The 65,965-nt window shown below is 69.5% G+C and overlaps 2 protein-coding genes across 7 annotated transcripts in view; one reads left to right on the forward strand and one right to left on the reverse strand.

The window, feature by feature from the left end:
* The first annotated feature begins 7,502 nt into the window (after positions 1 to 7,502).
* On the forward strand, positions 7,503 to 48,310 carry BAIAP2 (BAR/IMD domain containing adaptor protein 2). Of its 4 annotated transcripts, XM_070395506.1 has the most exons (15): positions 7,503 to 7,639; positions 15,941 to 16,016; positions 17,021 to 17,107; positions 26,262 to 26,323; positions 26,738 to 26,809; positions 27,136 to 27,273; positions 36,812 to 36,964; positions 38,384 to 38,608; positions 38,750 to 38,951; positions 39,400 to 39,601; positions 39,836 to 39,904; positions 40,587 to 40,749; positions 41,348 to 41,382; positions 43,394 to 43,438; positions 47,934 to 48,310. In XM_070395506.1, exons 1-14 carry the CDS (start codon positions 7,586 to 7,588, stop codon positions 43,419 to 43,421), a joined length of 1,566 nt encoding a protein of 521 aa, XP_070251607.1. In that variant the 5' UTR covers positions 7,503 to 7,585; the 3' UTR covers positions 43,422 to 43,438; positions 47,934 to 48,310. The 4 variants fall into 4 exon arrangements, with proteins under 4 accessions (XP_070251607.1, XP_070251605.1, XP_070251606.1 ...); XM_070395504.1 differs by lacking the exon at positions 43,394 to 43,438; XM_070395505.1 differs by lacking the exons at positions 43,394 to 43,438; positions 47,934 to 48,310 and adding an exon at positions 41,856 to 43,241.
* A 1,142-nt stretch (positions 48,311 to 49,452) lies between these two features.
* AATK (apoptosis associated tyrosine kinase) overlaps positions 49,453 to 65,965 on the reverse strand; it is a 20,963-nt gene continuing 4,450 nt past the window's right edge. For all 3 annotated transcript variants that reach the window (XM_070394664.1, XM_070394665.1, XM_070394666.1), the window contains exons 2-14: positions 63,553 to 63,686; positions 61,380 to 61,524; positions 59,569 to 59,648; positions 59,094 to 59,212; positions 58,760 to 58,847; positions 58,051 to 58,184; positions 56,098 to 56,182; positions 55,709 to 55,830; positions 54,856 to 55,005; positions 51,938 to 54,497; positions 51,712 to 51,856; positions 51,265 to 51,453; positions 49,453 to 50,461 (exon numbers count right to left, since the gene is read on the reverse strand). In XM_070394664.1, coding sequence (XP_070250765.1) covers positions 50,421 to 50,461; positions 51,265 to 51,453; positions 51,712 to 51,856; positions 51,938 to 54,497; positions 54,856 to 55,005; positions 55,709 to 55,830; positions 56,098 to 56,182; positions 58,051 to 58,184; positions 58,760 to 58,847; positions 59,094 to 59,212; positions 59,569 to 59,648; positions 61,380 to 61,524; positions 63,553 to 63,686 — 3,992 coding nt within the window. In that variant the 3' untranslated portion in view covers positions 49,453 to 50,420. The remainder of the gene's footprint in view (positions 50,462 to 51,264; positions 51,454 to 51,711; positions 51,857 to 51,937; positions 54,498 to 54,855; positions 55,006 to 55,708; positions 55,831 to 56,097; positions 56,183 to 58,050; positions 58,185 to 58,759; positions 58,848 to 59,093; positions 59,213 to 59,568; positions 59,649 to 61,379; positions 61,525 to 63,552; positions 63,687 to 65,965) is intronic.

A 65,965-nucleotide genomic window follows, 5' to 3' on the forward strand; every position in this document is an offset into this window, starting at 1 on the left:
ACGTCCCACCAGAGCCAAGCACGAGAACACGAGGCGCGGGAGAACTGAGTCCTCGCCAGGGGGCACCGCCCGCCCGTCCCACCTCCAGGGGACACGCCTGGGCCCAGAGGGGCCCTGCTTTAGACCCCGCCCCGTCAGGGCGGCGGTAGGGGGGCCCCGACTCTCCTTCCACGTGTGGCAGGGGCACAGGGACCAGGCCCCCCACGGCACGGTCCCCCGGCAAGGTGGGCACAGACCCAGACCCGGGGGCCCCGGTCCCCTTGGGGAGCTTGGGGTTCCCAGTGGGGCTTTGGGATCTGCAGCAAGAAAAAGTCAGCTTTCAGGGCTGGAGCCAACACTTTAAAACCTGGCTTTAAATAAACACGGATAACAGGAGCCAGCGCGGCTCCAGCACGGAATTAGAAGTGGCGCCGGCCGAGACCATCTGTGGCGGCGTCTGGAGCGAAGGCTGGCGGCGGCACGGTCTGCGGTCCCGCGCGTGTCCTGCGGGAGGACCGGTGGCGGGAGGACCCGGCGGCGCCCCAGGTTGGCTTGCGGGGTGTCCTCCAGGTTCAGGTTCCAGGGAACAGAGCTCCTTTCGGCTCCAAAACTCTCAGACCCCGTAAGGGCGACGGGAGCCGTGGAGGAGCCGCGATGGGAACACAGGCAGCGTTTCAGGGGCAGGAGCCGCGGACTCCAGTCTGTGAGCCGAGCGCTGGCCTCTGGGGGGCGGCCACGCTGGGCACGGGCACACAGCTCGCCACCCACACCGGCCGTGAGCACGCGGCTCCTAGCCTCCGTCCTCGGGGCCCCCTCGCTGGAGAAGCCCCACAAGCTCAGTTTGCGTGCCAGCTGGTGCCTGGGCTCCTTGCCGACCTTCAGCTCCCTCCCCCCAACCCCGCCCCCCAAAATTAGCCCCTGAGCTTGGCCCAAACACCCAGCCTGCCCCTCCCGCCCCTCAGCCTCCCAGCCTCACCTGGGCTGGGCTCCCCGAGGCCTGGCACCTGCCCGGCTATTTAAATCTGCTGTCAGCCAGCGCCTCTCACAGCAGGTGGGGGAGCTGGCAGCCGCAGGTGACGCTGAAATGCAACGGGGAGAAACACGCGTGAGGCTCAGGCTGGTTCGCGCCCCTGTTCCCCCCACGCGGCCTTCCACAGCCCCGCAGCCTCTGGAGGCCGTTATGTCAGGGGCTGCTGCTGGGAGCCTCTCCCTGCCGCTGGGCGATGGGCCCCCACCTCCTCTGGGCCCCCTCTCAGCCTGTCCAGGAGGGAAGTTCTAGAACTTTCTAGGCCACTTCCTAAGAGGAGGAGGCTGGTCCACAGCCCAGAAAGGCCTGAGGAGGCCAGGCCTTCACCCCACTCCTCCCGCTACCTTCCCGGGGGGGAGCCTCCGGTTCTCCCGCTCGGCCGGCTCAGCCCCCGCAGTCACCCCCACCCCCCGAGGGCGGAGGACACCGCACAGGGCCCGAGGCGCAGGCTGAACCACCCTGGGGCCAACATTTTATTTTTAATTTTTATTGACTTCAGAGAGGAAGGGAGAGGGAGAGAAACATCAATGATGAGAGAGAATCAGATCAGCTGCCTCCTGCTCGCCCCACACTGGGGTGGAGCCTGCAGGCCGGGCCTGTGCCCTGACCGGGAATCACCATGGCCTCCTGGTTCAGAGGTCGCTGCTCAACCAAAGAATGTTTCTTTAGAAAGTCACAGGGGCTCAGGAGACAAGTTGCTGAGGCAAAGGGCCCGTGGGGCGGAGGAGAGCGGAGGGGAGGGGGCAAGCGGGGGGGGCGGAGGAGAGCGGAGGGGAGGGGGCAAGCGGGGGGGGGGCGGAGGAGAGCGGAGGGGAGGGGGCAAGCGGGGGGGGGGCGGAGGAGAGCGGAGGGGAGGGGGCAAGCGGGGGGGGGGGGCGGAGGAGAGCGGAGGGGAGGGGGCAAGCGGAGGGGGGGCGGAGGAGAGCGGAGGGGAGGGGGCAAGCGGGGGGGGCGGAGGAGAGCGGAGGGGAGGGGGCAAGCGGGGGGGGGGCGGAGGAGAGCGGAGGGGAGGGGGCAAGCGGGGGGGGGCGGAGGAGAGCGGAGGGGAGGGGGCAAGCGGGGGGGGGCGGAGGAGAGCGGAGGGGAGGGGGCAAGCGGGGGGGGGGGCGGAGGAGAGCGGAGGGGAGGGGGCAAGCGGGGGGGGCGGAGGAGAGCGGAGGGGAGGGGGCAAGCGGGGGGGGGCGGAGGAGAGCGGAGGGGAGGGGGCAAGCGGGGGGGGGCGGGGGGAGAGCGGAGGGGAGGGGGCATGCGGGGGGGGGGCGCAGGGGGAGAGGGGGGAGAGGGGGGGCGCCGGGCAGCGTCTTGGTCACAGAGAAGCCCTTGAACTGGGTTTAGGTCTGGGGTGGGGGGTGGGGGGCAGGTGTGGACAGAACGGGGAGGGAAGAGCCGGGTCTGGGCTGGCGGCTGGCCCGTGCCCCGTGGGCAGCCCTGCTGATGGGGACCCACCTGCCTGCAGCCGCACGGCAGCTTGGCAGGCGGAGCAGGCCCTGTGCTTCTTGTGGGGACAGGCGGTTTCTGCACCTGCTGACCCCACAGGGACCAGGTGGGGTGAGGACCGGCACCGGCCTTCAGACCTGCAGGCCAAGCAGAGGCTCGCACCCAAGGCTCTAGCGCCCGCTTTCAATAAACGCCCGTTTAGGGCAGTTTTAACACTTGGAGTGCGGGTGAATTTCCCGCCAAAATATAAGATGGCTCTGTCTTTTGGTTTTGTTCCATCCACCGAAAGGGTGGATTACAAACAAATATTTGGTAATACGCAGTTACAATCGGCCCGAGTTTACACGTTTCCCGCACTCCACCGCAAATCTATATGAACCGAGTTAAAGACGGCTCCCGCGGAGTACGCGCAATTCACGCGAGCCGACTTAACTCGTTTCCCGCACTCCAAGTGTTTTAAATGCACTTTGTAGTTGCAAAGATACCCAGTCCCAGCGCCAGCTTCCGGGGTTGGTAACATCTCCCACCAACCTGGTCCCCATTGGTAACATTGTTACATGACCAACCCCCAGCTGATACATTGTTGCAAACTCGGGTCCCACAGCACATCCGGTCACCACATGGCCTTCCGCAGGCTCCTCGGGGCTGTGAGGGCTCAGCGTCCCTTGTTTTGGGGTGACCTTGCCACGCCGAGTGCTGAGGGGATTGTGCTGGGCATCCTCCTGCCGGGACCTGCCGGCAGGGTTAGGCAGGGCTGATGGTTTTGGGGGGAACATGGAGGGAGGGAGATGCCGTCTCACACCGAGGCTGCCTGCTCACCGGCTCACACTCTCACGTGACCTGGCTCCCCTGGCGGAGGCGGTTTGTCAGCGTCCCCCTCCCCCCGTCTCTCTGGAAGAATTCTCCACGTAAGGCCCACACATAAGGGTAGGGTCTCCCGTGTTTTCTTTTTTAATATATTTTAATTGACTTCAGAGAGGAAGGGACAGGGAGAGAGAGAAACATCAATGCTGAGAGTCATGGACCGGCTGCCTCCTGCATGCCCCCCACTGGGGATCGAGCCCGCAACCCGGGCCTGGCCCTGACCGGGAATCAATCCTGGTTCATAGATGGACGCTCAACCCCTGAGCCGCGCTGCAGAGGCCCCGGCATCGCCACGCCGGCGCCAGGTAGCCCGGGCCTTTCCTGCTGTTTGCACCTGCGCCTCCCTACTCGGCGGAAGCAGGGCCGTGGGCTCCACCTACAGGTGGCCCCGGGCCGCCCAGAAGCCTGCCCAGGCCCCGAAGGGTGTCCCAGTGACCGGCTCCCAGTCACGGCAACCCCTCCATTCTGCACCCGCTCGCTCGCTCTCCCGAACCGCCCCCCCCCTCCCCAGGCCTCACCCCGTGGCAGGAAGCCGGGCTCCGCCTTTCACGCGGGACAAAGCCGCAGGAGCTGGGGCTGAGGCTCCCGCCTGCTGGGTCCCAGGCGCCTCTGCGCGCTGACAGGCTGATAACGCAGAGGCCCAGGGAATGTGGGCCTGGCCGGGAGCCGGAGCCAGAGCCGGAGAAGCCGGGAAACAGTACTCACAGTACTCACGGCCGATCTGGGTGGTTCCCCAGGTGACCTGGCCCGGCTGCCCGGCTGCCCGCAACACCTGGCCTGGAGGGAGGAAGCGGGAGGCAGGGGATGGGCAGGCGGCCTGTCCCACCCGTCCCGGCCGCGCCGTCTCTCCTGCTCTGGGACCTTCTGGTGACCGACGACCAGCGCTCTAGCCCAGGAGGCGGCAGAGGCCGAGCTCGGACGGGGCAGCTCCTGCCCCTGGAAGGGCAGCTGCCAGGAGGGGGGCTCTGTTCACAGACACAGAATTCCCGGGACGAGACCCAGGCCGGGCTCAGCCAGGCAGGGGCAGAGGGCAGAGGGCAGAGGGCGCGGGGGAGGAGCCGGCCAAGGCCTGGCTGCGCGGTCGCCTGACGCTTCTGTTGAGCAGAAATTCACAAACCCCGCGCCCGCGCCCACCTCCCGGGAACAGCTTGTGGAGACGCCAGGCTGTCATCCTGTAATTAAACCCGAGACCCCTCCCTGCGCGACGCTGCGACGGAGCCGCTTACATAAGTCGCTCGTCTAAAAATACGCCGATGGGAGCGGGTGCACCCCTCCAGCCTCGCCTGGTGCCCCCCCCCCCCCCGCCCCGCAGCCACAGGGTCACGGAGGGCGGCTCCTGGCACCCCCACCCCGACACCCCCGCTCAGCACAAGGCCTGTGTGAGGCCGGCCAGCACACGGGGCAGGGGACCCTCTGGCTCGGAGCTGGGTGCTGACCATCGTCCCCGGCAACACCCCTGCTGGGCGCGGGCGGCCTGGCAACCAGGAGTGACAGGGAAGCGGGGTGTGCAGGTCATGGCCCCTTCTCAGGGCTCGAGACCAGCTGCTCATCTATATCCCCCCCCACCCCCCGGGCGCAGGAAGAACCCCTGGGCGAGGACAGGGCCGGTCCTGGTGCTGCCCCCTCGCCCGGAGCTGGCCTCCCACGGGCCCTTGGTGGGGAGGCCACACCCGCTGTGCAGTGCCTTCCTCGGGCTGGTCCCGGGGAGGGGTGGCCAGACCCCCAGGCTGGGCCATGATTTCTCAGCTGCTCCCACTGCCACCCTCCAGGCCAACCACTGGGTTCCCACGGCCCCCACCACACTCAGAGGCGAGGGGACACGGGACCATGCGGGCCAGGACCGGTGCTCCCTCCTGACCCCTGGGCACCGTGAGGGCCGAGGCCACCCCCGTCCCTGTGCCTGACCCGGCACCTGCTGAGGCCTGAGGCCTGACCCTTGGTGCTTCCTGGGCCCCACCCCAGACACTGCACCATCTGCAGGGGCTTCCATGGAGGCAAGAAAGGCCTCTCGGGCCCCGGCCGGTGTGGCTCAGTGGATGGAGCGTCGGCCTGTGAACCTGGGAATCAGGTCCCAGGTTCGATTCCAGCCAAGGGCACAGGCCCAGGTTGTGGGCCTGATCCCCAGTAGGGGGCGTGCAGGAGGCAGCCGATCAATGATTCTCTCTCATCATTGATTTCTCTCTCTCCCTCTCCCTTCCTCTCTGAAATCAATAAAAACATATTTTTAAAAAAGAAGTCGGACCTTCGAGAGGGTGGCACAGGGCTGGGAAGGCCCCTCTCCTCCCTCTACTGTCCAGAGGCTGACAGTCCAGGGCTCTCCCCGGGCCGACGCCCCTCCCAGAGCGACCAGCCCCACCCGTCCTGCGCGGGTCCCAGCCCCCACCTCACTCTGGGCCGGGTGCCCCCCTCCCCCCCTTGCTCCGCCTCAGCAGGTCCAGGGGCTGAGCCAGGGTGGCTCGGAGGGAAGTGGGCGCGGACTGTGCCGCCGGCCGGGGAAGGGGAGAGGCCGGTGACGGCCCTCACTCGGAGCCGGTGTGTCCCTCACACCCAGCAGAACCAGCAACTGCGGACCCGGGGTCCGCCCTAAACCTTGGGAGCAGAAAACACGGAGCCCCCGGCCTGGACAGGAGCCGGAGGGAAGGAAATTTAACTGATGACGGGAGTCTCAGGCTGGGGGTCTGGAGCCCCGCAGGCCTTTCTGTCCGTCCGTCCTTAGGAAGCACAGCGAGGTCCCTTCCGCCACAGACCTGTCACTCAGGGCCTGTCTCGGCCCCTCGCTGTCCTTCGGGTCCAGTGGGTCTCCCGTCTCCTTGGGCGCCTGCTGCTGACAGGATGAACGGGGGCCGCCCAGGGACGGGGTGCTGGCCTCCAGGGATGGGTGCTGGCCTCCAGGGATGGGGTGCTGGCCTCCAGGGAGGGGGGCTGGCCTCCAGGGACGGGGGGGTGCTGGCAGGCCAGGGATGGGGTGCTGGCCGCCCAGGGACGGGGTGCTGGCCTCCAGGGACAGGGTGCTGTCCTCCAGGGACGGGGGGTGCTGGCCTCCAGGGACGGGGAGCTGACCGGCCAGGGATGGGGTGCTGGCCTCCAGGGACGGGGGGTGCTGGCCTCCAGGGACGGGGTGCTGGCCGCCCAGGGACAGGATGCTGGCTGAACGGGACACACTCAGATCTTGTGTTTCACAGGTAAAGCGAGCAGCCCCCCCGCGTTAGTCTAACTCGTGTAAATGCTCCTGCAAAGACTCGTCCCCAGAGCCCAGCAGGTCTGGGCGGAACCTCCAGGGGCTCCTTCAGGCCCCAGCGGCCCTGACCCGACCCGTCGAGGAAGGTCCCCTTCTCCCAGGTTCCCCGCTGCCCACCGCCCCGACCCCCTCCGCGAGGGAAGTCCCCCGACAAGGACCCTCCGCCCTCCCGGGCCCCGCATCCCCCTGCAGGATCCTCTCCCCGCCCCGCCCTCCCCCGAGTCCTCCGCCCGCTCCGGAGTCCCAACCGCAAGGCTTCCCTTCCTCGGGGTCCCCCCTTCCTCGGGTCCTCCCTTCCTCGGGGTCCCCGCTCCCCAGAAGGGCCGCCCAGTCATCGCCGCCGCCTCGCGGACCCACCTACGAAGGTGCGGGGTCGGGACAGACCCGCGGGCAGCGCGCCCGCCCCTCCCGTCCTTCACCTGCCGCACGGCGGCGTCCCCACGGCCAGGGACCGTGCCTGCCGCCACTTCGCGAAGTACCGCCCCCCGCTCCTCGGCGCGGCGCCCCCGCACCCCCACCTTCTGCTCCCCTCTTCTTGCGCCGCCCCGCCCTCGCCTCCCCCGCCCCCAACCCGGCTGTTCCCCGGCCCCCCCAAGGCTGTTCCCCGGGCCGCAGCCCGCGCCGCGCCTCCGCCTCCTCCCCCGCGATCGACAGCGCCTCCGGCCAATCGCTGCCCGGCACCGCCCCCTCATGCCCCGCCCCCTTCTCCCGCCCCCTTCCCGGCTCCGGAGCCCACCAATGGGAAGGGCGCGCGGGGGCGGGGCCTGCCGGTTGCCTAGCAGCGGCGGGCTGGGCGGGGGCGGGCGGCCGGGGGTGGTGTTCTGGGTACGGCGGGGGCGGGCGCTTGGGGGCGGGCGGGGGGGGCGGGGCCTGCGCGCCTATAAAAGCGGCCGCCGGCGGCTCGCCGCGCTCCCGCTCAGGATTCGCGCGCTGCCTGTCTTTCCTGGTCCCGCCCGCATCGCCGCCCCCGCCGCCCCCGTCGCCCCCGCCGCCGTCCCCTGCGCCTCCGCTCCGGTCCGTGGTGCCGCCGGACCAGCACCATGTCGCTGTCGCGCTCGGAGGAGATGCACCGGCTGACGGAAAACGTCTACAAGGTGAGACCCCCGCCGCTCGCGCGCTTGGGCCCGACCCGGCGGCCCCGGGCCATCGGGGTCTTCCCGGCGCACCCGCAGGGACCCGGCGCGGCCGGTCACAGGTGTGCGCCCCCTCGCCAGCCCGCGCTGCCCCGCGCTGCCCCCGCGCGCCCCGGACGGAGTGGAGAGGGGCGCGGGCCGGGGCTGCGGCAGCCGGGGGCGGCCGGGTTCCGGGAGCTGCGGTGCCGGCGGCCGCGCTGCTCGGCGCCCTGCCCGGCCGGCGCGGTGGCCCTCCGGGCGCGGTGGTCCTCCGGGCGCAGTGGCCCTCCGGGCGCGGTTCCGCAAGCCTCTGGGCACTTTTCCTCAACAGGCTGTCCCTCCCCACAACTCCGTCCCGGCCCCGGCGGCCGTGGCCCGGGTGGGGGTCGCGGGGCAGGTTGGAGGGCGGACCGATCGCCCATCGTCTTATGTAACCGCGGAGAGGAGACTAGTCGTGTGGGAGGCTGGTGCGCCCGCCTCTGCTCGGTGTGTGGAGTCCATCGGACCCGCTTCCTCCTCGGGAAGTCGCCGGAACCCGGGCTCCCCTCCCGCCCGTGTGTGCCCCGGGGCTTCTGCCCCTCCGGCGCCCTCTTCCTCGGCTCAGACCCCCGCCCCCACCAGACAGACCTGCGGGGGGCGCAGACCGGCGGGGGGGGGCGGGGCGCCGGGCGGGCCGGGGCGCCAGGTGGCCGCAGCCCGCCGCCTCCCGCAGGAGAGGGTGCCCTGGGCGGTGCGCGGCCCTGACAAAGCTGCGCTTTATTTCGAAACTGTGCGAAGGTGAGGTGTGGGCCAGCCGGGCGCTGGTATGTGCACGGCAGTTGCTGGCTCACGGTTATGGTCACGGCGCCGGCCGAGCAACAGTTTTTGATTGAATCCGACAGCGTCCGGAGGGTCCGAGCTGCAGGGAGGCCGCGGGACTGACCAGGAGCGGCCTGGGGTGCAGTGTCTGCTCTGCAGATCGTGCGAGGAGGTGGATTCGGTTGTTGCCGACAGTTCCCTGACGACGGGCGGGCGCCGAGTGCAGGGGTGGAGGGAAGTGGGCCGCTCCCCACCCCCACAGGTTCCCGGCTTCTGCGTGGAAACCGTAAAGGGGGAACTTTCTGGTGCGGGCGACGGGGGCAGCGGCATGGCTTTGCCCTGGGCAGTCAGTCCCCCGCTGGTCCTGGAGGACGGGTGCCTGGGCGGGTGGTGGGCAGGCAGCAGCCGGGCTCAGCAGCTGCCCACGCGCTGAGATTTGTCTCGAGTCTGAAGTGAACTTGGCAGAAAACCGTCAGGATGGCGTTAGGGACTGGGAGCCCCTGGGGGAGCAGACCCGGGGGCTGCCCCGTGCTTGGTCGGTGGACTCGGAGCCCGGTGGGCAGGCTGGGGCTGCTGGTGACTCCGTGCCCGGTGCGACTCTGCTTTGTCGCTGGGGAATGCCAGGTCCCGGCAGAACCGGTACAGGTTGGGCGGCTTTGGTAGAAACCAGCCCACACGGAGGCACAGCCGGGACACAGCCGGAGCCACGTGCAACCGGGGCCGGTCGGGCGGGTCCTCCGTCCTGCCCGCCGATGGCCTGCGGACGAGTGGCGGGCTGTGGCCCGGCTCCGTGTCACCTCGAGCCGCTGCCCCGCCGTTTGCTTTGGCCTCGGCTTCCCCTCGCCTGCGGCCCGAGTGGCGTTTGCCTTGGCAAGGAGGGCAGGGGGCTCATCCTTGGCCTCGCTGATTGAAACCCGAGAGTGGAGGGTCCGGTGTGTTCCTCCGAGGAGGAGGCTGCCCTGGTTCCTGTGGCCCAGGTCCCGTGGGCCGGCCGTGTCCTGGGGGTTTCATGGAAGGCAAAGGCGAGGGAGCAGGCTGCCTTCCCAGTTCCCCTGAGACCTGGCCTCAGCCCCTCCAGGGGACGGGCGCAGGCAGCCGCACACGGTCTCAGCACCGGGGCATTGCCTGGGCCTGGGGTGGGGGGAGGGAGTTGGGGGGTGTCCACTGCTCACAATGAGGCCCAGTCCCACATGAGGGAGGGGCCTGGGGCAGCTGATCTCGGCTCCTGGTGGCCTGGGGAGTGCCCAGCAGGGTGAGTGCCCTTCTCAGGGTCCCTGTCCCAGGAGAAGCCCTGGCTCCCAGCCCCTTGGTGACCCTGAGGGGGCGGCTCTGGCCTGTCCTCTATGCTGGGAGGGAGCTGGGGCAGCTGGAGGAGGAGGGGAGTCCCTAGGGAAGCCTCGGGGTGGCCGCCCAGGTGTCCTGCCCTGGGCTGGTCATCCTGGTGGGCTGCTCACCAGAGGCTGTCCTCCCTCTGCGGCCCCTCGGGAAGGTGGTCTGGCCGCGCAGCCCCTCAGGAAGGTGGCGGTGCCAGCGCGTTTCTGCGGCCGCAAGTCGGGCTTGCCCACCCCCCTCCTTGGGTGCACCTGGGAAGGGCTGGTGCACGGTGGTGTGGGCGCAGACAGGAGCGAGCCCACCGCTGGCTCCCTGATCAAGGCCCGTTCCCCCGCCACACCCCACCCACTCCTCCAGGTGGGTTTTGGGGGAGTGATGGGGAGCATGGGGCCTCCAGGTCCTCTGCGGCTGACCTCTGACCCCTCCGCCCTCCCCAACCCAGGCAGTCACTTCAGACTCTTGGCGGCCCTCAGAAACCTGGCGTCGGGCGGACAGGGTTGGGGGTGGTGAACCGACTCTGATAGGCACTTCCTTGGCAACGGAAATGCCTGCCGGGTGGAGCCGCCGGTGCCTGCTCGGCTGAGGAGGCGAGAAGTCGCAGCGCTGCCCCCTCTGCGTGCACGTGAGTGCGTGCGTGTGCATGAGCGTGTGCACGAGTATGCGTCAGCTGCTCGTGTACATGTGTGTGCATGTGAGCATGCGTGCATTTGTATGAGTGTGTGGGTGGTGCTTTGCTTTTTAAAAAAATATATTCTTATTGATTTCAGGGAGAGGAAGGGAGAGAGAGAAACATCAGTGATGAGAGGGAATCATGGACTGGCTGTCTCCTGCACGCCCCACACTGGGGATGGAGCCTGCAAGCCGGGCCTGTGCCCTGACCGGGAATCGAACCGGGACCTCCTGGTTCCTAGGTCGACGCGCCGGCCGGGCACTGTTTGCTTTGCTGCACAGGTATTTCCGGGGTGCCCCCCCCAGGGGACGTCTTCCCGTAGGACGTGGGCCTGCTGTCCCTGCGTCCCCCTTTCGAGCGGCTGCATGGCGGCCCTCCCTCCGTAGAGTTTCGGCAGCTGTGCCGCTCGCCTCCTCGCGGAGCAGCCGGGCCGCGAAGGCGGTTTCCCGCCGCACTGAGGTCCGAGCTGCCGGTTTCAGCAGCTCCTGCCCAGCCGCTTCCCCGAGAGCATGGGCTCCCCGTGGCGGCAGGTGCAGTGTCTGCTGCTGAAGGGGCCGGCGGCGTGGCCGTGCGGCGCTGGGTCTGGAGGCCTGGCCTGCACCCGTCCCGGTGGGTCCCGCCTGGAGTGCGTGCCCAGAGCTGAGGCTTCCGTCGGCTCCTGTGACTGACCACGGGCACTGAGGCTCGAGGCCCAGGGCTGGTGGGCGTGCCGTGGGGAGGGCGGGCAGTCGCTGCCGCCTTGTTCGCACTGAAGCCCCTGAGGACCGCACAGTCCCCCCCTTATGCCACCCGGCGTGGACCGTGCTGGGGGGCTGCCCAGGGTGGGAGAGAACCGGCTGCAGGCAGGGGGGCCCGCCCCGCCCCAACAGAGCAAGGCAGGCCAGCAGGGACCCCAAGGCCCGGCTGACACCCCCAGTTTGCGGGTCTGGGTCCTGCGCTGGGAGCCCGGGAACGTCTCCGCAGGACCAGGCAGGGAGCAGGCGAGGCTGGCCTTGCCACTCACCGTCTCCACCCAGCCTGCAGGCACCCTGTGAGGAGATGGCTGTGGTGGGAGGCAGGGCCTGATGGGGACTGAGTCCTGTTCCTGAGAGGTGACGGGGGCGGGGGGGGGGGGGCAGCGGGCAGAGGCTCTGCACCGTGCAGGGTGCCCAGTGGACAGCGTGCGGCCTTGGCGCCTCAACTTGGCCCCTGCCATGCCCCTGCCCTTGGTTCCTCCTCCTCCTCGTACTCCAGAGCCGCCTGGTGCGGCCAGTCCCACGGCCTGGGTTGGGAGACAGCACCCGCGGCTCTGCCACCCCCTTGGGGCTACGAGTGCAAGCTGCTGGGATGGGTGCTGTGACCCCATGTCCCCTGAGACGCCAGGACACAGGGACCCGGGAGGAGACGCGCTGCTCGGGGCGGTGCTTCCCGCTCGGGCGCAGTACCTACTGCGGAGCGGCTCTGGGGTCCCCTCGGCAGGGGTGTCGTCACGTGTCAGATACGGGGGAGCCAGTGGGCAGGGTTTCCCAAAACCTGTCTGCGCTCCGAGCCTGGCTCTCTGAGCTCCGCCCAGCCAGGTGCCCGGGGGCAGCTCCCTGAGGTGGCCCGGGGTCGCGTTCAAGCTCCTGGGCGCCTGTCCTGCCCTTTCTGTCGCTGGCGCCTCTTATTTCTCGGTGGGAGGTTTTCTGACAACAGCCAGGACCCCGGTCCCCCGAGCTGCTAAGGGGTCTGTGGACGTGACGTGCAGGCTTTCCCGCCGCCGCCCGGGGGGGCACTCACCAGGGGGCTGTGCGGTGCGGTCACACGTCGCCGGTCGCAGCACACCCGGGGTTTCCTGGGCGCCGGCGCTGTGGCTGGAACCGGCATCCTGGCGTTGGGATGGGGGTGCCCGCCCTGGAGCTAGAGCTCCGTCCAGCGGGCTGTTTGCCTCCCCCGGAGCCAAGTGAGGCCAGGTCTGACCCGCAGGCAGTGGCCTTGCTGCTCCCGCGGGGCCTGGTGGGTGGAGACGGACGTGCCTCTGCCCAGGTGACATGCCCCTGGGGCCCCTCCAGCCGGCTCCCTGCGCAGCCTCTGCAGCAAGAGGCCTTGTCTGCCCCTCCATCTGTGCCCCGCCCCCCCCCCCCCCCCCCGTCCCCTCTCACGGAGGCAGGTCCTTGGCGGTCCAGGGACCCATGGCGCTCAGGCCATGGCCTGTCCTGCCCCTGGGTGTCCGGGCCTTGCTGGCTGTAAGCTGAGGTGCCCGGGGCAGGCCTTCCTACCGGGGCTGTGGTCAGCCAGCAGGAGGAGTCCTGGCCTGCAGACTTTTCGCGAGGCCCCACCTGAGAGGGGGGCGAGGTGCAGGGAGGAACCTGCAACCCAAGTACGTGCCCTTGACCCGAATCAAACCCGGGACCCTTTGGTCCGCAGGCCGACACTACCCACTGGGCCACACCAGCCAGGGCCCAGCAAGTGCCTTAGCTGCGGTGCCGCTGGTTTCTCTAAGGTTGGATGGGAGGTGGCGTGCTCCCGGGGCGAGGGCGGCTGTGGGAGTGGAAAGCTCTTTGGGACGGAGGCCCAGGCTGAGGTTCGCGTGGACTGGGGTGCCCATGGCCTGTGTTCCCGTCCGTGGCCGCCTGCCCAGCAGGGAGGGTGTGGAGGAGGGGCAGGCCCGAGGCGGCGGGCCCAGCTTGCTCACCGGGCGTTTCTCGCCCAGCGGGAGCCCAGCCCATGAAACTCAGGCCGAGCCGCCGGGGACAGCACGGGTCAGTGGCCTTGGAATGTCCTGCCCCGTCGGTCAGGCGGGGCCCAGGGCTGGTTTGTTGTCGTGGTTTGTTGTCGTGGTGAGGGCAGGGCCAGGGATCAGGCCTCCACACTCCAGTAGGGACGGCCCAGGGTCGGCTCGCGTCCCCGGCAGGCCTGGTGGGGACACGTGGCCCAGGAAGGCGCTGCGGTCCCTCAGGGGCTGCCCCGAAGCTCAGGATGCGCAGGGCCGGCCTCCGGATGGGAAGGAAGTGGCCGGCTGGCGGGGCCATGTTTGGACCCTGCTGCTCTTGGCTTCTGGTCCTACGGGGTTTGTCCGGTTCCTGTGGGCGTGGCTCCCGGTGGGGCAGGCCCCGCCCAGCGCGCTCTGGCCCCGGCCCCAGCAGGAGCCAGCTTGGGGCTTCCCTGCCCCAAACCTCTTTCAGGGGGATCAGACGTGGGGGCCTGAGAGAAAGCCGGGGTGGGGGGCGGCGGTCCAGGGCCCAAGGTCGGGGATGGGTCATGGGCCCGGCCCCATTTTGTCTTTTGTCCTGATGTGCACCCCGCCCACCCTCGGGCCCGGGCGCAGGCCAGCACGGTGACCGGAAGGGGTGCCCCCATCGCTCCCTGTGGCACTCAGGGCACCGGGCACCGTGCAGAGACATGAGCTGCCACAGCTGAGGCGGAGAACCCGTTCGGCTGGGGCTGGAAGGTGGCTCCTCAGGAGCCCAGGGCCGGTGAGCTGCCCGGCGGCCCCTTGCCCTGTGCTGCCAGCCCCGTGCCCTGCGGCGCTGGGGAGCCGCGTGGTGAAGGATGGGCCGCCGTGGGCCAGCCCAGGGGAGGCAGAAACCAGCGGGCAGGCCCTGAGCCGCTCTCTCTGTCCATCGGCGACCTGGGCCGAGATGCAGGCTGAGAGCGTGGACCGGGCGGGGTGTGGAGGGCCCTCCCCGGGCCGGGGCTGAGGGAGGCAGCGGGCGGCCCTCCCTTCCTGCTGGCGGCAGGCACCTTTGTTCTTTGTTTGCGGCCGGAAGTGGCTGGAGAGGGGCCCTCGCTGGAACCCAGCTGAGGAGTAAACAGGCGAGCAGCCAGGCCGGGGAGAGGCGACGTCCGGAGCTGCGCTCTGCCCTTGCTGTCCAGGCAGACCGTGGCGTCCAGCGAGCAGCCGGGAGCCGGCCAGGCGGCCAGGCCTGTGGGCCCGGGAGAGCGCTGGCCCCGGGTGCGGCCTGGCCTTCCCGTTGGCACCGGGCCGGGCGCGGCTGTGGCTCACGCAGGACCCGGTTCCGCCGTGGGCTAATCCAGAGCGGGGTCCCCGGTGGTTCTCCAGGGCCCCCGAGTTTCATGACGTTACGAGGCCGGCACCTTAAGGCCCTGGGTGCCCACAGCGCGCGGATGGTGCCCGGCGTGCGGTCTGTGAGGTCCTCCCCGGCCGCTGCGCACGGGCTCCTCCTGGCCGTGTCCCCGGGCGCCCCCGGCCCTGCTTTTATTTGCGTTCGCCCTTCAGTGTCCATAACGAGAGACACTCCTTTCCCTTCGCAGTGAGCGGCGGGGGCGGGGGGGGAGGGGTTTGCACACCTGGATCTTGGCTCCCTCTGAGCAGGGTCCCCGAAAAGATGCTTCGAGAATGCAGTGTGGTGACGGCGGGGGAGCTGGCTCCTGCCCTTGCTGGGCGGCTGCAGGGCTCGGTGCCGGGAGGGGTGGTGGGTCAGGGGCGGCAGGCACCCCCTTGCAGCTTCTGAGGGGGTTTGGGCCCAGCTTGAGTACAAATGCGTCTGCGTGAACCTTCAAATAGCAGAGAGCACCCCCTCACTGGAGGGCTCAGCCTTCCTGGCCACCAGGTCCCCCCAACCAAGTAGCCATGGACCCAGGAAACGCGCAGGCGGAGTGGCCACCCACTGCCCCACCCGCCCTTGGGCCTGGGCTGGAAGGACTATGGCCATCGCCTGGGAGGAGGGACTCCCTCAGGCATCAGCCTCGGGAGACGGTGGCACCTGTGTGAGGCCGCCCCCCGCCCGGGGTCCTGGGCCCCCTTCTCAGCAGAGTGGGGCCCTGCCCTGCCCTGCCCACCGCGTCCGCGTTCGTTGTGCGTGAGCTCAGCGCTGAGCTGAGGAAGTGAAACCTGGCTCTGTCCCCAGGTGCCAGGGGAGGGTGTGGGCGGGCCGCCGTCCCCTCCTGGCTGGTGCCCGCCGTCCCCTCCCGTGTGGACACGCGCCGCCTGGCGGCTTCTTGGGAAGTTCCTCCCGCCGCGCTGGGGGCTGTCGGCGAGGACTCCCCGGAGAACCGCTCGGCTGTGGTGTGTGCGCCTGTTGTTATGCCTCGTAATTAAAACATGGATTGGCCTTCGAGGGGGAATCTCATTCCTTCAATCTAAGAACCGCGGGTATTGGCACCAGACGCCAGTGTGCGGGCGCAGACGGGAGCGCGGCTGCTCCTGGGGGCGCTGTGAGTCAGGCTGGGTAATTGAGGGGTGAGTGAGCCCGCGGTGGGCGGGGGCCCAGGCGCTGAGCATCTGCGTACAGCCGAGAGGCCTCGCTCGCTGACTCAGCCCCGCCAGACGGCCTCTCGCAGCCGCGTCTGAGCGTGTCCGCTTGCGTAGCGGCTCTGTCCCTGTCCTGTCCCTGTCCTGTCCCCATTGTACGGATGCGAAAAGGCTGTTTGCCCAAGGGCGTTCAAGGGCACTGCGGAGGCGGGGCCTGGACAGGGGAAGCCTGGCGGTGGCCCTGGGAGGTGAGGCGGCCCGCATTTCGCCCCCTGGCGGTCCCGGCCCTGACGCTCTCTCTCCCCCCCAGACCATCATGGAGCAGTTCAACCCCAGCCTGCGCAACTTCATCGCCATGGGCAAGAACTACGAGAAGGCGCTGGCAGGTAAGGCGGGCGGGCGGGAAGGGGGTGCCCGCGGCTGTGAGGAGGCCGCGAGTCCCGGTCCTGACTGGTCCGTGGTGCTAGGACAGGCCCGTGAGATCTGTCTGGGAGCCAGAGGATGGGCTCAGATGAGGGGGTGCGCCCCCGCCCCCCCAAGCCTGCTTCTGGCCCTTTGATGTGAGACGGGCTCTCCCTTCGGGCCTCCCCGCCCTACCTGGGCCCGAGGCTCCCAGGGGCCTGTGCGAAGCTCGGCCTGTGCCCTGGGCTGTCCCCGGGCAGAGCTCTGCCGGCCGGGCCCTCGGCACCTTGGCCGCCCGCCTGTGCCCAGCTCGGCCTGTTTCCATCGGTGCTGAGGAGCCCCACCTCCCGCGGCAGCAGACCTGCGGCGGCCTGCGGGGCGCGGCCGGCACAGCGCCCGGGCTGTGGGGCAGTGGCCGCCAGCTGAAAGCACCTGAGTGGTTTGATGAGCGCCGGGTAGAAGCCCAAGTGGGTTCCGTAGGAAACGGGTTGGAAATGTGATTGTGCCGCTGAGGCCTGGGCCTGGGCCGGTGTCTCCGCTGAGGGGCACCCTGGCCTCCAAGCGGCCGGACAGCAGGTGCTGGGCATGGACTCGGCGCCCCAGCTTCTGGGCCTCGAAGTCAGGTCCACGGTGAACCCCTCCCGTGGGCAGGTGACCCTGCAGCTTTGAGAGCCTGAGGCATCTCAGCTGCAAGTCTGGCTCCAGACCGGGGCCGGACAGGCAGGGCCTGGAGCTGTGGCTCCCTGGCTGTGCGCTCCCCGAGTCTGTCTCCCGAGGCGCCCCCCCACCCCCAAGGTCCCAGGCTGGAGTGGCCCCCAGCGCTGGGACTCCGGGCTCTGCACCTGGATGCACCTGTGTTCCAGGGGACCCCTCAAGCGGGGAGGGACCATCACTCAGAAGGCGGGGTCCAGCCTGGACTGAAGCGTATTGGGAGGGCTGGCCTCGGGTCTGCTCGTCCCAGAGGGAACTCACCGCCCTCCCCCCGCAGGTGTGACCTACGCCGCCAAGGGCTATTTCGATGCCCTCGTGAAGATGGGCGAGCTCGCCAGCGAGAGCCAGGGCTCCAAGGAACTCGGTAAGCCTCACACCGCAGGCGTGCGCCCCACACCGCAGGCGTGCGCCCCACACCACAGCGTGGGCGGGCGGGCCGGGGCCTGGCTTTCTTTGAGGTGGGATCAGCTTCTTCCTGTTGAATGAAGGGAGAGTTTCTGCAACGACAGGACCCTCGGAGCTGGTGGGCTGTGAGCTGCATGCCCGCTGGTCAGACCCAGGCCCTTTGCTGTTGTCCAGAGTTCGGGGTGGGGCCTCAGGGGTCACTGTGGCCGCTGTTCCTGTGGAAGTGTCACTGGGTTTAGGCGTCGGGGTCAGCGCGTACGAAGCACTTTCTGGGTCCTTTCCTGGGCCCGTGGCCTCTGCTGCTGCCGTGGCTCTGCCTGGGCCCCGTCGCCACCCAGGGCCGTGCTGGGCCCCGTCGCCACCCAGAGCCGTGCTGGGCCCCGTCGCCACCCAGGGCCGTGCTGGGCCCCCGTCGCCACCCAGGGCCGTGCTGGGCCCCCCGTCGCCACCCAGGGCCGTGCTGGGCCCCGTCGCCACCCAGAGCCGTGCTGGGCCCCGTCGCCACCCAGGGCCGTGCTGGGCCCCCGTCGCCACCCAGGGCCGTGCTGGGCCCCCCGTCGCCACCCAGGGCCGTGCTGGGCCCCCCGTCGCCACCCAGGGCCGTGCTGGGCCCCGTCGCCACCCAGGGCCGTGCTGGGCCCCCGTCGCCACCCAGGGCCGTGCTGGGCCCCCGTCGCCACCCAGGGCCGTGCTGGGCCCCCGTCGCCACCCAGAGCCGTGCTGGGCCTGGCTGGGCTGGTGTCTGCAGGCGCCTGTCACCTCTGAGGAGCCGTGCTCCCCGTGGGAGGGCTTCCTGCTTGTGCTCACGTCTGCGCTGGCGTCTCCTCACTGGGAAGTGGGGGCTCCTCTTCCTCCCGTAGTCCTGCTTCCCGGGGGCTTTGCTCCCCGTGTTTGCCGGCCGCGTGGTGGGGCGCGTGAACTCCACGCCGTGCGCAGGTGGCGCTGACCCCGTTGTGCAGTGACCTCCGCCCCCATGGCATCCTTGTCCGTTTTGTCCCGTCCCCTCCTGCCTGTGGCCCTGGGAGCGGCTCCTTCCTGCTCACTTTCTCCTCCGAAGACCTTCCCCCGGGACAGGAGTGAGGGCACTCCCTGCTGTCCGGTGACCAGGGCCTCAGGGAGTGGCCGGCGGCGCCCGGGGAGGTGGGGCTATGGCTGGGCCTGGGAGGCAGCACCAGGGCTGTCCCCCTGACACTGACCGTGTCCCAGGCCGGCGCTGGCCCTTCTGACCAGAGATGGTTTTCACACTCAGTCTGATGCCCGGCCAGCGGCCCCTTGGCCTTCGCCCGCCTGTCCCTGGGCTGTGGCCCCTCGGGCTGCGGGTCAGGCTCCCTGGCCGCTGAGTTTCTCCTCGTTTCTGTCCTGATCCCTCCCCTTCCCGTTCCTTCTGTCCTTCCGGCCTTTTCCTTCCTGTTCAGGGTGGAAGCTCCCTTAGCGGCAGCTCCTGCCCATGCCCTGGTCTCAGCTCTGGTCTCAGCTCTGGTCTCAGCCCTCGTCTGGCCGCCAGGACATGCGCCTGCCCCTGGTCCTCTGGGCCCGCCTCCCCACACTGAGGCCGCAGAGTGAGAGACTCCGTGTGCAGTTCCCCGTGGAGCTCAGAGCCGGCCGTGCGCTGTGGCGCTGCCCGGCCGCCCTCCCGTGGAGCGGCGAGTGGCCAGCTGCCTTTGGTCTTCCGTCGCCTGCGCTGCGGCCTCACAGAGGGGCCTCCTCCCGCCTCCTCCCGGCCTCTGTTCCCTGCCGTGCGTGGGCCACGCTGGGGCGGCCTGGGCGGCTCAGGCTCACTTTGATGTGCAGGCAGCTTGTTAGTAGCGCGAACTGCCTGAGTTCTGAGTTCTGGAACCTTCCGCAGCCCTGCTGACCCCGCCAGCAGCTGCCGGCCCCCGAGTTCAGTCTCAGACCTGTCCCGCGATCTGTGATCTACGTGGAGGCTCTGCCAGCCCCGTCCTCGCCGTCCTCGCTTGGGCGGTCAGCGCGGTCCAGGCTCCAGGCCAGTCCCCACCTGGTGCGGACACGCCTGCCCCGGGGCGCAGAGCAGGACGGACAAGCCCGCAGCCGGTCTGTGCAGGGCCCAGGTGCCTGCGGGGCTGTGTCTCCTGAGGGACGCAGGGCGGCCTCTGGGCTGGGCAGGCGGTGAGGCCGGGCCTGGAGGCTGCAGGGCGGAGGGCGGTGCCCTCACCCCAATCCTCCTGACCCCAGGTCGTCAGAAATGCCATCGGCCTGGCGGGAGCATGGCACGGAGCGAGAGTGTTCTGGAATGTTCCGAGGTGGGGGGGCTGTTGGGTGTGGGCCCCTCTCTCTGCCCTGAGGAGCAGAGTCCTGGCGGCAGAGGCTGCCCTGCATGGTGGGGGGGGGGTTCGTGTCTGTCTCCCCCGGGGTGCTCCGCAGTGGCCGTGCCCCCAGGCTCTCCTGCTCCTGTTGCTTTTGTTCCGTTTTTTTTGTGTAACATTTTTATTGATGTCAGAGAGGCAGGGACAGAGAGAAACATCCATGATGAGAGAGAATCATGGGTTGGCCGCCTCCTGCACGCCCCTCACTGGGGATGGAGCCCACAACCCGGGCCTGTGCCCTGACCAGGAACCGAATGGTGACCTCCTGGTTCCTAGGTGGACGCTCAGCCGCGAAGCCACGCCGGCCAGGCTGGCTTTAAGTTTCTGGGCGTTTGATTCAGGCAGAAACAGAACAGTGTGCCTGTCACCAAGGGGAACCAGAGCAGGCCCGCGTCCTCCCTGCGCCCGTCACCAGCGCCCAGGCGTCCGGCGTGTGGCTCCCGCCCTGTCCCGCCTCGGTCAGCAGGCCCGGGGGGCGGGGCGGGTGCGTGCTGTGGGCTGAAAGCACACGTGTGCCCATCCCGGTCCCCATCCGTGTGCCTCTGGTTTCTCCCAGCGTTAGCTCCTGGGGGGCCCCTCCGTGGACACCGTTGGCACAGGGAGGACCCTGTCCCGGCTTCGGTGATGCCCCCAGGCTGCCCCTGAGCCCGTCCCACCTGCAGCCAGGCCCGGGCTCCTCCCAGTGACGGCAGAGCCAGCGGGGCCGGGAGGGGGAGGGGGAGGGGCAGAGGCCCTCGGCACGCTGTGCACATGTGGGCAGGAGACTCTGCTCTGCGGGCATCACACGTCACGTGCAGGAGGAGGGTCCGTGCTGCCCCTGGCTGACCCTGGCTTTGCAGGGAGGCTACGGTTACACAGCCTTCTGGAATGTTCTGGACTTTGCAGGAGGGCGGCACGGTCGTGGCAGTAGCGGGGCACAGCTTTCTCTGGACCCTCTGCCTCATCCGCGCGTGGCCGATGGTCGAGTCGGGAGCCTCAGTGGGGCCTCACCCTGGGGTCTGGCCCGTCCGGCGGCTGCGGGGGCTGCGTGTCGCCCTCCCGGCTCCCACGCTCTGCTGCGCGCTCGGCCTTTGAAGAGGCCGCTGTTTGTGATCTGGGCGTGTGAGGGCTCGCAGGCCTGGCACCCACACGGGTGAGAGCAGAGCGGGAGCTCCCTGCTGGGCCCGGCCCCGGGCGGGGCATGCGCTGGCGGGAGGGCTCCCCGGAGCCTGAAACCGGGCTGGGCTTAGTCATGAGTCACTGGATGAAGCTGTGGCCCCAACACCCTGGCGTTTGGCTGCCCTCCACCTGGTCCCCGAGCGGAACAGGCCAGCATCCCTAGGAGACGCCTGTGGGCCTCGGTGCCTCCTCCCGTCCCGGCGGCGCTACCCTGCCAGTCCCCGGTGGTGGTGCTGGAATGCAGGCTGATGGACGGGGGCGCCCTTGCTGCCTGAGCCCGGGCTGCTCACGGGGCCGCCGTCAGCCAGAGCCCGGCCTCCCCTGGGCCCCAGGGCAGCCAGCTGAGGTGTGCAGTCAGACCCGCGCAGGGGGAGTCGTGCCGAGGTCCCATAATGGGGGCCTGGGTGGCAGATGGCGCCTGTGTCCCGGGGGTCGGTCGGCGCCCTAACTGGGTCCGCGTGTTCTCGCGGTGGCTCCGTGGCATCAGGAGCCGTGGCTCAGCGAGTCCGCAGGTCCCAGGCGTCTGGGGGCTGCTGGGGAGGGACGTCGGTGGGGGACAGCGAGGTGTGGCTGGAGCCCATACTGGGCACAGGCTGGTGCCCGCAGACCGCGGCCCGCTGACGGGCTTCCTGCCTGGGGGGAGGCGAGGAGGAGCCGGCAGCCTGGGCTCCACGCTGAGCCCCTTCCTGCCGGTGACTCGGGGCCGGGGGCTCTCCCCTGTGCTGGGTGGAGCAGGGCCAGGAGGCCACTCACGTCTTTGTTAACCTTCACCCAAGACCACTTCCCCATTGATGCTGAGAGAGCGAGGGGAGAGGGGAGGGGGAAGGGGGGAGGAGGGGACAGAGAAACGCCGACGCCAGAGAGACATCGATCGGTTGCCTCCTGCGTGATCCCTGACGGGGCCAGGGATCAAACCTGCACCCAGTGCGCGGCCTCGACAGGAAATGGAACCGGACCCTTTGGTGCACAGGGCAGCGCGCTCACCACTGCGCAGCACTGGCCCTGGCTCGGGGAGGCCTCTACCCCCTCTGTGGCAGGAGCCCCCTACCAGTCCCACGGGTCCACCGGGAGGAGGAGGGCGCATGTGGGAGTGGCCCCTTCACGCTCGTCCACGCTGTCCGTCACCTCACGGGCGTCGCCAACCCCTCGGGCCTGGGCCCCATCCGGGGAGCGTCGCCGACCCCTCGGGCCTGGGCCCCGTCTGGGGAGCGTCGCCGACCCCTCGGGCCTGGGCCCGCTGGCAGGAACGTGCTCTGTTTAAAGCCCAAACGGGTCTTAACTCAGACCCAAGAGGTGAGGTCACTGCCCCCCGGGACTCGGGGTCCAGCGTGAGGGCCCTGAGGGGCCTCCGGGGCCGCTGCTCCGCCCCCACCTTCACGGTGCAGATGAGGCTGCCGGGGCTGAGAGCGCCCTAACCCCAGGGCCATCCGCCCCACCCCCGTCTCACCACCGTCTCCTGGTCCGAGCTCCCTTCAGCCTGTCATGGCAGAGTGCAGACGGTTAGAGCGCCGGCTCGCGCACCAAAGGGTCACGGGTTCGATTCCCGGTCAAGGGTACCTACCTGGGTGCGGGTTCACTCCCCACCCTAGGTTAGAGCACAAGCAGGAGGCAACCAATCAATGTGTCTGTCTCACATCTCTCCCTCCCTCCCCCCACCTTCCTCCCTCTCTATTCCCTCCCTCCCTCCCTCCCTCCCCCCTTCCACTCTCTGAAAAGCATCCCCTGGTGAGGATTAACAAAACAAAGCAAAACAAAACAAGAACATGTTGTCTTTTCTGGAAAAAAGTCAGCCCGGATCTCTAGACACTCAGTGCTGTGAGCGGCACAGCTCGCGGGGACTCTCCAAAGAGGCAGGAGGGCCCGGCCGCTGGCTCAGGGCTGAGCGTCGCCTTAGGAATCAGGAGGTCACGGGTCGATTCCCGGTCAGGGCCCAGGCCCAGGTTGCAGGCTCAATCCCCAGCGTGGCGCGTGCAGGAGGCAGCTGATCCATGACTCTCTCATCATGGATGTCTCCCTCTCCCTTCCTCTCTGAAACCAATAAAAATACATTTTAAAAAATAAGTAGCCCTAACCGGTTTGGCTCAGTGGATAGAGCGTCGGCCTGTGGACTCAAGGGTCCCAGGTTCGATTCCAGTCAAGGGCATGTACCATGGTTGTGGGCACATCCCCAGTGGGGAGTGTGCAGGAGGCAGCTGATCGATGCTTCTCTCTCATCGATGTTTCTGGCTCTCTATCCCTCTCCCTTGCTCTCTGTAAAAAATCAATAAAATAGATATTTTAAAAAAAATAAGTAAAGAGGCTGAAGAGCCGGCTCCCAAAGGTGTCGCCAAAGGTTGGTTCCCTGTCTCAGGTGCTGACGAAGCAGCGTTCAGCCAACAGCGTGCAGGGGCGTCAGGGCCGAGAGAGGCCGGCGGTGGGGCAGGCCAGGCTGGGCTGGGTGGCAGGCGGCACGCAGCCGGGACCTGGCGAGGCTGAGGGTAAGGGCTCAGCCCGCTCACCCAGGGCCGGGGGTGCTGTGCGGAGGATGCACGGGGTCCCTGCCCTCAGATGGGTTAACAGGAAAGTGTGTGCACGTGCGTCTCAGGGAGGCAGCGAAGGTGGCCGCCTGGGGCCCAGGCGGGCGATGGGCCTGGGCCGGGTCGGCGGGGAGGGTCCGCAGGCTCGGGAGGCTGAGCGGGTAGGAGGCCGTTCTGTCCCTTTAAGCCCAGAGCAGGGCCTTGGTGACTCAGCCTCTGACCCCCCGGCCTTTGAGGGAACCGGGTGTGGCTGGGACGGCCTCACACCCACCCAGAGCCTCTGCCTCCACGGGGAAGGGGGGCGGCCTGGGGGGGCTCCCTGGGGCCTGTCGAGCTCGGGTGGGAGCGGGGTCAGCACCCGGCTGGTCCGAGGCTCAGAGGAGCAACAGAAGGGTCCCTGCCTCCTCCCGCCGCGCCCGCCCCCCCATGCCCCGCTTCCTGGCCCCCGGGCTCTCGGCCGGGCAGCAGTCGCCCTGACTCGGCCTGGCCCGCGCCTGTTTTGTGTGTTTTCTGGCATGCCCACCCTGGGTTTATTCAACACAATTCTTTCACTGTACACGGCAAAGTACAAACACATTATCCAAAACGCTGCAAAGTTCCACGCAGCCTCCAAGCAGAAATGCCATAGTACCGGCTGCACCCAACACCAAAACAGTGTGTGCGTGTTGCCAAGGGAACCGAGGGGGGGTCTGTGATGCCCTGCAGAGCCCGCTCTCCGCTTGCTCACCGCTTCCGAGAAAGATGTGGGCGGCGGGGGGGCGGGGGGGCGGGGGGGGCGGGGGCGGGGGCGGGGGGCGGGGGCGGGGGGGCGGGGGGCGGGGGGCGGGGGTGTGTATAGAACAGACCCACCCACAGCCACTAACACGGGGGCTTGACCTGGAGGCCAGCACCCAGCAGGGAGTGGGCTGGGCAAAGGAAATGCGCCCAGGGCGGGCGGCTGCCCTGGCCCCCTCTGCCCGCTGGCGGCGCCGCTGTGGCTCTCGGGGCCTGGAAACCTGGGTGCTTCCTGCCAGGAAACGGAGGCCCCTCAGAGGCTCAGCCCGGACCCACGGCTCCCTCCGCTCCGCTCCGCCTGGCTTCCCACCGCCCGCCATCCGCCCCCCGCCCCCCTCCCGGGAGAGTGGAAGGTGCCCCACAGGCAGAGCCCGGGAGCCGAGTCACCTGGCAGGGCCCGCACGGGGCACGGAGCCCGACTCGGGCGGCGGGAGGTGGCCGTGAGCCGAGGCCTGGCCACGAGCGGTCGCCTCTGTCTGGACCAGCTCCCGTCGGAGCGCCAGCCTCTCGGCCTCGTCCCTGTGCCCGGCTCCCGCCTCCGGAGTCTTCCCTCTCCCGGAGCCGGGGTGGGGAGCCGGTGCAGCGCTCCCCAGGCTGAGCTGTCACCGCCGTGACCCTGTGTCCCCAGCAGTGGCCTCACCTGTGATGCCTGTGTTTCCGACACGGTTTGTCCCACGTGTGCTCTGGGGCCCGTGGGCACCGCACCCCCCGGCCCCGGAGTAACGTCCTGGAGTTGCAGCCCTGAGGGGGGGTGCGGGGGGGTTGGAGCGGCACAGGGAGACCGTGTCCCAGGGACGGACCATCTCCAGCAGCTTCCCGGTCCCGGGGTTGCGGCCATCACCCTCGGAGGTTCACAGACGCTGGGAAGCAGGGGCCACCCCCTGGACTCGGGGAGCAGCAGGGCCCCCCAGAGCCGCCCCACTGGTCTCGGCATCTGACCTGAGTGGCTGGGTGGTGTGCCGCCCACTCCACATGCTCACAGCCACTCGGAGCAGCGGCACGTTAAGGCTGTGGGCAGTGCCCGGGGCCTCGGTCCCCCAGGGGGTGCTGACGGGAGCGTGCAGGGCTGGGCATGAGGGCGGCAGCCTGGCCTCGTCTCCTGGCCGTGCCCACTTCCTTTCAGCCAAGGGGGCAGCCGGCTCCTCACGCCCCCTCCCTGGCCGGTTCCCTGACACCACGACCCTCTGGGGGTGGCGGGAGGAGCGGGTGAGGCCAGCCTCCTCTCCTGCGGGCTGGTCAGCCTCAGCCCGGCCCCCTCAGTGTGGGGCTGACCACACGTGGTTACAGCCCTGTCCCGGCCCCAGGGAACTGCGCAGGGGCAGCCGGGCCCTAGCTGCCGGGAGGGTCTGTGCCTCGCAGGCACCGTCGTCCCCTCCTCGCCTCCCTCAGCGGAAGTCTGTGGGTCAGTCGGAGCGTGTTTGGGAGCACCCAGCAGCGCCCTGGGAGGGAGAGGAACTCAGGCCCCAACAGCGGGCGGGGCCTGGATGGCTGGGGCCGATCTTGGGTGCCCAGGAGGCAGAGCTGGGGCCCCACAGGGTGGGCGCCGGTCCTGCTGCTGGGGTGGCGGCTGGGGCTGGGTGGCAGGGGCCCGTCCACAGACACTGGTCGTGGTCAGTGCTCTGTGTGCCCGTGGCTGGCAGGGTGGCGCGTCAGCAGCCAGTGGCAGGGCAGTGACCCGGAGCAGCTGGCCTCCCCAGGAGGGCCGTGACCCGGGCGTGGGGCCATCGGGGGTGGCGGTGGGTCTTGGAGGGCAGGGCCAGCCCATCAGGGCCGGGAGCTTCGCCTCAAGGGGCTGGAGATGGTCCTCGTGGCTGCCCCAAAGGACCCCGAGTCATGTGGCCTCAGCTGCCCAGCCACGAGCAGGGAGGACATCCGGGCACAGGCAGCACTCGGGGACAAGGTTTGCGGGGAGTGGCCGCCCTCGGGGTCGGGTAGCCGCCGGCTCCGTGTCCACAGCACGTGCAGCGCCTGCCACCGAAAAGGGTCCTCGGCAAATACCTGCCAATCAAACGAACGCGGCCTCGACCGCGCCAGTGCCGCCCTCCGCAGCCACGGGGGGTCCTTCGTGCCCGAGCCCCCCGACGTCGGGCTGAAAGGACCGCCAGGTGACCGCTGCCCTTGTGCGGACACCCCGTGTCCACTCCTCCCATAGAAGCGCTGAGGGGCCCAGGCCGCAAAGCTTCGCTCTCCCGGGGATGCTGGGGGGCCCTGGTGCACCCATCGCTGCTGCCGCCAGGCGGTGGCCCTTGGGTCTGGCGCCCCAGTTGTCAGCCCGTGGGGGTGACGGGGACGTTGACTGAGAATCCTGATCCCCGTTCTCTCTCCTGCCTCCTGTGTGCAGGCGACGTCCTCTTCCAGATGGCGGAGGTCCACCGGCAGATCCAGAACCAGCTGGAGGAGACGGTGAGGCTCAGCCCCCAGTGTGGCCTGGGCCGCGTGGTGCCCGTGGCCTTAGACGGCCAGGGGGTCTGACACCCGGGCTGCTGTCCAGCTCCGCCCAGAGCCTCCTGGCTCCGCGGGGCCTCCCTGTCCCTGCAGGGTCATCAGCTTTGGGATCCGATGGCTCCTCTTTCCCTTGGGGTTACCCTCCCGCCTGTCCCAGGAGCAGGACCCTGCCTCCTTCCTACCCCTACTGTGTGCTCCCCGCCTGCACTTCAGAGCTCTTCCCACCCCTACTGTGTGCTCCCCGCCTGCACTTCGGAGCTCTTCCCACCCCTACTGTGTGCTCCCCGCCTGCACTTCGGAGCTCTTCCCACCCCTACTGTGTGCTCCCCGCCTGCACGTCTGAGTTGACTCAGGTGCATGTTCTCTCTCCAGCTGAAGTCCTTCCACAACGAGCTGCTCACGCAGCTGGAGCAGAAGGTGGAGCTGGACTCCAGGTACCTGAGTGTAAGTAGCCCCGTCCACACCTGCCCGCTCCTTCCTGCCCTCTGAGAGGTCCCTCAGAGCCCCATCCAGTGGTCCCCCCGACATTCCTGCCCATTGAGACGTCATGGGGTCCGAGGGTGAACCCGCTGCCTGGCTCCCCTGTGCCCACCTCGGGGCTGTTGGTGAAGGTGTTGGTGTGAGGCCGCCGCTGCCCGGAAGCCACACAAGCTCCCTGTCACCCGCTGCGACCATCGGGTCCCTCGAGCTCATCACCTTCCCCAGCCTGACCTTGGTCTCCGGGAGCCGAGGGAGGGCGGCTCATGGCCGCTGTGTGTCGTCGCCTGCAGGCCGCGCTGAAGAAGTACCAGACGGAGCAGCGGAGCCGCGGCGACGCGCTGGACAAGTGCCAGGCCGAGCTGAAGAAGCTGCGCAAGAAGAGCCAGGGCAGCAAGAACCCCCAGAAGTACTCGGACAAGGAGCTGCAGGTGGGCCGCCGGGCCTGGCGGGAGGGACAGCGGGCGCGCCAGGAGCGGGGTGACTCGCCCTCCGCCCGGGGCGCGCGCCCTGCAGGGGGCAGTGGGGGCGGCTCCCCAACCGCCCGTGCACCTCAGGTTCTGGGCGGCGCGTGTCCGTGTCCTGGAGCTGGTGGGTGGCCAGAGGCCCTCGTGGACCGTCGCCCTGCCCTCTGCTCGGCCCGGAGAGCGACCCCGACTGTCACTCCAATCAGTGCGCACTCGCCCACCGGGCCGGGCCTGGCCACGCGGCCGCCCTGCAGGGTGAGGCAGATGGCACTGGAGGGCGGGGGGCGGGGCCAGGTCGCAGGCCTGTGCCGAGCGGCGGGCGAGGATGTAGGGCAGCCGGACCCTGAGGGGCCTGGCCCCCGTACCCTGACTCAACACCCCGGCCGCTCCACACGGACAGGCCCGCCACCTGCTCTCAAGGTCACACGTGACCCAGATAAGGAGGGACCAGAAAACAGGACACACTTGTTTGTACAGAAAGTGTCCAAAAATGCTCCCCGCGGTCAGGAGTGGCAGCGTGGGGAGCACCCGCGCGGGCAGGGGGGTGGCACTGGGGTCCGCCCTCAGCTCAGAGCCCACCTCCTGCTAGCGCCGGGCCGGCTGCAAACACCCCCTGCTGACTGGGCACGTGCACAGGCATGTACATGTGTGTGCAAACCTGTGTGCACGCACATGCGTCTCTGTGTGTGCGTGTGTATAGTGCCATTGTGCACGTGTGTGTGTGTGTCTATGCACGCACGTGTGGGCGTGTGTGTGTGTGTCTCTGTGTGCGCGTGTCTGTGTGCGCGCGTGCGTGCGTGTGTAGTGCCATGTGCACCTGTGTGTCCATGTGTCTGTGCACGCACATGTGTGTGTGTGTGTCTGTGCGTGTGTATAGTGCCACTGTGCACCTGTGTGTGCGTGTGTCTGTGTGTGTGGCAACAGCAGATGAGGATCAACCCCCTGCGGGAAGCAGCCGAGCGTTGGTGGGGGCAGTGATTCCGTTACCAGCACCCGCCCCTGTTCTGTGCGGCCTGCAGCCTCTCGTGTGTCCTGTGTGTCTTAGAGTTGCACGGACACAGCCCTGCCCTCTGAGCACACCTTCCCGTGTTTCCCGCGTCCCTGGTCTGTGGACCATCGTGACTCATCACACCTGAGGCCTGGCCACGGCAGCCTGAGGTGCAGCCCTGGAGCCCCGGGAGCGGCCTGGGAGCGGCCATGAGGTGTCCCGCCCACCCCACCCGGGTGGTTTGCCATGTTGCTTCCTGGAAGCCTTGGCCAGGGAACAGCGCCCCCACTGTCCGGGCGGAAAACAGCACCTCAGCGCGGGCTGGCACTAGGGCGCCCCTGGGGCTGGCTTGGGGACAGGCAAGGGCAGGAGGCTGGCCGGTGCCGGTCAGCGCCTGTGCACCGGTCTCCCCGCGGTGCTGCGTGTCGGGGCAGCACGGAGCCCACCTGTAAAGTGCGCACAGTCCACTCAGCGCTCCTGTCTCTGTGGCTCCCCTTCTGGATGTCGCATGTGAATGGGGCCGCACGCAGGTGGCCTCTGCTTCCACTTCTCGCATCAGCAGATGTGCTCAAGGCTCGTCCAGGCTGGAGCACGTGGCCCCGAACCCGGAGGCTCCATCTGGAGCCCGGCCCTCTCCCTGGACCTGCTGGCCCTGCGGTGACCGGCTGTCTGAGAGCCGTCAGGGAAGGTAGAGGTCATGGCCAGAGTGTCCCTGTGTGGCCACGCGCCCTGCAGGCTCCCCTTGGTGGAGGCGGTGGCATTCCCCGATGGCGGACCACTGGCTGCTCTTCTCAGTGGCGCCACAGCAGGGGCTGGGGCACGGGGCTATGGGCGTGGCTTGCTCAAGCTCAGCAGAGGGGGGTCTTCATGAGAGCCCAGTGTTAGGGTCACCTGGTGTGTCTGGACCCTGGCCCACTGCCCCCCCAGGCCCCCCTGAGCCCTGGCCCACTGCCCCCCCAGGCCCCCCTGAGCCCTGGTCCACTTCCCCCCCAGACCCCCCTGAGCCCTGGTCCACTTCCCCCCCAGACCCCCCTGAGCCCTGGCCCACTGCCCCCCCAGACCCCCCTGAGCCCTGGCCCACTGCCCCCCCAGACCTCCCAGAGCCCTGGCCCACTGCCCCCCCAGACCCCCCTGAGCCCTGGCCCACCTGCCGCCCCAGGCCCCCCTGAGCCCTGGCCCACTGCCCCCCCTGGCCCCCCAGGGCCCTGGCCCCACTGCCCCCCCAGGCCCTCCAGACCCCTGGCCCCCCTGAGCCCTGGCCCACCTGCACCTCCTGAGTTCTGAGGTGGCCTCACCACCCTCCCTGAGTTTCACACTCACAAAACTGGCCCACCCCACGGAGACCCCACAGTCAGGCAGCACAGGCCCTGCCCGCTCTGCCCTCCAGGCCCCTGGACTCCTGGGCACCACCCAGGCTCATCCACTGGGGCCAGAGGACAGGCTGTACCCAGAGAGATGGCTGTCCGTGAGGTGGCAAAGGGGGTGGGGAAAGTGAAGTTGGTCAGACTCTGCCCCCGAGAGAGCAAGACCGAGGGTGTCCCTCTGTCCGTCTGTCCGTCAGCATGGGCTTCCCGTGAGTGGGGCTGGGTCAGAGCCAGCCACTGGCGAGAGCTGCTGGTGATTGAGGCTGTGCTTTGGGACTCGCACGGGCAGAACCGGTTGCAGTTATAGGTCGGGGACAGGCACGCAGAGGCGCCTGGGCGCTAACTAGGACGCGGTTCTCTCGGGACCTGGGCGTGCTCCCCGCCGCCCGCCCAGGGCTCCCCACCCTCCGGTCATCGCGGAGACCACGGGACAGTTCGTGGAGGACGTCCCGTGAGTCACAAGCCCTGGCTGGCGACCCTGGTCCTGGGGTCTCAGCCACGGGGGGTCCCCTCTACGGTGGGGGTGCTGGTGCTGCAGCCTAACTGGGGTCTCTGTTAGGGTTGCAGGCAGTCCTGCCCTTGGAGCTGCTGGTGGAGGCAGAGTCCTGCTGGGGAAAGTGGGGGAGCCACCCAGGGCTGGGGCTGCCAGGGGCCCGGAGCAGGCGGGGCAAGGGGGGGGCAGTGACAGGCAGCCCAGCTGGTCCTGGTTTGAGACCCTGGGGCGGGGTGCCTGCCACGTGCTGCCCGACAGGCCCTGGGCAGCTTCAGCGGCCACGTGAGCCGTTGGCCTCCGCTCCCCGGGCTCGTGGGCTCTGGGAGGCGCGGGCGTCCCAGCAGCCCGAGGGGAGCGGCGGCTGCTATTTCAGGGGTGTGTAATTAACAAGCAAAAACAAAATAACCGTAATTTAGATCGTCAAGGAGGATAATGGCAGAGGCTGGTCCCGTTCCCACGTGGCCTTTGACGAGGCGCTGGTGGCGGGGCCTATGCCCCGCGGTTCGCAGGCTTGGGAAGCGTCCGGAGATGGAGGCCCTCTGTGCACGGGCCAGGCAGGGGCCTCGGTGTGAACAGAGCGCGAGAAACCAGAGGCCTCGGCCGGTGCCAGGGCCTCCGTGTGCAGAGGGGCCCCTGCCTGTGGGGACTCGGCTCCTTTGTGCCCCGGGACCGAGCGGCCATCTCACCTCCCACCCCCCACGGGTGCAGGAGTGTGGCCCAGTGCCTCCTTCCCTGGCGCTGGAGTAACATGGAGCCTCTTCGGCCTTTAGAGCCGGGACAGGCCTCCCAGGGCGGCCGGGCGGTCACTGCCCCCTGACGGGGCCCCGGGAGCACGGGGAAGGCACAGGAAGCTGCTTCAGCGAAGTGCATGGTTAGCTGCATGTTCCCGGAGAGGTTTCCAGCACGTAACCGTGCAGCAACGTTAAGGAAACATTTTGCATCTTCTTTTTCTACTGAGTTTTTGAGTCGGGTGCGGCTTTGGCACCTGCGAACCCCCGTGGCCACGGGAGGTGGGGCTGCCCAGCAGGTGGGGGCCTCCTGGTCTTGCGGCCCAGCCCCTCTGCTTCTACGAGGAGCCGAGACCCCACGGCTTCAGCACCAGCAGAGTGTGACCTCCGACCTTCTCCAGGTCTCAGAGCAGACCCCAGGCCTGGACAGTGGGGATCCTTGAGGGGTGACCCGCTCCCTGGCAGCTCCCCAGGGCAGTGGCTCAGGTGCCTGTGGTCCCCGAGTCCCCTGGCTTGGGGGCAGGGGGTTGGTCTGTGGGCCTCGAGCCTTTGTCAGTGCCCGGCTGGCTCAGGGGGCTCCCTCCGGGCCTCTGTGCTGGGCATGGGACACAGGCACACACCAGCCAGCATCCTGAGGTCCTGAGGGGGTGTGGGCAGCTGGGTCTGATGGTCCCAGATCCCTTGCCAGCCTGTGACGGCTGGGGGCCCTTTCCCAGGGCACCGGAACCCGGGCTCGGGGGTCCCTGAAGCTACCAGGGAGTGTGTCCAGCAACACGTCCTCCCTCAGCTGAGTGGCCGGCCCTGCTCAGTCCCTGCCGCCTCTGGCCCTAAGCTCTTGTGTTTATTTTTTTTATTTAATATTTTTTATTGATTTTTTACAGAGAGGAAGGGAGAGGGATAGAGAGTTAGAAACATCGATGAGAGAGAAACATCAATCGGCTGCCTCCTGCACACCCCCCACTAGGGATGTGCCCGCAACTAAGGTACATGCCCTTGACCGGAATCGAACCTGGGACTCTTCAGTCCGCAGGCCGACGCTCTATCCACTGAGCCACACCGGTTAGGGCGAGCTCTTGTGTTTAAATGAGATTTTTCAGGGGCCTCTGACCCACGGAACCATGGCCCTGGCCTGGCCACACGCAGGGTCCTGCAGCCCGGAGCTTCACCCGCTGACCTAGGCCGGCTTCCCCGTTTGTGGTGGGAGTGCCAGAGCCGGGAGGGGCCAGGGCGTGGCCTCAGGGAAGCCACGGCTACAGCCAGCAGGTTCCAGGGACCGGGTGCGGCCTGGGGTTCCCTCGCTGTCCCTGGAGGAGCCGTCCCTGCGGCAGCGGCTGGATGACGGGTTCATGAGCTGCCGGGACTGAAGGGGCCGTAAGGTTTCTGAGAACCGTGGGAGCGCGGCCGCCGCAGGGGCTGAAGCGGAGGGTGCATCAGGCACGTGGGCTCTGGGCGCCCCTCCCCCTGAGTCACCCTGGCTTTGGAGGAAGAGCCGTGTTCTGATCACTTTTGTCTTCTCGGATTACAGGGCTGCTCAGCCCCCGGTGACTAAGTGGGAGCAGCCGTGGGTCTTAAACGCTTTCAGCTGGGTGTTTCTATAGCGCCGTCGCCATAGCACCCGCTAAGCCGGGAACAGGCACAGCCGGGAGGGGCCGGGCGTGGGGACGGGCTGGGGACAGGCTGCGGCCCGGCCCTGTGCAGCGCCTGCTGCCAAGCCGCCGGAGGTGCAGGGCCAGGCCTCGCTCTGTCCTGTGCACTTTTCCAAAGCGCAGACACTGCTTGTGGGGCGTCCTGCCCACAGAGGGGCCACCATGGCCTGGAGCCCGTGGTGGGCACATGCCCCTCGGGTCCCTGGGGGAAGGCTCCACGCGTGGCCTAGATCCCAGGAGCTGCCGGAAGCCGTGGTCTCCCTGCGAGCGTTGGCGTCAGGGAGGGAGGCCAGGCAGCCGCTGGTCCTCGACAGCGTGGCGGCCGCCTGGCCTCTCGAGGGCTCTGCCTCGGGCAGGCTGCTCTGTGCTCCAGCTGCTGGACACCCAGGGCCCCGGGGGAAGGTGGCGGCTTCCCCGCCCTCAAGCCCCAGCTGGGGGGGGGGGGGGCAGCATTTCTCCCGCCTGCGCCCCGGGAGGCGTGGTCCCTGGGGAGACAGACACTTGGTGGCCCCTGGCCTCTGCCTGAGCTGCCCCCCAACCAAGCTCCTGGTTCCCACTGGAGACCGGTCTTTGAGTAACTGGGAACCTTAAAAATAAGACGCGCCCCCCCCCTCCCGCCCTGGGGCTGCCAGCACTGCTAATGAGGCCAGCCCTGCCCTGGTCCAGGCAGGTTCCTCTGCTCCAGGGACTGGGGAGCTGAACGCAGCCTGGAAACCCAGAAACCGTCCCCAGCCCGCTGGCGCCCGAGGCCGGAAGGAGCTGTTCTCAGCAGCGCACTCCCGGCGATGCACCCAGGGGGCCCGCGTCCCCGTTACGCCGCGTCCTGGGTGACCGCGTCCTGAGTGACCGGTCAGAGCTGCCTTTGCTGCTCCGAGCCCCATCCAGGTGGCACTGCCTTCGCCCGGGCGGCTTCCCTGGGCCTCCGCCGGAGCTGGGTGGTCCCCCTTCCTGCAGATGCCCCTCTCTGAGCGAGCCCTTCCCCCCGAGACCCTCTGCCCAGAGTGTGTCCCCGGCCCCGGGGCCCGCTGCCATCCTGTCCTCACCAGTCCCTTGTGGGCCTTCTCCTCGGGGCTTCGGGGAGTGAACAGCCCCCTCGCCGGCGCCCTGTCCACCGCGGAGCCAGGTGCGACCTGAGGAGTCGTCCCCCCCGCCGCCCCCAGCAGCCTCGCCCATTGGGTCTGGCACAGGCCTCCAGGGCCCGAATCTGAATGCTCCCTTCCTGCTCCCTGGAGGAGCCTGTGCAGGGGAGGTTCTGGGGGGCAGGGCGGGGAACACTGGGAGGCACGCATTTCCATTTCGTAACTAGAGGAAAAGTACTTTGAGCTGAGCTGTTGGGATGTGGAGGAGGAGGAGGTGGAGGAGAGGGGGGAGGGAGAAGAGGAAGAGGAGGGGGAGGGAAAAGAGGGGGGAGGAGGGGTGCAGAGGCGGCCAGGGCACCCCTGCTGGAGGCCTGGGGCCTGTGCAGATCTTTCTCCCCAGGTGCCGTCCTGGGGCCCCTCGGGCACATTCGTGGAGGGGCCAGGCCTGGCTCCCAGAGGCGGGGCCTCGGTCTGGGGGCGGGGCAGCTATTTTGAGGCCCTTTTAAGCTGCCCTCCCCAGGGAGTTTCGTATGGAAAGCTGGGTGGTCTGCAGGGCAGGGGCTCCCAAGTTCTGGTGACGGGACTGGGCAGGGCCTGCCTTGGGGGGTGCGGCTCACTCGCGCTGGCAGAGGGTCGGCTGGGCCCACTCGGGGGCTGGGCCCCGCCCCTCCAGCTGAGCGCTGCTTTGGCAGGAACAGCCTGCTCCCTGCTCCCTCTGCGGTCGCCCACCTGGGCTCGGCACCGCCTACCCGCGCTGAGTCAGCCGGCGGGAAGGTGCTGGATCGGGCGGGGGAGGCTGCCCCCTCGCGGCCCGGCGCGCACCTGCCGGAGGACGGCTGCTGGGGAAGAGCCGCTCCGCTGAAGCCGCTCCGGCCGCTCCGCAGCCCAGCCCCGCAGGTCCGCCCGCACATGCACCCGGGAGGGGCCGGGGGGCGGCCTGCAGACCCCACAGGTGTGCGTGGCTGCCCTGCCTCCCGGGACCCCGCCCACGGTCGTGCCGCTCATTCCAGAGTTTCCAGCCTGCAAACCAGAACGCGTGGGCCGGCGGCACCGCGCTGCCTCCTGTGCCGCCCCGCGGGGTGCGGGTAGTCAGCTCCCTGCGGTGCTGCTGAGCTTCCTGGGCGGCGGTTTCAGATGCTCGGAATCAGGACCCGCAGGAGGTGCCAGCCCCACACTGCCGCCCGGTCCACCGCGCAGTCCGCCAGCGAGACCCCGCGCGCGGCTGCCGGGCTCAGAGGGGTCAGCAGGGGACAGTGGGGTCAGCAGGGGACAGAGGGGACAGCAGGGCTCAGAGGGGTCAGCAGGGGACAGTGGGGTCAGCAGGGGACAGAGGGGACAGCTGGGCTCAGAGGGGTCAGCAGGGCTCAGAGGGGACAGCAGGGGACAGAGGGGACACCTGGGCTCAGAGGGGACAGCTGGGGGGGTCCCCCCAGGGCACAGAGGCACACGGCTTGGGGCTGCCAGACTATAACTTCTACTCAAATCCCATTGGCCAAAGCAAGTCACATGGCCAAGGCCTGCACCAATGTGCTGGCCAGGAACCATCCCACCTCCAGTGGGCGGGGCCAGCAGTCACCCCTGGGGGGCAGGTCTGACCTCTGCCTGCACTTTCCATCTGAAGCCCCGCCCCTTCCTCCCTGTCACTCACGGGAAGCGCTGGTCCTCTGTCCAGGGGCCTCGTGGGCAGGGCCTGCTTGTGCCATTGTTTTGTGACTTTACGTTTTGTGAAGAGACTCAACATGTGATTTGCCATTTGCAAGTTCGGAACTTCATCTCCCCAAACTGACGTCCTGTCCCCTCTGGACGTCAGCTCGCTGCCCCAGCCCCGCCCCCCACGCCGGTCCCTGGAGCCCCCCACTCACTGGAGCCTGGGGCCGTCCGACCTGTCTGGGGCCTGGTGTTTCTGGACGTTGGTAGTTGGGTCTGAGCACTCGGTCGGGGTGAGGTGTGGGGTGTTGGTCGTGCCCGTCGTAGCGAGTGGGCGTCCATCAGGCAGCCCAGAGAGCCGCCCTGACCGCATCCAGGCGGGAACCAGTGCTGGGGGTCAGGCTGCAGAGCGGACCCACCCCAAGGGCTGGGGGCTGGGGGCTGGGGGCTGGGGCTCGGGTCCAGCGGTGGCTTTGGGGGCCCCGTGTTTGTCCCGGCAGCTTCGCAGCCTCGCAGGCGGCCTGGGTTGGCACACAGGCAGCTCCCCGGTGCGGGCTCCTCAGCCCCTCCCGCCCCCCCCCCCCAAGCCCTTCCCCTTCCCAGGAGTGTGAGGGGCGCGGCCCCACCACCACCCTCACCGCTGGGCTCCTGCTCCCACGGGAGACCCCGTTTCATCCCTCCACACACTGACACCCAGGCCCTCACCTCAGCCTTCGGTCATCTGAGGCAGAGCTGCCAGCCCGGCCAGTGTGGCTCAGTGGTGGAGCAGCGACCTATGAACCAGGAGGTCAAGGTTCGATTGCTGGTCAGGGCCAGGTTGTGAGTTTGCTCCCCAGTAGGGGGCGTGCAGGAGGCAGCCGACCAGTGGTTCTCTCTCATCATGGATGTTTCTGTCTCCCTCTCCCTTCCTCTCTATGAAATCAATGAAAATATATTTTAAATATATTTTACTGATTTTTTGCAGAGAGGAAGGGAGAGGGATAGAGAGTTAGAAACATCGATAAGAGAGAAACATCGATCAGCTGCCTCCTGCACACCTTCTACTGGGGATGTGCCCGCAACCAGGGTACATGCCCTTGACCCGGACCTTTCAGTCCGCAGGCCGACGCTCTATCCACTGAGCCAGACCGGTTTCGGCAAAAAAATATATTTTAAAAAAGAAGAGCTGCCAAGGGGCTTTGCCTGCCCCCAGTGCCTCCCGTTCGAGCTGAGACGGGTTCTGGAAATGTCCACACGCACGGGCCCGGCGATGCCCAGCGAGCCAGGACGGAGCGGTGGCATGGACATTTGGGCTATGGCCTCAGGGAGGGGCTGGCCAGACACCAGATCTGGGCAAACGGGGCCCCCCTCGTGGGAAGAGGCCCCCAGAGAGGAGCCTGACTCCCTGGGGACTACCTGCCCTGGTCCCCCTGCTGGAGGCGGGGCCCCGGCCGCGGGTCAGCGTGGGCAAAGGCGCACAGGGGAGGCGGCTGCGTGGTGCCACAGGCCTGTGGGCTGCCCTCAGGGGAATGAGGGGCGTCGTCCCGCCCGGCTCACGGCCCGCCCTCTCCCTCCCAGTACATCGACGCCATCAGCAGCAAGCAGGGCGACCTGGAGAACTACGTGTCCGACGGCTACAAGACGGCGCTGACGGAGGAGCGGCGCCGGTTCTGCTTCCTGGTGGAGAAGCAGTGCGCCGTGGCCAAGAACTCCGCCGCCTACCACTCCAAGGTGAGCTGCGCCTTCAGGGCCACTTCCGGGGCCAGAGGGCAGGGCTGGAAGGACAGCGGCCAGGCCAGAGGCTGCGGGTGCCTCTGGGGCAGTGTCGCTGACAGGCTCGAGGGGTCAGCTCCTGGGAGGGGCCACACTGCCAGGAGCCCCTGTGGAGGCCGGCTTAGCCCCCAGGGACACAGGCTCCCCTGCAAGGGCAGCCTCAGTGAGGAGGCTGTTCCCCATAGAGCACAGGCAGGAGCTGGAGCCTTCTGGAACCTTCTGGGAGCTTAGAGCTGGCCGGGGCCTGGGGTCAGTGGGGTACGCTCACACGCTCACACGCGCTGCTTGATCTGAGACTCGGCTTTGGCCCTCGTGGCCTGGCTCCGAGGAGACGTGCCCTCCTGACCAGAGGCTCCGGCTGCCGGGCCTGCCCAGGGCACAGTCCTGGGTGCGAAGCAGGGACAGTGCGGACCTGCGTCCTCTGGGAGCGGCGGCCTCCACCACACAGTGCGCTCTGCCAGCACCCGCAGCGGGCACCTGCGCCCTCTGGTGGCGGCCGGGTCAGGGAGAGCCGTGGCCCATGTGGGGCACCACTGTTTCCAAGAGGGGACACCTGACCTCCCAGGCCCTGACCCGGCCCCCCTCCGGGCGGGTTCGAGAGCACAGGCACTGCCCTGGGCCTGGCTCTGACCCCATAGCAACAGCTCCATCGCCCGGGGCGGCGCTGGCCACTCTGGCCGTCTCCGACTGAAACTGCTCAGGGGGTGCCCTGACCTGGGGTGTCCGTGGTGCCAGGTCCCCGCTGGCCTGTCTCCCCAGCACCCCAGACTGTCAGCCGTGTGTCTCCACCAGAGCCAGATAGTAACACTTTCCGTTCGGCCATTGCTCGTGGGAGTGGCCCCAGGTGGTGTGTGAACACACGAGCCTCTTTGCCAGCCAGCAGCCTGGCCTGCTGCCCTGGCCCCGGGTGTAATGGCCGGCTGGGGGGCCACACAACTCCCCCCACTCCTGGCTTCCCCGCCCCCCGACGGCCCCTCCCGCAGCCCTGCCCTTCGAGGCCTCCAGGCTCAGTCTGTGGGAGTGGCCCCTCCTAGCATCTGGCGGTTTGTCCACGAGGGGCGTGGCCACTCCACGGCCAACCGTGTGGGCCTCTGGTCACGCCGCTGGTCACACCGCCTTCCTCGGGCCCAGGGAGGCCCTGCCCGGCCAGGCCTTGGCTTGCCCTCGTCCCTGGCAGTCCCTCTCACGGCTCCTGCAGCCGACCAGCCCTCCCTCAGTTGGGGCAGGGACTCGGGGTGCGCCCCCTGGGGTGGGGTGTTGGTGAGGGGCCTCCCGGGGCCCAGCGGGCAGGGCTGCATGCGAGGTGAGCACAGGCCCTGGGAGTCTCCTGGGGCGCGTGAGCCTGTGTCGCCCTGACCCGCCCGCTTCCCGCTTCAGGGCAAAGAGCTGCTGGCGCAGAAGCTGCCGCTGTGGCAACAGGCCTGCGCCGACCCCAACAAGATCCCGGACCGCGCGGTGCAGCTGCTGCAGCAGCTGGCGAGCAGCAATGGCGCCATCCTGCCGGGCGCCCTGTCGGCCTCCAAGTCCAGCCTGGTCATCTCGGACCCCATCCCGGGGGCCAAGCCCCTGCCGGTGCCCCCTGAGCTGGCCCCGTTTGTGGGGGTGAGTGCCCGGCGCCCTGAAGGCTGTGGGTGTGGGGTGGCGCCCCCCGCAGTGGTCAGCACCCTGCCGCGGCCGGGGTTCCACGCTGCCCCGCTCCGCCTGGCCCTCCTGCAACCCCGCCCCTGCCGCCTCTTCCCACAGCGGCTGTCTGCCCAGGAGAACGCGCCCATCATGAACGGCGTCTCAGGCCCCGACAGCGAGGACTACAGCCCCTGGGCTGACCGCAAGGGGGCCCAGCCCAAGTCCTCGTCTCCTCAGCAGCCTCAGACCAAGATGAGCGACTCCTACTCCAACACCCTGCCCGTGCGCAAGAGTGTGGCCCCCAAGAACAGCTACGCCGCCAGTAAGGGCTCCCGGCCGGCCCCACAGCTGTGGCGGGGGGGGGACCAAGGCTCACGCACGTGTGTGCATGGGTGTGCCGCACCCTGGGACCGGGGAGACTCCCTCCTGAGGGGCTTCTCAGGGCTCCCGGTTCCGTCCGGCGAGTGGTGGGCGGTGCCCGGAGCAGGGGGCTGCTGAGGAGGCCCCGGGGGCAATGGGACAGCTCCCGCCCTGGGCAGGGGCGCGGAGTGGGGGGGACCTGCCTCCTGATCAGCCAGTAGGAAGCCGAGGCCCAGCCCCGCGAAGGGTGGCAGCTCTGAGCCCCATCCCAGCGCCCAGGCCCTTCCAGATCCCGAGTCCGCCCGGCTCTGGAGGCCGGTCCATCTCCAGGCCCCCTGGGATCGAGCTGATGGGAGGGGAGTGAGCCCCCTCCCTCCGGCCGAGCCTCCTCACGCCCCCTATCGCCGCAGCTGAGAACAAGACGCTGCCCCGCTCCAGCTCCATGGCAGCCGGCCTGGAGCGCAACGGCCGCATGCGGGTGAAGGCCATTTTCTCACACGCGGCGGGCGACAACAGCACCCTGCTGAGCTTCAAGGAGGGCGACCTCATCACCCTGCTGGTGCCTGAGGCCCGGGACGGCTGGCACTACGGCGAGAGCGAGAAGACCAAGATGTGAGGGCCCGCGGCGGGCGGACCCTGCCCCTGGGGGTGTGGGAGTCGTCCCTGACCCTGGGCCCCACCTGCCTTCCCCTGGGCCCTGACCCTCCCCGGCCCCGCCTCTCCCCCTTAGCCCTCACCTCTCCCCCCTGACCCCCTCTCCCCTGACCCCCCCTCTCCCCTGGCCCCCCCTCTCCCCTGGCCCACCTCTCACCTGGCCCCGCCTCTCACTTGGGCCTTCCGTTGCAGGCGGGGCTGGTTTCCCTTCTCCTACACGCGGGTGCTGGACAGCGACGGGGGCGACAGGCTGCACATGAGGTGAGCGCTGGCCAGGCTGCGGGGAGCGGGTGCTGGTGGCAGCAGCTGTCAGCGCGGCCCAGGCCCTCCCGGCACAGAGCTGGGCTGGGCTTCCCTCCGCCCGGCGTGTGCATGTCCGAGGCTCTGGGGTGCATGCGGGAGGCGCTTTGTGAGGAGGGCGGCCGCTGTGTGTGTGGGCAGCTTGAGCGCTGACCCGTCGGGCGGCTTCTTGCCCCTTTCGGACCCAGGGCACCCCTGCTGCCGTTTCCCACAGGGTCGGCCCCATCTCGCCTTCTCCCTAATTTTATTTACCTTTTAACACATCTCTCTTGGTTTTATTGAAAGAGGGAAGGAGAGGGATAGAGAGAAACATCAGTGATAAGAGAGCGTCACTGATCGCTGCCTCCTGCACGCCCCCTGCTGGGGATCAGCCCTCGTCCCGGGCCTGTGCCCCGACGGGGTGGAATCTTCTGGTTCCTGGGCTGACACTCACCCCAGCCGCCCAGCTCACCTTCTGAGCTTCTCCCTGGCACATCTTTGTGCCCAGGTCCGAGGGAGGGGCCCATGGGATCCGGGCGGCTGCCACCCAGGCTGCCGAGAGCAGCCCCTGGTCACCGCCTCTTCAAGGGCAGAGCCCGGCGTGGGGAGGTGGGGCCAGGCAGACCCCGGGCTGGCGTGTCCTGAGCACCGTCCGTGCCCACAGCCTGCAGCCGGGCAAGAGCAGCAGCACCGGCAACCTCCTGGACAAGGAGGACCTGGCCCTCCCGCCGCCCGACTACGGCCCCTCGTCCCGCGGCTTCCCCACCCAGACGGCCAGCACCTTCAAGCAGAGGCCCTACAGCATGGCCGTGCCCGCCTTCTCTCAGGTGAATGAGGGCAGGCCCAGGGCTGCGGGGGAACCCCTGTGGGCTGATCACGGGCCCGGGCTTGGGGGTGGGGCCCTGCCCACGAGCGTGGGACTTGCAGTCCTGCTCCACGTGCAGGCGTGGCTCCTGCGCTCCTGGGCCGGGGTGGGTGGGGCTTTCGGGAGAGGCTGCTGGGCTTCTGGGCTGGTGGCCTGGTGGCCTGGTGGCCTAGGAGGCTGGGGCTCAGGGCTGGGACCAGGCTTGCTGGAGGCGGCCCAATCCGCTCAGCCCCTCCCTCTCCCGCCTGTCACCCCGTGTCCCCACCCACACCTCACTGGTCGGGGCGGTATCCTGGGGAGGCTGCCGGGTGGCCCAACCCCACCTGCTCAGCTGCTCCTGCCACGGGATTGGGGTGGGCAGGTCACCGGGTGGCCTGTGTGGCGTGTGCCGTGAGTTGGCCGCCGGAGAGAGGAGGGCTGCTGGTAGGGGGCCTTCTGTGCCCTCTGCATCCTCAGCCGTAGGCAGCACCCCTCCCCCTGGGTCAGGAGGGCACTAGCCCAGCCAGCCCTGCTCGCAGCCATGCCCGGGACCCAGCCTGACTGTCTGCCTTCCTCCCCAGGGTCTGGACGACTACGGGGCGCGGGCCGTGAGCAGGTGAGGGGCTCGAGTTGTGCTGGGGAACTGGGGGCAGGGGGGCTGGCCCCTCCGTGGGGCCATGGGGCCTCTCGGGTCAGGGAAGCGGGGCCCGGGGCCCATGTTCTGTCGCCCATCAGACCCTTAGGGCAGGACGCCCTGCCCCGAGGCTTCGGCCCGCGTCCCGGGCATCGCCGAGTGGCAGGGCCTCCCAGAGCTGCCTCTGTCTCTGTGGGGCGCGGGAGCCGGCGTCTGCGGCCCAGCCTGGCCCTGACCATGCAGACCGGCCCTCGGCCACACGGGCTCCTGGTCTCTCCTGCGGGCCCCGCCTTTCCTCCCTGGTCCTCTCGGCACCGACACTGGGGGCTGCCTCAGGCCTTCTGCCCGCGTCCCAGCTCCGGCATCCCCGGCACCCCCTGGCCAGGCAGCGGCCCTGAGCTGCTGGGAGGCTGCGTGGGGAGGCGCGGCGGCAGCTGAGCTTGCTTTGTTCACAGCGGCAGCGGCACGCTGGTGTCCACAGTGTGAGGACGCTGACCACGGGCACTGCTGCTCAGAGGACCCCGCCCCCCCTGTCTGGTCTCCATCGTTTCCTCTCGGCTCTCGGCGGTTTGTTTTTGGGTTGTTTTTCTGCCCCGCCTGCCCCTCTGGCCTTTTTGGTTGGTGACCCCAGACTCAGATCCCCAAGGTCCATGGTGCTGCCCCACCTCTGCTCCCCGTGGACACGCCCATGCGTGGTCCGCCTGCGGGCAGCGTGAGCGAGTCCTGGCCGCTGCCTCATCTGCCGAGGTCACAACTCACTGCTCTTTCAAAGGCTCGCCGTGAGCCAGCTCTGACATTTGAAGAAAAAGAAAAACCTTTTAAAAAAAAAAAAAAGCAAAAAAAAAAAAAAAAAACCCCAACAGAAAACAGGAAAAGGACTTTTTTTTCCCTGAAAACAAAAACAGAAAAACAGATATGCATGGACTCCGGTGTACGTACTGTTACTTCTGCATCTGACCCCGCGCACGGGGCACCTGTCAGGACAGGGAAGGGGCGGGCTCCCGCGGCTCCGGGCCACCGGCAGAGGGCCACCCGGCCTCCGGACGCCGGCGCCTGTGAGGGAGGCCGTAGCCGCTCAGGCCGGGCTCCTGAGGGCTCCTTTCTCGTGGACTCTGTTGGACGGTGTGCCGAGCCCAGAGCGCGGGCGTCGCTCTCAGGCTGGCGCCCTCACTCAGCGCCCTGGCGGGAGGGGGTCGGGAGCAGGCGCCGCCTGGCCGCACACGGACATTCCAAAGACTCCAGGGACCACCCCACCCCGTCCCGGAAATCGGTTCTCGGACCGGCCCGGCGAGGGCATCTGGCCACCCGGCTGCTCGGGGCAGAGGCACCCCTAGGGAAGCAGGCGCCCCCGCCCCGTCCTCCCTAAACGCTCTCGTCTTTTTGTGTGTCTTGCTGGCTTCAGAAAGAGACACGCTGGACTCGGTGGCTACTGGTATTGCCTCCTCACACGCTGAAGCCGGGGAGCACTCGAGGGGCGGCCCGGCCCCGGCCCTGGCCCTTCCCGCCGCGGACGCTCCCTAACGGCGGTGTCTTAGCAAGAGCCTCCGCGGACGAGGACGCGGCCCATGGCGTTGGCGACAGAAGCCGCCCAAGGCACAGACCGTTTTATTTTTAAGGAAAATGCAAAAAAGCCAGGACGGGGCCTGTAGAGGAGCCTCCGCTGGTGCCGGCCTCCGCTAACGGCTCAGACCCAGGGCTCACGCCTGGATGAATGTAGACACAAAACCGCCAACTTGTATGAAGACGTAAAGTGCTGAAGATATTTTTCCCGTCTTTTTTTAAAATCTGAATTGTGCCCTGTACCGCAGTGGTTTGAATAAAAGTTTTATTTATTGCATCGAGTTGGGTGTGGCACCTCCTTCCAGCCCCACAGGGATCCCAGCCGCCACCCGGGAGCCTGAGGCCGCGGGGCGCCCTGTGCTGCAGCCCCGGGTGTCCCCTCAGAGCCCGCGGCCCCACCCGCACCCTCACAACAGCTTGTGTTCCCTTGCAGCCCCGATGTGGAAGTGGCCAGATTTTGAGCCGCCGTCTCCAGTTAGTAAGTGCCCGCTTTCCTTACGCCGGTCAGTCTGCGTCCGCAGTGGCCTGGCAGACCCTCCGGCTTCTGCCTGGCGGTCAGGGCGGGGCTGCGGGGTGGCCAGCCTGCTCGCTCAGGGCTCCAGGCCTTCGCTCTCCTGCGGCCGCTCCTGGGCTCGAGGATTGCCTCTGTCGGGGCTCCTCTGCCCTGGGCACCCCCACTGCTGGGCGCGGGTGGCCTGCCCTCTCTGTCTGGGTTTCTCCGCCTCTGCTGGTGCTTCGGCCGCAATCAGGGTTTCCCTGGTGATCAGATTGGGCATCTCTGGCTGAGGGTTCCCTCGGGGCTCTGTGGGCGGGGGTCTGGGCCTTCGGGGACTCGGGTTGGTGAGTATTGCAGCCCCGAGGGGGTTGGGAGGCCAGGGTGGGACAGGGCGGAGCTCCGGGGCATGTGCCAGGCAACTGCCCCAGGCAGGGGGAAGCAGGAGCCCCAGTCTGCCCCCTGGGGACTCTGGGTGCGGAGGTGTGGCTGCCAGCTAGCCCGCCCCCATGGCCCCACCCCACCCATATGCCCCTGCCCCATGGCCCCACCCCGCCTACCTGGCCCTGCTCCGACCTGCCGTGTTGCACCCACACCAGGCTCCGGCTGCCATGCCTGGGGCCCTCTAGGCTTCTCCAACACCTGCTGACAGTCCCTTCCCGTCCTCAGGAAGCAACCACGGCCACCACTCTGGGCCCTGAGCCTCCCCTCAGGGTGGCCACTGCCGCCCACCTGTCCCCACCCCCACCCCAAGACACTGAGGGGGACCCTGGGCAGCACATCCTGGTCCTTCACCAAGAATGGAGGTCCGCTGGGCGGAGGGGCCTCTGGCTCACGGGGCCGGCGTCCACGGAGCTGGGGCGGTGGGCATGGCGGGCGCCTGGCCCCATGGGCATCGCGGGGATGCCATCCCCTGTGGGCAGCCAGACCCCAAGTGATCTGGGCTCCCTCTCTGCCACTGCCTTTGCGTTGCTGAGCTGCAGCCCGATTTCAGGAAAGCTCTGGAGACAGATGCTCCTGGAGTTTGGGAAAAGGGTAGAAATGCCTTTGAGGGCTCCGCGGCGGTCGCCCTGGGCTTGCACCTCCTTTCCTGCCTCTGCGGGGCCGTGTCCAGCCGCGGAGTGGCCCGCCTGTCCCGGAGCTGTGCTGCCTGGGGTCCCTCCACGCTGGCGGGGCTGAGCACCCTTGCCTCTGGGGGCCCGGGAGGCTGGGGCTGGGGGACCCCGGGCCAGTGGGCACAGGGTGAAGGGGGTGCACCTGGCACGGGCCACCAGCACAGTCACCGGGCTCCTGAGTCACTGGGGTGGGTGCCTAGCGCCACTTCTGGTCGGTTGAGGAACCTCCCAGCTCTGCCGTGGTTGGGGCGGGAGGGGCGGGAAGATTCCAGAAGGCCCAGGTCCTCAGCTCTGGAGAGCACCTGGGTTTGAAGAGGAGACGGCAGGGCGGGAGGAAGTGGAGGCCTGTGCGTTGTCCCCGCCTGGCCCCGCTCCCCGCACCAGAGCACGAAGCCCCTTGGTCAGGACTGGGCTGTCCTCAGAACAGCCACTGCCATTCACCCACTGCCGCTTACCCACTGCCGGCTCACCCACTGCCGGCTCACCACTGCCATTCACCCACTGCCGCTCACCCACTGCCGCTCACCCACTGCCGCTCACCCACTGCCGGCTCACCCACTGCCGGCTCACCCACTGCCGGCTCACCCACTGCCGCTCACCCTCTGCCGCTCACCCACTGCCGCTCACCCACTGCCGCTCACCCACTGCCGCTCACCCACTGCCGGCTCACCCACTGCCGCTCACCCACTGCCGCTCACCCACTGCCGCTCACCCTCTGCCGCTCACCCACTGCCGTTCACCCACTGCCGCTCACCCACTGCCGGCTCACCCACTGCCGCTCACCCACTGCCGCTCACCCTCTGCCGCTCACCCACTGCCGCTCACCCTCTGCCGCTCACCCTCTGCCGCTCACCCACTGCCATTCACCCACTGCCGCTCACCCACTGCCGGCTCACCCACTGCCGCTCACCCACTGCCGCTCACCCTCTGCCGCTCACCCACTGCCGCTCACCCACTGCCGCTCACCCTCTGCCGCTCACCCACTGCCGCTCACCCACTGCCGCTCACCCTCTGCCGCTCACCCACTGCCGCTCACCCACTGCCGCTCACCCTCTGCCGCTCACCCACTGCCGCTCACCCACTGCCGCTCACCCTCTGCCGCTCACCCACTGCCGCTCACCCACTGCCGCTCACCCTCTGCCGCTCACCCACTGCCGCTCACCCACTGCCGGCTCACCCACTGCCCGCTCACCCACTGCCGCTCACCCACTGCCGGCTCACCCACTGCCGCTCACCGTGCATTCAGAGCACGGTTAATTCCAGGGGATCCCCAACAGCCGGGCTTCGTCTGGTTCCTGAGACTGGAATTGGGGTTGGAGGCAGCAGGCAGCAGGCGCCATGGTGTGGGGGCCCCTAAGGGCCGCCCCTGGGCACTGAGACCCTTGGGCTCTGAGCCTGCCCTCCCCTCGCCCTCGGACCCGAGGCCTGCTCTGCGCCCGGAGCGGGAACCCCTTCTCCGTGGAAAAGCCGCGCCGGCCGTGCCAGGTCCAGCTCAGGAGGCCCGCATGGCGGCTCAGCCTGGACAGTTCTCTGTGCTGGGCTGTGCCTCTGGGCCGAGTTCGGGCCGGTCCTGTGTGCAGGTCGCCGTCTGCCCGTGGTGCTGGCGCCTGCCCGGGCCGTGACCAGCCGTGCAGGACCGGGGTCCCCAGTGGCCTCGGGGCCCGATCTTGCCGTCTTGTCCTCTCAGTGCCGACCACGGCTGCTGCCGGGTCACGGGCTCCCTCCCAGGGCAGCTCACGAGCAGGTTCTTTCACTGAAGAAAGAACGTTCAAGAAAGTACAGGGCCTGGGGGCTGTGCCCTCCCAGTGTGCTGAGAGGCGGGGTGTCGTCCACCTGGGTCTTTGGCCCGGGGGGTGGGGGGGCTGGGAAGAGCTGCTCAGGGGCTGGGAGTGTTTGCAGCGGCGCCTGCAGTGTGGACGGGATGTGGACGGGATGTGGGCCACGGCCTCGCTGTTTGGGGAGCAGGTCAGGGACGCTGGGTCAGAGGCCAGATGCCCCCTTGGGGGGGCCTTTCTGGCCCTACAGCCCCTCCCCCCACGGCCTCTGCTGACGATGCTGTTGTCACTGACCCTCAGAGAGAAGGGGTCAGGGGAGTGTGCTGTGTGCGCCCACACCCTCCTGGCCGCTGCCCACAGCTGTGGTCACACGGGAGCCGCCCTCCCTCCTCTGCTCGGCCAAGACTGTCGGTGGACAGACCTGCCCTGATTCCAGGGCCCCAGGACCCCCACCCTGACCTTGGGGACGGCCGAAGGCGGGGAGCCCTCCTGGAGAACCCGTCTAGCGGAGGTGGCAGCCGGGCACGGCCACCTGTGCCCTGCCTCGGGAGCCAGCACGCAGCCCCTGCCCGTGGCCAGTGCCACCGGAGCCCATGGGCACAGAGCAGAGCCGACGAGGCCCGAGTGCGGAGTGGGAGGCCCCCGTGGGGAGGCGGCCTCGTGGGGCGCTACCCCTGACCCGGAAGTCTCCCGGCGCTAAGAGCCGTGGGCAGCTCATCCTTGAGAGCCAGTCCGCAGTGTCTGGTTGTTTAGAAGACAAGTCCCCAGGGAAACAGGGCGGTGCCCTCGTGCTGGCGCCCAGGCATCCGGGACGGCGCCCGCCACGCCCACCGCCCCAGCTCCGTGGACGCCGGCCCCGTGAGCCAGAGGCCCCTCCGCCCAGGTAACGGCTGCAGGGCCGAGTGCTTCCGGACTGTGGTCCCGTCCATACAGCCTGTGTCCCACGTGCCATCGTCTGTCACCGGGCTGCCTGCCGTCTGAGCCTCCATGGACGCCACGGACAGGCGTCCTGAGGACCACGCGGGCGCCAGCCCCTCGTGCTCATCTGTTCCATCTCAGCCTCTTGTCTGGCCCGTCCATCTGTCCATCAGCTGTGGCCTCGGCATGCAGGGGGTGGTGTGCCCCGGGTGACAGGTGGCTGCGCCTCGCTGGGAGGTGGTGTCTCTGGGGAGCTGCGGGCTTCGCCCTCAGGCCTGTGGCTGCCGGTGTGCGTGCGTCTTGTGTCCGTCCGCTCAGCGTGGGGCCATCCAGGCCACCCTGGGACCCGGGGTGCATGGCCGGGCCGTGTGGGCTGCTGGGCCTTGTGGGCACCTCCCCGGACTCGGGGGTGGGCCCACTGGGGACTGAGAAGGACCTGGCCCCGGCCCCAGGGCAGGTGTGGAGGGCATAGTGGTTCCCCCAACCCGCCCTGCCCTGGGGGACTGACAGCGCCCACGGGGAGCCGAAAGGGGTGCCCTGCGTGGCTCTGAGCACCCCCCCAGTCCTCATTTTACAGGTGGGGAAACTGAGGCCCCGGGTCCAGTCGGTGCCATTGTCCCAGGCGGCCCCGGCTCAGGGCACCCCACACTGACGCCGTCCTCTCCTCCGCAGGAACCCCTTCACCAGTGTCCAGCTAAAACCGACAGTGACCAACGACAGGTCTGCCCCCCTCCTCAGCTGACACCCCTCAGCACGGCCCCCGGGCCCTGCCCGCCCACCTGTGAGCCCTTCGTTACGACTTCCCCGGCCGCCTCCAGAGAGACAGCACCACACCCTCGCCTAGACCCGCTGCTCCTGTGGACGGGGCGCCGGTGACCGGGTGGTGACCGGGGGCTGAGGGTGCCGACCGAGCTGAGGGGCTGGCTGAGCCAGGCCTGCTCGCGGAGCCGCGGGCCCAGAGCCCAGGGCGAGGGAAGGACTGTCACCAGCAGTGGCTGCAGGAGCCCAGCCCCTGCCTGCTCCTAGGTGTCCCGTCAATAAAGGACTGCCCTGCCTGTGCCCGCTGTGATCTGTCGCCTCCTGGGGCGGGGCCTGGGGGCGGGGGGGGGGCCGGTGCAGGGGAGGCCTGGGGGGCAGGAGGCCTGGGCGCAGGGGAGGCCTGGGGGAGGGAGGCCTGGGCGCAGGGGAGGCCTGGGGGGATGGAGACCTGGGGGCAGGGGAGGCCTGGGGGCAGGGGAGGCCTGGGGGGCAGGGGAGGCCTGGGTGCAGGGGAGGCCTGGGGCGTGGGAGGCCTGTGTCTTCTGGTGGGGGACTCTGTCATGGGCACCAACCTTCCTGGCAGGCCCTTGGGCCCCACCCCGTCCCTCCCTGACCAGCCCCCTTCCCACCTTGCTCCTCCCTGTCCCTGAGGGCGGGGGTAGGGGGGAGGGTAGGCGCTGTGGCCTGGGTCCCTGAGCTGAGTGCCACTGGGGGGGTCCTGCACAGGACTCCTGGGTGGGCCCTGCCCCCTGCCCCCTGCCCCCTCCCTGCCCCCTCCCTGCCCCCACTACTTCCATATTTCAGTGAAGGACCAGCTTTAGGAACTCCATTAGACGTTGGTGGCTGAAGCACAGCATGGTGGCCGGGGCTGTGACAGCCGTCCGGTCCTTGTCCTCCTCACCTCTCCCAACTCCCGGCAGAGCCGCTCCACCCAGGCCTCGAGGCGGGAGCCCCAGCCACCTGCAGCCTCCCTCACCCAGGCCAGGGGCAGAGGCAGAGGGCAGGGCCCAGGCCTGGGGGCAGGGGCAGGGGCAGGGGCAGGGCTGGAGAGAGGTGGGGCTGCCTCCCAGCTCGCCACTGCCCTTGTGCTGAGGGACCGGCTCCCCTGACCCGGGGGCCGTGGAAAGGGCTTCCTGGGGGGTCTGTGGCTCTTCCTCATCCTCACTAGGCAGAGCCCGGGGGGGCGCAGGACAAGAGGGCGAAGGGGTCCGCCCCCCACTCTGCTCTGGGCAGACCCCACCAGGGCACATGGGGGCCCAGGGCACTGTCCCCCTTCCCCAAAGTGTGCCCAGGGCCCTGGGGCAAGGGGCAGCCCCCACTGGTCAGGAGGGACTGTCCTGACCGACGCCGGGGGCCGCAGCCCAGCACAGCCAGGCCCCTCCCGCCAAGGCTCGGTCTGCAAACCCCCAAAGAACACACGCAGCCGGCAGGCTTTTCCTTGGCTCCATTTCTCTTAAAAACAAACAGGGAACAAGAAGACCATTGCACCAGCACCCTCAGCCTCAAACTAATAAACACCCAAACACGCCCCCGCCGGCTCCCATGGCAACAGTAAACTCGTCTCTTTGGCAACAACACCTTCAAACCCTCCATCGGTTCATTTGCTGAACAATAGCAGGTACAAAAATACCCCTGTGCTGCCCGCCCTCCCAGCCCCACCCGTCCCCTTCCCTGCCGGCAGGGTCCCCCCCACTGACCGCGGGGGAGCCCCCACTATCTTTTGGCAGCCGGGCAGGGCTGGGCTGTGCCCTCGGAGGGTACTGCCGACGGCAGCCAGTGGAGGGCACTCTAGCCTGGCGCCGAGGGCAGGGGTGGGGCCAGAAGTCCCCCTTCTTTCGAGCTGCCCCCTTGGCTCCAGCAGGGGGACCCCGAGGCGGGAGTCAGCCCAGACCCTGTGGGGAGGGACAGCCATGGGTCTAGCCGAGTCGGTGAAAGGGAAATACAGCCACAGACTTTGAGGTCAGGGTGGCGGGCCCGCGAGCCCGGAGCCTCTGCACTGAGCAAGCCCACAAGCGGGCAGAGGGGCCGAGGGGACAGGGAGAGGCTGTCCCAGCGCCTGTGCCGCTCCCGGGCCTGGCCGGGGCCCAGCATCCTGCAATGCTCCTCAGGGGTCAGCGGGCAGGGCGTGAGCAGGTTCCCGGGACGCCGAGGCCCAGCAGTCCGACCGCAGCAGCCAGGACAGGGGGGCAGGGGCTGTGGGGCTTCCCCAGGGGGCAGCTGCAGACCCAGCGTCCAGAAGGAACCCTGCCCCGGGCAGCACCAGCAGGCGTGCACGGCCGCCCCACCGTCCAGGTGCTGGGGGCACCGAGGTGCTGGAAGCTGCTCCCGACCATCGCCGGTCCCATCCTCGCTGCTGCCCAGAGCAGGACCGGCAGGGGCTCCAAGGCGGCTGCCGGGGCCTCAGGCTTCCTCACAGCTGACCCCAGCACCTCCTGCAGGGCCTAGCGAACAGGGGCCCGAGGTCGGAGGGGTGCTGAGGACGCCCCTTCCCCTCCTGGCCTGGGGCCACTGCCCAGCCCCTTCACTGTCTGCCCGTGAGGTGGGAACCACACCCACTTCTCCTCCCACTGAATCACCAGCCCCCAGGCCAGGGCCTATCCCCGGGCCTCTGAGTCCGCCTTTACAGGTGGGGTAACTGAGGCGGGGCTGGCGAGCGAGCGTTACGCACGGGCCCCAGGTGACCCGCTTGTTTGTCCACACACCCAGGACAGTGTGTGTCCAGGGACAGCGCCGCACCGAGGCCGCGGGGAGCGGGCTGGGTCTCCCGCAGGGTGTGCGTGGAGGTGGTGGGCCTCCAGGGGAACGGGCACGTGGCGGGGAGGCACCGGGCAGGCATGAGCCGCCAGGGCTGAGGCTGGGGCGAGCCGCACGAGGGAGGGGTGAGCTCGGCCCTGTGTGGGCCCCACCAGGCACCGAGCCGCCACCCCGGGCGCTGGGCAGTGGGTGCGGCCGGCCCGCAAGGTTCTGCTGGGCGAGGCTGCCGCAGGCCGGGGGGCTAAGGGCAGGCAGAGGGCAGGGGAGGGCGCTCAGTGTCCAGCCTGCCCCTTCGGAAAAGCGAGAAGACAGCGAGGCCCGAGGGCCAGGCAGACACCTGCGCACCCGAGGCCTCGAGCCTCTGCTCCGCCTGAACACTGAGCCTGCACACGAGGAGTGCAGAGCCCGGCACCCGGCAGGGGCCCCTCCTGATCGCCCCCTTCACCGTCCGACCCGGCGTCCCGTCCCGCCAGCCCCGCCGCAGCCTCACCTCCCACGGAGCCGGCGTCCGAGTCGGAGACGTGCGTGATGGAGAAGCGGGAGGCGGGCGGCGTGGGCGAGACAGTGAAGCGCGAGAAGGGGCCTGGCGCGGCCGGCTTGGGGGGCGCGGCGGGGGCGGCCCGGACGGGCTCCCCGACTGGCGTCAGCGGGAAGCCGCTATCCCACGGGAGCGCCCCGCCTGCAAAACGCCCGTGGTCACTGACGTCACGGGCGGGGACAACACCTACTGCCAGTGACGTCACGGGCCTCGCCCCGCCACGACGCCCCACCCACCCGTGAAGTCGCAGGCCTTTGGCCCCGCCCACTACACACGCCCCTGTAGGCCCCGCCTCTCGGACCACACCCACGGCACAAGGCCCCGCCCACCTAGCGTGCCATCCCTGTGGGCCCCGCCCCTCGGACCACGCCCACGGCACAAGGCCCCGCCCCAGCTCACCCTCTGGGCCTGCCAAGCGGATGGGGGAGCCTTCGGGCTGCGGGGCGCTGGGGGCGCTGGGGGCGCTGGGACTACCCGGCAGGAAGGCGGCGGGCGACTCCTTGGCTCCGGGGAAGGGTTCCCCGAGCTCCCGGGTGGGGCTCTCCTGCGGGGTCAGGGCGGCAGGTGACGCGGCTTCCTCCCGCCCCGACCGCACCCCACCCTCGCGCGGAGCCCCGCCGCCCACCTGGTCGAAGAGGTAGACGGTGACGTCGTCGAAGAAGGACACGGCCTTCTTCTTGCGCTCCAGGTCCTCGCGGAGGGCGGCGGGCAGCAGGCCGGGCATCTTGAGCAGGCTGCGCAGGCGGCGCGCGCTCTGGCTCTCGGCCACCACCACGGGCACGGGCGGCGCCTCCTCCTCGCTGTCCTCGCTCGGCTCCTGGACCATGTAGGAGCGGAGCTCCTCGTCCGACTCGTCGCTGTCCTCGCTGTCCTCTTCCTCTTCCTCCAGCCGGCCCTCCGGGGCGGCGGGGCGGCCCGCCAGGGCCAGGCAGAGCGGGGCTCTGGGGGCGCCCCGGTCCCCTGTCCTTTCCTGCAGGGCGGGCAGCAGTCTGCGGGCCTCCGGGAGCTCGGGGCGGTGGCCCTCTGAGCTCCGCGGCACCGGGGTCAGCAGGAAGACCTTGGACCGCCCAGGGCCGGGCACTGCCGGCACCTGGGCTGGGCCTTGGGGCCAGGGAGCCTCCTGCCCGGGGCCCGGGGGGCAGGCGCTGGGCCCAGGGGACGAGTCCTCGTGAAGTGGCAGTGGCGACAGCTCTCTGGGGCCGGGGCTCTGCGCCTCCCCGGGCACCCGGGGCTCAGACGGCTGTGCAGGCTGCAGCCCCGGGCTCTGGGGACTCCCCAGGTCCGGCTCTGGCCCAGGGGCCGGGACACCGCCTGCCCCCTTCTCAGACCCCGAGGGGGGCTCGGGCTCCGTGTCCAGGTCCGAGAAGTAGGCCGAGTCTCGGTAGGGGTTCTTCTCGCTGAGGCCGCTGAGGGAGGCCGGGAGCTGCGTCTCCAGCCCGGGGCTCTCACCCTCGGGGGCCCGCCGCCCGGAAGCCTCGGGCTCACACGGCTCGTGGGCCTCCTTGAGCACAAACTCGGGGGACTCGTAGTTCTCTGTGTCGTAGCCGCTGTCCAGGGCCCGGGGCTGCCCTCCAGGGGTGCCCATGGCCGGCGGGCTGCAGACCTCACAGCCGCCGTCGCTGGCCGAGGACGGGATGTCCAGCGAGTCCAGGGAGTCGGGCGTGCCCACCTGCTTCTGCAGGGAGCGGATGGCCGGCGTCGAGTCCGGCTTCTCGGCCTGAGGGCCGTCGCTGGACAAGTCGGTGAAAACGCCGGACGTGGCCTCGGTCGTGTCCTCGTCCTCATTGCCGGGGGCCTCCAGCTCCAGGCAGCTGCTGCCTCCGTCCCACGTGGGGGCTGGCTCCATGGCAGCTGCCTGGCTGCTGGCGGGCATGGGGGAAGCAGGCAGGGACGTGGGGGCGCTGGCCTCCTCCGTGGGAAGCTGGGCTCCCTCTAGGGATGGGGTCGGGATGGACGGAAGGGACACTTGGGGTTCAGCAGGGCCCTCGGCCTCCTCTGCACACCTGGGCTCTGTCTGGGGGCCGTGGCCCCCACTCCCAGCTGTCTCTGTCCAGGGGTGTGTGACCAGGCCCCTGGCAGGTGCCAGGCCCTCAGCAGGACACAGACAGGGAAGGTCCAGGCAGTGGCCTGGCTCCCGGCCAAAGCAGACCCCCTCTGGCCCATGGAGAGGCTCTCTGGGGTCTGCTGGGGCCAGGGGGTGGCCCAGCTCAGGGACAGCCTGGAGGCAATGCTTCCTGCCAAGACAGCCGTCTGTGTGGCCGCCGCCGCCCATGTGGCCCCCGGTGCAGCCTGGGACCCAGGACTCGGGGCCTCGCCTGCTGTTGGGCAGCCAGGGTCCTGACGTTGCAGAGGTGGATGCTCCCAGGGGGTCCCCAAAGATGGGCGGGCAGAGAGCGGCCACACCCGAATCAGCATCCTCCACTGGGGCCTCCACCAGCACCAGGCCCCCGGGCGAGGGCGAGGGCGAGGGCAAGCAGGAGGGGCAGGGCGGGTCCTGCGTGGGGCTCCTGCGTGGGTGGTGGTCAGAACGGCCCCGGGGGCCATCGGTGGAAAGCGTCTGGCCCCGGGGCGGCTCCATAGCCAGCGAGGCGGCCACGCCGTCTGAATCCTTGTGATCAGAGCCCTTGGAGCTCGGGGCGCAGCCAGCGCAGTCGGGGTCGTGGCCGGCGGTGGGCGTGGGCTCCTCCAGGCGAATGAAGTACTCGCTGCCCACGGACGGGCTGTGTGCGCTGAGAACGGGCACCACGCCCGGGGTTGCGCCCTCGGGGGCACAGGGCTCCTGCGGGCGTGCGGGGCAGCCCAGGCTCAGCGCGCCCCCTGGCGGCGAGAAGGCGTCGGCGCCGTGGCCTGCCTCCCACTTGTACTCGAAGTTGAGGCCGCAGCTGGTCTCGGTCACGGTCAGCACGTCGTCGCCGTCCGCGTGGAAGCCGTCGCCCGAGAACTGCTCCAGCAGCGGGAAGGACGAGGCCGTGGCCAGCTCGCCCGCGCCCCCCGGCGCCAGGCCCGCAGCGCCCGGCCCGCCCGCGCCGCCCCCGCGGGGCCGCAGGGAGCGCCAGCGCTGCTCGAAGTCTTCCTCCTCGGCCTCCGTGGCGCCCTTGGCGCTCAGGTAGGACAGCAGCAGGTGCACCTCCTCGGCCGTGGGCCGCTGCTCGGGCTGCAGCCAGCAGAACTGCATCACCTCGTACCTGTGGGCGGTGGCCCGGCTCAGCCCAGCCCTGCCCTCCCCGGGCCCCGGCAGAGAGCCCACCTGCCCTCGGGGCCTGGGGTCCCCCCTCACACTTGTGGGCAGTTAAAGGATCCCCCCACACTTAAATGGAGCCAGCAACAGGCGGGCATTTCCCCGGGCCAGCCACCCTCCTGCGGGCGCGTTGTGCTTCGGGTAGACAGGCCACTGCCCCGCGGGTCCAGGGTGGGACGCAGAGGTCACTGCTGGCCAGAGGGGAGCCGGGAGGAGCTGGAAACCCAGGTGCTCAGGAGCTACACCCCCTTTGTCTCCGACCTCCTGCCGGGGACGCCCCGTCCCAGCCGGCGTCCCGTGCTCACCAGCGGTCGGACAGCGTCAGCGGCAGCTGGGGCTTGGGCAGCTTGAGCTGCTGCTCCCGGACGGCATAGGCCAGCACCTGCCGGTCCGAGTGCTGGGGGTAGGGCTGCGCGCCCAGCTCGAAGAGCTCCCAGATGGTCACGCCCAGGGACCTGCGGAGGGACAGCCGTCAGCGGGGGCTGCACGGTGGGCAGGACCTCGGAGCCTGTACCAAGGGGCAGTCCATCCCCAGGCTCTCGGGGACACCCCTCCAGAGGGCTCTCCCTCAGCAAACGCAGGACCTGCGGCCAGGCCCACACCCGGGGCCCAGGTGCCTGGCAAATAAAAGCCAGCCTCGCCTTCGACGACCCCAGTCCACCGTGTGTTCATTCATTCACTCATCCATTCCCTTTCCGTGACCAAGACCAGACACTGTCCCCACAGGGAGCTGTCCTGCAAAGCTCCGTCCTGCCGGTCGCTGGCAGAGGCTGGAGGGAGGGACAGACTGCGCCGAGGCCGGGGAGGGGGGGTCTAGGGACGGCTTGGCCAGCATGGGGCGTGGGGGGAGGAGGGCTGGGGAACACACAGGCCTGGGAGAACCAACGGGGTTCCTTCCGGGGGGAACGGCTTCACCAGCTCCTGGGGACAGTCGGTGGGCTCTCTGGGGACTCCAGCCGCCCTCTGACCTCACCGGGGGGCCGGGTGTGCCCTTCCTCACCCACAGGCCTCTGAGCAGCCAGCCCGCGTCCCCAGCACGGGGGGCAAGTGGGCAGGTGGGCAGGTGGGACTCGGTCCTGCATCCTCCCCAGACACCCAGGCCCGGGGCAGAGAGCCGAGAGTCTGATGACGGGGTGGGGGCGAGGGGGGGACACTCACCACACGTTGCTGGCCTTGGTCTGGTCCACCACCAGCAGGTTGCCATGCACCTCGTCCACCAGCTCAGGCGCGATCCAGCGCAGTGGCACCCACAGCTGGTCCGCGGTCACAAAGTAGTCCTCCTGCCGGCGGCGGACAGTCAGAGCCCGGCTGCGCTGGCCCCGCCCCTCGGCCCTCCAGCCCTGGGCCCCGCCCCTTGGACCCCTCCAGCCCTGGGCCCCGCCCCTTGGACCCCTCCAGCCCTGGGCCCCGCCCCTCGGCCGCTCCAGCCCTGGGCCCCGCCCCTCCGCCCCTGGGCCCCGCCCCTCCGGCCATGGGCCCCGCCCCTCGGCCCCTCCAGCCCTGGGCCCCGCCCCTCCGGTCCTGGGCCCCGCCCCTCGGCCCCTCACTCTGTATTTGCCCTGGGACAGGCCATAGTCTCCGATCTTCACTGTCAGGTCGGCCGTGAGCAGGCAGTTCCTCAGAGCCAGGTCACTGGGGGTGGAAGGCGGGGTCAGCCTGCTGTGCCCAGCGGGGGCTTCAGGCCACCGAGGGGGCTGCGTCCTGGCTCTGCCCCGTGATGGGCAGGGAGGGTGTCCAAGAGGCGGCCACCTTCCCCTGCCCAGCACCGGGCACGTCGGGTCCACAGGGACCAGGCCACAAACGTTACCAGGTGGATGAGGACCATGAGGCCCAGGGGGATGGAGAACAGGCCGGGCCCTCAGAGCAGCATGGCCAGCGGTCACTCCCCTTACCTCATCCTGCATCCCCACTTCTTCTGGGTCACCAGCCTGCTGACCCTCCCAGCCCTCGTCTCTCGGGGCAGCCAGCCGGGACTCTGGTCTCTCCTCCCGCCCACCACGCCGTCGCCCTCAGCTCATCTGGGGAAGCTGCGGTCCTGAGTGTCCCGGGGCCCTGCCCTGCCCGCACGGGGCCGGGCGTGGGGGACGGGGTGTGGGTGCCTGCCTGCAGCAATGGGTACCCCAGCCCCACCTCCAGCCCAGCAGCAGCCTCGGCGGCCGGCGCCCCCCTGCCTGCCCGGGGGTGTCTGGGCGCAGGGCCATGGGGACTTCGTGGGTGGGCCACGGACGGGCCTGTGCTGTGGGCATGAGGGCGAGGGGCACGCGGGCAGGTCGGAGGCTGGCAGCTGCCCTCTGCAACAAAATCACTGATGCTGGAGTTGCGAGCCATCACTCAGCACCAGGATGTTGTTGGGGAGGACGGCCCGTCTCGTCCAGGCCACGTCACCGCCACTTCTTCAGGCGCGTCCCCTGCGCTGGGCACCCCGGCCCCTCTGTCCCCCGTCAGGGGCCAGGAAGCAGGACTGAGCCTCCCTCCCCCGGCCTGAGGGAGACGGGAGAGCAGGGGCCGGCGGGGGCCAGGGGGGCACTGCCCGCCTCTGGGGCAGAGGACAAGCTCAGGCCGACAGCGCTTCGGCCGGCCAGCTGGGCAGGGGCACGTCACCTCCCCATCCTGCAGAGCAGGGGTCTGGCCCACCTGCCCTGAGCTTTCTGTTTAATGAAACTACTGCCCAGTGGTGCCTGAGGCTGCATGGACACAGCCCTCCCACTGGCCCCCAAGAGCTCTGGGCACCGGCCCCCCTCACCTGGGCACTAGCCCCCTCACCTGTGCACCGGCCCCCCTCACCTGGGCACTAGCCCCCTTGCCTGTGCACCGACCCCCCCCCCACCTGTGCACCAACCCTCTCACCTGTGCACCGGCCCCCCCACCTGTGCACCAACCCTCTCACCTGTGCACCGGCCCCCCCCACCTGTGCACCGACACCCCCACCTGTGCACCGGCCCCCCCCCACCTGTGCACCGGCCCCCTCACCTGTGCACCGGCCCCCCCCCACCTGTACACCGGCCCCCTCACCTGGGCACCGGCCCCCTCACCTGTGCACCGGCCCCCCCCACCTGTGCACCGGCCCCCTCACCTGGGCACCGGCCCCCTCACCTGTGCACTGACCCCCTCACCTGTGCACCGGCCCCCTCACCTGTGCACCGGCCCCCCCCACCTGTGCACCGGCCCCCTCACCTGTGCACCGGCCCCCCCACCTGTGCACCGGCCCCCTCACCTGTGCACCGGCCCCCCCCACCTGTGCACCGGCCCCCCCACCTGTGCACCGACCCCCCCCATCTGTGCACCGGCCCCCTCACCTGTGCACCGACCCCCTCCCCTGTGCACCGACCCCCCCCCCACCTGTGCACCAACCCTCTCACCTGTGCACCGGCCCCCTCACCTGTGCACCGACCCCCTCACCTGTGCACCGGCCCCCCCCACCTGTGCACCGGCCCCCCCACCTGTGCACCGACACCCCCACCTGTGCACCGGCCCCCTCACCTGGGCACTGGCCCCCTCACCTGTGCACGTAGTTGCTGCGATGCAGGTGCAGGAGGCCGCAGGCTACCTCGCAGGCCAGGCGCTGCAGAGTCAGAGGGTCTGGCGCCAGGGGCTCCGCCACCCGGCAGCTCCGCAGGTAGCCCTTGAGGTCCCCCTGCCAAGAGGGGCCGCACCATCACCGCCGGCGGGAGTGGGTGCCTGTGCCAGCCCCCCGCCGCCCCACCACCCCCGCAGGGCCTGCTGGGCGAACCCGCAGGCAGGGGCACTTTCTCCAGACCAGCCCCCCAGCCCCGTGGCCCCCAAGGCCACTTTCTGAGTTCGGACCACTGGACCCCGCTGGTGGGCGGCGGACGGGTCACGAGAGCAGGAGGCTGAGGCAGGACAGAACGGGCAGGTGGCCCAGGTGTCAGGGCAGCTCCAACCTGCTGACCACCAGCTCGGGAGGCCACGCTCCCCTGGGGCAGGGCTGCGGCCAGAGCCCAGAAAGCAGACAGGGGGTGGCACGGAGTGGTGCCTGCGGGGAGTGGCCGGGGGCCAGGGGAGGGGCCAGCGGAGGGGCCTGGGCACAGTCTGCGGTCGCCTCTGGGAGGTGGGGGCAGGCCCCTTGCTTTAGGGGTGATGGGGGGCCCATGGAGTGAGGTCCCGGCTCAGCAGTCCTCTCTGCGGGGATATGGGGCCCACCCTCCTTCCTGGAGAGGAGCTGGGGGTGGGGGGCGGGCGGGCACTCACCATGGGGCAGAACTCCATCACCAGCAGGTAGGGCGTCACCTCCGCGCACTGGGCCAGGCACTGGAGCAGGTTGCTGTGCTTCAGGGCCCTGTGGAGCCGACAGGCTGATGGGACTCCCACGCAGGGCAGGGCGGGCGGGGAGGGGGGCAGGAGGGGCAGGACAGGGCAGGGCGGGCGGGCGGGGAGGGGCTGGGAGGAAGGGCGGGGAGGGGACAGGAGGGGCGGGGAGGGGCGGGGAGGAGGGGCACAGCACAGAGCTTGCCTTGGATGACAGGGTCCCGGTGCCCAGTGCAGCCCCCGCCTCCAGCCCCCGGCCCGGCCTGGCGCCACCCACCGGTAGGGCTGCGCCTCCTCCAGGAAGTGCATCTGCTCGCGCACGCTGGCGCTGGCCTTCAGCTCCTTCACCACCACCTGGGCGCTGCTGAGCCCCGAGTGCACCTCCCCCAGGAACACCTGTGGGTGCGCGCGTCACCACCGCCCTGCGGCCGCTCTCCCGCCTCGCTCACCCATTGGAACCCGGGTCTGGCCCTCCCCTCCTGGCGGCCATGCAGGGAGGAGGGACCCGCTTGCCCCGCCCAGGCTGGGGGTCAGGGAGAGGCTGGCCTCTGGGGGGCACCTGCCGGGGCAGCACACACCTCCCAGGCTGCAGACCCCAGCTCCCAGGAAGGGGCCCAGCAGGGGGGACCTAGACAGAAGGGACCTCAGGGCTGGGGCAGCTCCCAGGAAAAGCAGTCTCCACCTGCCCTCACCCCCACCCCCTCACCCCCGCCCTCGATGCCGACCCCTCCCCAGCCCAGCCAGCAGCTCACCTTCCCGAACCAGCCGTGGCCGATCTCCTCCAGGTAGAGCAGGCTGTGCCGGCCCAGGGCCCTGGACTGGAGCAGCTGCACTGTAACAGGCGGGCGAGGGCTCAGCGACCCCAGCTCCACCTGTGCCACCGCCCCGTCTCCCTCGCCTCGCCTCTCGGGGGGCTGCCCTGGGGGCTGCCGTCAGGAGCCGGGCGCCAGCTGCCCAGGGGAGTCGTGGGCCTGCAGGAGTTGTCGGGGCATCTGTCCGGGTGGGTCTGGGAAGGCTGTGCCCGGGCCACAGGGACGGTTCAGGGGCCAGCAGTGCCTGGAGCCGGCCCGGGGCGTGGGCGCCGCGGCCTGCAGTGCAGCTGGGGCCGAGGCCACGGGAAGGAGGACACGGACCGACCCGTCCCCTCGCCCCTGCCACAGGCTGGCATTCCAGCGCCAGGCTCGCCAAAGGCTCCTTTGTTGGGGCTGCTTGGCACGGCCGGAAGGGACACAGGGGCTCATTCTCCTGCAGGCCAGCTGGCGAGGTCGGCGGGGGAGGGCGGGGAGGGGCCGGGCGGTGGGGGCCCAGGGGATTCCCCGAATTCTGCTCCCACGCCAGCTGCCCCGAGGGCCCAGGGAATGCTGACCTGACGCTGAGCCACTCGGGGCTCTGAGTCCCAGGGCCCCACCCCTGCACCCCAGCCCGCTGGCTCCCTCTGGCTGGCTCTCCCCCAGCAGGAGAGAGAGCCCGGCCCACGAGGCCCTGGTTCAGGAGGAGGCCTTGGCTGTGGGGTGACAGGCCATGTGGGCCGTGGGGTCCCCTTCGCTGCCCTTTACACCCCATGAGAAAGGGCGCCCCCTCCTCCGCAGGGCACGCGGCCGGGCTGGGCGGCCTCTGAGCAATAAACCTGCGTCTGTTCTCATTTCCAAAGGGCGAAGGGCGTCCTGCAACCTTGTGGCACCGCAGGGCCCGGCGGCCCCGGGCGGGAGGGCGGTGGTCTGGGAAGCTCCCAGCAGGTGGGGCCCAGCCAGAGCATCACTGTGACGACGGCAGAAAACACTGGGCCTCAAAGATTCTCAGAGTCCCAGGCACACAGTCCCGGGGGTGCCGGGCCGAGGCCTGGGGGCGTGGCCCCTGGGTGCCCCTGTCCCCCCAGCTCCCCGCGGCCAGCACCCTGGTGCAGGCTGGCCACGCCGGGTCATCGGGAAGGCTGGCGCCGACCGCGATGTGTGAGGAGGTCCTCTGCATGGATGGCCTCGTCCCTGCCTGGGGCTGTGGAGACGCTGGCCGGGAGGTTGGGGTGCAGGGGACACCTCTGGGCCTGGGCCCTGGGGCTGGCAGCTCCCTCTGCCCCAGGATCAGACCAGGGCCTCCGGGCCCCCAGCCCACGGTGAAGGCGGGCTCCAGGGGGCAGCGTCTGGTCAGGGCCCCGCAGGGCCGGGAACAGAAGCAGGGGGGCAAGCCTGCCCCCCACCCCGCGCCTGAGTGAAAGGCCCATTCACGGGCCGCCCACAGAGGGAGCCCCGGAGAGCCCCTCTGCCCGGAGTGGGTGTGCCTGGTCCCCGGGGCACCTTGGAGCCCATGTCCCCGGTGGCCACTGGCGCCAGGGGGGGGCGGTCTGGGTCAGGCACCCTGGGACCCTAACCCTGACCCCTCCTCCCGGCCCTGCCCCCAGCACAGCAGCCCCAGGTGGGGATGTGATGGGCCGAGTTGGTACATCTGAGTCCCAGGTCCCCCCAGAAGGGGGCACACACCACCCCTGCCCCCCTCCCCAGGAGCACAGCTCCTGAGCCCCAAGCCTCATCCTGCGGCACCACCTGCCCGGCCCCTGGGGCTCACTCACCTGATCGCCCCGGCTGCTTGGCCATGGGCAGCGAGACCTCGGTGAGCGGCAGGACGTACACGTCGGGCCCGTTCTGAGCGGCGGCCGGGGAGCCCTGTGCCGAGAAGTCGGCGGCGAACTCTTCCCCCTCAGCATTCTCAAACTCCTGGGCCAATGGGGTGGGCGGTGAGCTCCAGGGCAGGGGCAGGGGCAGGCTCTGAAAAGCCTCTTCCTGGCCGAGCTCCCACCTCCCCTGAGCTGGGGGTGAAGCCCCGACCCCTCGGCTGGCACCCCTCGCCCCTCTCCTGGCTCCTGGGCAGACAGACCCACAGACCCTCTGCCCCGGGGCCCCAGGCGCTGGTGTTTGTTCTGTGTGGGTCAAGGCTGGGCCTTGAGCCCGTTGCCCACTCTGCCCCTGTGGACGAGCCACTAAAGCCCCCCCAGCTCCCCCAGGCCCGCGCCTGCCTCCTACCCAGCCCTCGGCCAGCGGCCCCGGACCTTGGCCCGCTCCCGCCTCCCTAGGAGCTGGCGCAGCGGCGGCCCCACCCGCGTGGCTGGGGTTTGAAAGGCTCAGCCACACCTGTCTGTCTGGGAACACGCCCTCCGGGCCAGGGCGCAGCCTGAAGGCAAAGTCTGCAGAAACCTGGGCCTGAAGCCGCAGCAAGGGACCGGCTGCCCCAGCCCTGCCCGCTGGGGAAACCGAGGCCGAGGCTGCTGGGACTTCCGCGGGGATGGGCGCGGGAGGGGCAGCCAGGAGGCCGGTGTGACCCTCCTCTCGGGCCTCGACTTCCTCAGCGGCAAGAGGGAGGCAGGAGCCCGGGAGCCCCCGCAGGCCGCCCGTCTGTTCCCAGAGGACAGGCTCCGAGGGCGCGGCTCCCCTTCCCGGCGCCTCTGAGAGGGCACAGCTGCCCACCCACCGTCGGGGCCGGGCCCTGGGCCCAGCCCTTTACCTGCCGGTGCCCCCGGGAGGCCCGCAGGATGGCGCCAGCGCCGCGGGCGAGCAGGTAGGGCAGCGTGAGCATCGCGCCCAGCCCTTCCCAGCACAGCTCCCGGCCGGACCCGCAGTGCAGCCCGCCCCCTGGGCGCGGGCGCTGGAATGTCCTGGCGCCATGGTCCCAGGACGTGAGGGGGCGCCTGGAGGAGGGGCCACCGCTGGCCCTTGTTTGGGGCCCGGTTCTCCCAGCGAACAAGGAGGGGTGACTTATACGCTGGCCCCCGAGCCCCACCCCTGGGCCCCGCCCCACCCCCGGCCCCCAGAATCTCCTGGCTCTGGCCCCAGGGTTGCTTGGCGGGTCGGGGACTCAGCCCTGCTGCTCGGGCCCGGCGGACGGGCCCGGAGCTCCGAGGGGTGCGGGGGGAGGGCACCCTGCCCGCTGTCCACTGTGGGCTTTGTGCCAGGCGGGTCCTTGTTCATTGTCCTCCCGGGTGGGCACCGCCCCCCTGAGGTGACACAGGGCCGGAGGGGGGCGAGAAACACACTGTTCCTCTAAAATGGGGTGTGGCCACTGGGTATGGAGACCCACAGGGTGCTGTGCTGGGCACCGGACACCCCCTCGGGACCTCGGCAGCCCAGGAATCTGACCCTCGGCCGGGCGGGGCAGCCGTGGGCGGGCGGCTCTTTGCTGGCTCAGCAGAAACCGGCCCACAGGCCCTGGTTGGGGTGCTTGGCTCCCAGTTCAGAGCCGCTGCTGCTCGTGGGGCCGTGGTGGCAGCCATGGGCTCGCTGGCTGGGGGGCCGCACCCCGAGGGGCGCCCTCGGCCACTGTTCTCAGGAGGCGCGGCCCTAGGATGCAGCCAGGGGCCCTGGGAGGGTGGGCAGTCCACGCTGGTCATGCTCGGCCCCCCACCTGGCCCTGATGTCAGCCGCACAGGCCTTTCCTCTCAGCCCAGTGCCAGGCACTGCAGCCGGGACGGGGCCTCCTGTTCCCACTGCCCGGGGAGGCAGGCGAGCCCCTGCCAGCCAGCCCAGGAGCCCCCGCGCCCCAGGCCCGCTCCCCGTCCAGAGGGCCCGCCCTGTGCACAGCCCCTGAGGCCCAGACCCGAGAGGGACCCAGATGAGGGAGGCGGGGGTCCTGAGGGCCGGGCCTCTGGCAGCAGCCCCCGGGGAGGCACTGTGGTCTCCGCCCGGGTCAGAGGGTCCCCAGGGGCCAGGAGACCCGGGATCCGGCCACAGCCCCGGGGACCCCGGCCTCACCTTGAACCCAATGCCGCCCTTCTTACAGCACAGGCAGGCCAGCATGAGGGCGACGACGGTGAGGAGACCCGACAGCGACACGGCCACCACGGCCAGGGAGGACGGCCAGGAGAGCTCGCCAAGCGGGGCGCCGTCTGCAAGGGAGGGAGCGTCAGGCGGCCTCTGCGGCCACCCCCTGGCCCCCATTCTTCCCCCTGCCCCCACTCCCCCCGACCTCCACTCCCCCCTGCCCCCACTCTCCCACCCCCCCAGCCCCCACTCCCCACCAGCCCCCACTCCCGCCCCCGGCCCCCGCTCCTCCCGGCCCCCGCTCCCCCCCGCGCCGGCCCCCACTCCCCCTAGGTGTGCTCAGGGGCCAGCCACGCCCCTGCCCAAGGCTCCCCAGCCCCCAACTCATGGTAGGGCCTCAGCACCCCCACCCCTGCTCCAGGACCCCCCACGCGGACACATCAGGCAGGTGCAGGGGCCCGAGACTGCAGTCTCTCCGCCAGCCACTAGGGGCCACTCTGGCCTCACCCGGGGCACACTTCCCCATTGGGGTTCACAGACACCCCTCCACGAGGTCAGGGTCTGGGGGTTGTGGGGGACCCCTTCCCGTCTCTGACTCTCATCACCCCACCTCCCCCTTGGAGCCTACCCGGGGGATCAAAGCTCTAGGGGTGTCACTGGGAAAGGCTGAGATCCCAAGGGGCGGGGACCTGGCCCGCCAAGTGGGGGCCACTGTAGTGCTGGCCGCTGGCCACTGGGGCCAGGGCTGTGGGACACAAGGCCTGTCCGGCTCTGAGGCAGGGGCCCCGCTGTCCCCGGAAGGTGGCACTGTGTGGGCCGGGCACTTCCCGGCGCCCCCTTGCTGAACCGACCACCGAGGCCCCTGCAGACGGTGGGGGGCCCCCCCCTGCAGTCCCTGGTCCACGGGAGCCCCCTCAGGGCTCACCCTCACAGGGTGGGGAAACCGAGGTGCCCAGGACAGCACGACAGGCCCCCCCACACAAGCTTGGCCCCCAAATTAGGGCTCCACGCTGAGCCTGGGCTTGGGGGAAGCTCGGCCCTCTGGGGCCTCCAGGATGGCTGGTGGGGCCGGCGAGGCGTCCCCTAGACAGAGGAGGGCCAGCACCCCTGTGCCGCCCCCGGCCCCCAGCTCTGCCCACGGGACCCCCAACCTCTCAGCTCCCAACGCCGACCCCCCCGCCCAGGCCCTGTCTCCAGACCCAGCAGCGAGGAGGGTGAACAATAGCAACGGCAACAAAATAAAATCATAGTGACGTTACGGTGTTTCATGCTCCTGCTCGCTGGGGCCTGCGGCCTGCGCGGCGTCGGCGGGAGCCGTGTGGAGGCTCCAAAGAAAATGAAAACAGCGGCGCCCTGCCCCCCAGCAAGCCCACCCCTGGGGTTCTCAGGAGGATCCCCGCTCTGATCAGGAAGGACCTGTGCACCCCACGTCCACGGCGCACTCTGCAACAGCCAAGACCCGGACGCAGCCCACGCCGCCGTGGACGAGCGGGTGAGGCAGGCCTGGCCGGGCACCAGCAACCCTGCGCGGCCGAGAAAGCGGGGTGACCACCTGCCGCGCAGAGCGGAGCCCCGAGGGGTCGTCCTGATGGGATACGTCAGGGAGACAATCCCCCTCGGTCCTTCACATGTGGGATCTGAAGAACCAAACCCCCCAAGACTCAGCCAAGAACAGACTGTGGCTGCCAGAGGGGAGGGGTGCGGGGCGGGTGAGAGGGAGGGCAGTCAGAGGCCATTGGGTGGGAGGAGGGCGGGGCCCTCAGCCCCCTCCAGCCTCAACCGCCGTCCCCCGCCCCCCCCCCAGCCTGCCGCCTCAGTTTCCCCGTCTCCTGGCCGGGCAGCGGGCTGCCTGCAGAGTAAGTGTGCCATCGCCCCAGGGGTGAGGGTGTGGAGGCACAGAGGCCGAGAGCGGCCGGCGGGGAAGCGAGGGGAGGGCCTGGCTCCTCGCGACGCTGCGTGACCCCCCCGCGAGGTGCGCCCAGACCCGCAGGTGCACGGAGGCCGCAGGGGCAGGCGGGTGACCACGAGGGCCCCTTGGCTTTCTGGGGTGCCGAGCACGTTCCGGAGCTAGAGCGAGCCTAGAGCGAGCCTAGAGCAAGCCGGTGGCGGCAGGAGATGCCACCTCGAAGATCACCTTCAAGCATCACCTTCACACCACACAGACTCCACCTGGATTGAAAAATGCTTTCAGCGCCCGGCCGGCCTGGCTCAGTGGTTGAGCTTCGACCTATGAACCAGGTCACGGTGGGATTCCGGGCGGGGCACAGGCCCGGGTTGCGGGCTCCATCCCCAGTGCGGGGCGTGCGGGAGGCAGCCGGTCCATGATTCTCTCTCATCTCAGCTGTGATGTTTCTCTCTCTCCTCTCCCTTCCTCTCTGAAATCAATAAAGATATCTATCTATAA

The sequence above is a fragment of the Myotis yumanensis genome, unplaced genomic scaffold (genome assembly GCF_028538775.1).
Source record: "Myotis yumanensis isolate MYYU_CA2020_CCGP unplaced genomic scaffold, mMyoYum1.0.hap1 SCAF_16, whole genome shotgun sequence".
NCBI classification, from domain to species: Eukaryota; Metazoa; Chordata; class Mammalia; order Chiroptera; family Vespertilionidae; genus Myotis; species Myotis yumanensis.

What these genes read in the sequence shown, in the direction of transcription:
- BAIAP2 (XM_070395504.1), top strand. Translation starts at nt 7,586, where the DNA reads ATGTCGCTGTCGCGCTCGGAGGAGATGCACCGGCTGACGGAAAACGTC. An exon ending in AGAACCAGCTGGAGGAGACG is followed by an intron (nt 26,324 to 26,737) that starts GTGAGGCTCAGC and finishes TTCTCTCTCCAG; the next exon opens with CTGAAGTCCTTCCACAACGA. An exon ending in GGGGCGCGGGCCGTGAGCAG is followed by an intron (nt 41,383 to 47,933) that starts GTGAGGGGCTCG and finishes TCTCCTCCGCAG; the next exon opens with GAACCCCTTCACCAGTGTCC.